Source organism: Chenopodium album, chromosome 24, assembly GCF_948465745.1.
Source record: "Chenopodium album chromosome 24, dcCheAlbu1.1, whole genome shotgun sequence".
Taxonomy (NCBI): Eukaryota; Viridiplantae; Streptophyta; class Magnoliopsida; order Caryophyllales; family Amaranthaceae; genus Chenopodium; species Chenopodium album.
The window spans coordinates 37,499,349-37,571,437 of NC_137857.1; the positions used below are offsets into that span (position 1 = coordinate 37,499,349).

A 72,089-nucleotide genomic window follows, 5' to 3' on the forward strand; every position below is an offset into this window, starting at 1 on the left:
TTTTAATTCACAATTAAAAAGGCCAGGGAAAGAGAAAGGCTCTCATCATGATACCTGGCATGGAATAAGAGTACGATCCACTACTTTTATTTTTCAAACTTAATTGAAAATTAACCAACATGCTCCTTCCATTGGAAAGCTTGTTGATGTCCACAAGAATAAGATACAGCGAAACATGGGAGTTAGCTCCCTCAGAATGTCCATTAAGATATAAACGCAATTTCCTAAAAAGTGAAAAAATAGGGTAATTAGTGCATGTAAAAAAATATATAAAATCGAGGAATCATGAATTTGTTCTAAAAAAATAAAAATAGGTACGCACCAGGTGTAAGTAGTGCCATCTAATGTAGTGGTGAAGGTAGTAGAATCATAATAATCACTGGGGATATCAAATTTAATACCAATTTCAAATACATTGTTGGAAATGGAATTGACTAACGACATCTTGGAGTAACTAGGCTCAGCACTAGTAATAAAAACCTCGGCTCCAAAGGTACAAGTGTTATCAACAAGAAATCCATTGTCTTCATTTTTAAAATGAACGAGCTCAATAGCCTGTGCAATTCCCCACTCTTTTCCTCGGACATCAAAATGCTTTTCTCCCAAATCTGTATTTAATATATACTACGATCGAGTATTAATATAAAATCGAGGGAATAACATAATGGAATTACCAACTAAATAAAAGCTTACCTTCAATGACAAGATACTCATCTGAATTTTGCTCCAATATGAAAAATTTCATCGAAGCATTAGCTTCTTTGTTTCGACCGGCGTTCTTCTGCCTCTTCAAGTACAAAGACACATAATTACTCCCTTGCCGTGCCTTATTTCCGTCAGGATAGATGCACATACTCCTGCATTACAAACAATATAATAATAATCATTGAACAAATCAAAGCTAGCTTAGCTAATAAATTACGAGTATTATACCATTGAACAAATCAAAGCTAGCTAATAAATGAGAAAATAAACTAACATTACGAGTATTATACCATTTCTCTTCGCCGACTGTAAAATCAGGTGTCTCGAAATATTTCAGGTTGGCTATTTCCATTGATTCTACAAGCTGTTTATAGTTGTCGATTTGAAAGATGAAGTGGCAAGGCCTTCGTGTTCTGAATGTCCTAACTGGTTTACTTGGATCGGTGAATTCGAAACTGTAGTTTCCTGCATTGCATGTTACTTTGATGTTACATCGCTCAACAATAAAACACTAAATACTTTGACATTATTTTGCATATCATAAACGTAGAAAATAAAATATATTAAACTTACTGCCTTTCCATTCCTTCATGGTTAATTGCAAAGCTTGCACTTTAGACAACGAGGGAATGAATTTGACCTTTACTAATGTGTTTGTATGTTCGTTGTTTTGTGTTCTCAATTGCAAATCATGGAGTAGTTTATATAGATAAATTTGGATCTCTTTAAATAATTAATTATTGTGACCTTAGATTAATTGGTCAAATTTTTAAAATCATATTTTCTGATCCAAAGTTTGTACATTATTATAATTTTAAAGAGTATCTAGTTGAAACTAACATACACCGGAACGAAGTTTCGGTCCTAGATTTACTATTATTAAGATCAACAAATTTTTCCTAACCTCTAAGGCTATGAGTAATATTTTCTCGGTCATTTATCATTATATTAAAAATAAATACCCATTTTGACCTTTAATTTTGAACTATTCTTATGAGCCTTTTTGAACAAAATGTTAGTAAATTTGTAATAATTAATATAAAAAAAAATGTGAGTATATGTTAGGATCATCGATCTCAATGTAGCGGAGAATATAACACACAACACCGCTGTAGTAGTCTACTAGTCTTTCATCTTCATTCTTAGGGATGTTTTTAGCGGTCATTAAAGCGGATTGGTATCAAAGGTCGGATTATTAAAAACTAATCGAAAAGTGGGATTATTCTAGGCAGATGAGGCAAAGGTCGGATTATTCCGGGCAATTTTTCTTTCAAGAAAACCTTCAATTCAATTGAAACATGAACCCATAAAACCCCTAATTCTAATATTTACCCCAATTAGAGTGGAATTTGGTGAAATCTGGTGAAGGAAATGCGAATTGAAGTTAGGAGAGCTATTTTAAAGAGAAAAATCGAGGGAATTTTTCAACCAAAATGGTCAAAATAGCGGTTAGCAGCCGTTAGGTGGGGTCTACAGACGGAAAACCCACCAAAATTTTGAAAAGGTGGTAATTTGAGTAATTACTTAATTTAAGGGGTGTTAATTTAAAGAAAAAAAGTTATAAACATGTGGTTATTTTGAAAATGGATACATTTTTGGGTGGTAATTCATTAAAATAATACTTTGAATAGTTGACTAAAGTCTCTTTCTTTTTTAAATGGATATCACTGCTTCGAAATGTTGAAATTGGCAGGCCGACAATTTCAGCCTTCATTAAATTTGATACTTAATTTTTGGCTAGTTTAAGGTTGACATGTTAATATTGTCAGTTGCGTATTAGTAGCAGTAATCATATATTAGCATGCAATAGTATTATACAGTAGTACGTAGTGGTCATAAATAAACTAATAACTACATTAATAATGTATTGCCAATTGCCATTATATATATATGCACATTTTGTAAAAAACTACTTTATAAAACACTTTTTTTTGCGAGAAACTACCTAATAAAAAAAATGTTGTAAGAAACTACCTTATAAAAGGGTAAATGTTGTAAGAGACTACCATTAATCGGAAAGTCACCGTTGACTTTCAAATTCCGGCGTTGACCACATCACGTGTCAATCACGTGACTTTTACTTCACCTTTTCCCTCCTTTTTTCTTAATTGGAACGTGACGTGATCAACGCTGGAAAACAAAAGTCAACGATGATTTTTCGACCAAGGGTAGTCTCTTACAACATTTATCCTTTTATAAGGTAGTTTCTTACAAAAAAAATTTTATTAGGTAGTTTCTCGCAAAAAAAAGTGCTTTATAAGGTAGTTTTTCACAAAATGTCCTATATATACAAAACTCATAAATCTTATTGTCGGGTTTCTTTGTAGTCGGTTTGGTGTCGCTGTAGTTTTCTATTTTTCTTTTTTGTTTATCAAAATCATATAATATATATGTCATATAATTATTTTAAAAGTTTTTCAAATCATGATAATTTTGAAAATTGACAATAGAAAAACGAAAACACTAGAAAAGCAATTTAATTGACTTAAATAAAATAAAAGGTAAGTGGCGTAGTTGGAGTATTAAAGTGAGTACATTATTATAATTTTAAAGAGTATCTAGTTGAAACTAACATACACCGGAACGAAGTTTCGGTCCTAGATTTACTATTATTAACATCAACAAATTTTTCGAAACCTCTAAGGCTATGACTAATATTTCCTCGCTCATTTATCATTATATTAAAAAAATGTCCATTTTGACCTTTTGAACTATTCTTATAAGCCTTTAATTTGGAACAAAATGTTAATAATTTATGCTAATCAATTAAAAAAAAATATGAGTATATGTTAGGATCATCGATCTCAATGTAGTGGAGAATATAACACACAACACCCCTGTAGTAGTCTTTCACCTTCATCTTAAGTGAACACATATTTTTGTCCAATTTTACTAAGAATATTATTAGCTCGACGGACCAAAATACTACGTTAATATTTATTTGACACAACCCTTAGGATGTTTATAGCATTATTATATTATTCTTAAAGAAAATAGAGATTTGGTTAGAAATAAAGCTTTCTTTCTCTTGTTACTTATAACCGTATTATTTTTACTTGACAATCATTTAAATAAATCGAATGTACATCCGTTATAAAGTTATCCTAAAATGAACAAAAAATTACCCTAATATGAATAAAAGCTACCTTGACATAAATAAAATTTACGAGATTTTTATACTTTATTGAAAAAAGGTACCCAATAAATTGTTAAAGTGACCCTAAATTTGATAAAAGTGACCTCTGATGTACAGTAAATTATTGTACAACAGATGTATACAAAAGTTACTGTTTTTACTTTTCAAAATTTACAAATCCTCGATCCCTTTGTCTATCTTTTTCGTTCCCATTTTCTTTTCGATGTATCAAAGTGTTGTTCCTATTTTTATTCTTTCTTACTACCCGACTTACATATTTATTGGGGTAACTATATGTGGAATATGGTTTTCATATTATGATTAGGCGTTCAAGTACGTTTCATAAAGGTGACACAGGTATTTTCACTTTCTAAAATTTGATTTTTACTTTTTTCAAGACAAATAATTAAAACAATGGAATATCACAAATTACCCACCCACATGAATTGACTTAATATTGTGGTCGTTTAATATATGATTATTGTCATAACCTTTTAATGATTATATAGTTCAAAATTTAGTGGTCCGGTCCAAGTTCGGTCACAACTTGATCGTTCCGGTAGGTGTTCGGTTCTTGAAAATATAATTTTCGGTCATTGGTCCAGTTCGGTGTGGTCTTTGACCGATGAACAGTCCGGTCCTATTTTACATCACATAAATAATAACCGAAAGTTATAAAAAATATAATACGTAGGTAGTAAAATAATCTTAAAGATATTGACTTGAGCCTGTTTCTTTTTTAATGGAGATCAATGATCAATACTTCAAAAAGTTGAAATTGGTAGGCCGACAACTTCTGCATTTATTAAAGTTGATACTCAATTTTTGGGCTAATTTAAGGTTAACATGTTAATATTGTCAGTGCCAGTATTAGTATGGTAATCATGCATGGTAGCAATTGTATTATACTCGTAGTACGTCGTAGTGATCATTAATTACATTAATATATGTATTGCCAATTGCCATTTATATATAAAACCTTGTCATAAATCTTATTTTCGGGTTTCTTTAATTTCTAGTGTTTGTACTCATGCATATTATTACTCCAGTTATCATGCTAGCTCTTCCAAATTAGGGGGTTGCAAAGTTGTAGCCCTAGCTACTTGCTCCAGTAATCATGTTAGAATCACATATATTAAAATAGAAAAAGTAATCAAATATCTTGATTAAAACTTTCTCAATTTTACATTTTTGATTGATATAATTACATTGAAAAGTTGAATTTGATAAAAAATAATTTTTTTGTCAGAAACTACCTAATAAAACCTAAATTTTGTGAGAAACTACCTTATAAAAAAAATATTCTAAATAACTACCTAATAAAAGGTAAAATGTTGTAACATACTACCTTTGACCAAATTTCCACCGTTGACCTACCTCAAGACACCTCCAAAACCATCTTGGGGTTGGTTTTTCGAGGTGGTAAGGTTATTACAAGGTGGTTAGAGGATACTTTGAGGTTGTGAGCATATTTTCGTGCTTTGGGATGATGGTGTTTGGGGTTAGAGGGTGGTGGTTTCGAGGGTGGAATGTGGTTTCGGTGAGGTTGAGACAATTTCAAGCAGATTATGTTGGTTTTAGGGATGAAAGCGGTGGTTTCGGGGGTGTTTTGAGATTGGTCAACGGTGGAAGTCCGGCAAAGTTATTATTTTACAACACTTTACCTTTGGGTAATAAGTCTTGTATGTGGCTAGCCAATAATAGTTTTATTTGTGCATTAATATTCAACCAACATAGATTAAACAGGTTTAGGGCTAATCTAATGATTGTATGTTAATCTGATCTAAAGTGAGTACATTACTATAATTTTACAGAGTATCTAGTTGAAACGGAGCTTCAGTTCGATCCTACTATTATTAAGATCAACAAATTTTTCTTAACCTCTAAGGCTATGAGTAATATTTTCTCGATCATTTATCATTATATTAAAAATAAATACCCATTTTGACCTTTAATTTTGAACTATTCTTATGAGCCTTTTGGAACAAAATGTTAGTAAATTTGTAATAATTAACATAAAAAAAATGTGAGTATATGTTAGGATCATCGATCTCAATGTAGCGGAGAATATAACACACAACACCGTTGTAGTAGTCTACTAGTCTTTCATCTTCGTTCTAAACGAACACATATTTTTGTCCAATTTTACTAAGAATATTAATAGCTCAACGGGCCAAAATGCTACGTTAATATTTATTTTACACAACCCTTAGGAATGTTTTTAGCAGTCGTTAAAGCGGATTGGTATCAAAGGTCGGATTATTAAAAAATAATCAAAAAGTGGAATTATTCTAGGCAGATGAGGCAAAGGTCAGATTATTCTGGGCAATTTTTCCTTCAAGAAAACCTTTAATTCAATTGAAACATGAACCCATAAAACCCCTAATTCTACTATTTACCCCAATTAGAGTGGAATTTGGTGAAGGAAATGCAAATTGAAGTTAGGAGAGCTATTTTAAAGAGAAAAATCAAGGGAAATTTTCAACCAAAATGGTCAAAATAGCGGTTAGCAGCCGTTAGGTGGGGTCTACAGACGGAAACCCACCAAAATTTTGAAAAGGTTGTAATTTGAGTAATTACTTAATTTAAGGGGCGTTAATTTAAAGAAAAAAAGTTATAAACATGTGGATATTTTGAAAATGGATACATTTTTAGGTGGTAATTCATTAAAATAATACTTTGAAAAGTTGACTGAAGTCTCTTTCTTTTTTAAATGGATATCACTACTTCGAAATGTTGAAATTGGCAGGCCGACAATTTCAGCCTTCATTAAATTTGATACTTAATTTTTGGCTAGTTTAAGGTTGACATGTTAATATTGTCAGTTGCGAATTAGTAGCAGTAATCATATATTAGCATGCAATAGTATTATACAGTAGTACGTAGTGATCATAAATAAACTAATAACTACATTAATAATGTATTGCCAATTGCCATTATATATATAAAAGTCATAAATCTTATTATCGGGTTTCTTTGTAGTCCCCTTTCTCCAATGTGGGATACTTATAAATGCTACAATGCAATGGGTTTCAACTATTGAAGCATAACAACCGTAAATAATAATCCTCATAATTATTTACTTGTGATTACTCATTTACTCTTGTACAGCTAGCTTTCTTATCACATAGTATACTTATCACTTTAAGTAGTTATATTTTGTAATTATCTTAGCTATGTAGTTCTCATGTAAAGTCTATTTAAAGGCTTCCTCTGTTTAATAGCAAGCATCTTGAAAAGCATTCTCTTCTTATTCTTATATCAACAAGAGGAGAGAGATATAATATTTTAATGCAGTAATTTTACCCAAAAAGGAGATGTAATACTATTAAAACACGCCCGAATTTGATAAGTGTAACACTTATTAAAACACGGAGGGAGTAGTACAATATTCTGAAAGATATTGACTTGAGCCTGTTTCTTTTTTAATGGAGATCAATACTTCAAAAAGTTGCCGACAACTTCTGCATTTATTAAAGTTGATACTCAAATTTTGGCCAATTTAAGGTTAACATGTTAATATTGTCAGTGCCAGTATTAGGATGGTAATCATGCATTGTAGCAATAGTACTCCCTCCGTCCTCTTTTGACAACTTTATACATACCCCTCATGACAAGAGTGTTATTAGTTGACTAATTCATATAGAATGCTTACTAGATAGGTACCCGCGCGTTGCACGGTGGTGATAAGTAAATTTTTTTATATTTCTTTTATATCTTTTATTGTTAATAACTTTTTAACATGACTCAATTTGTATTTTTTTTTTAAAAAAAAGTTTGTTTATAAATTCATTCAAATCCTTTTTCGATGGTTATAATTTTTTTTTAACATTTAATGGTTATTATTTAACGATGCATCATAATATTTATTATGTTATTGAAAATATACTAAAATGATTGTTAGACAAAATATATTTAACATTGCATTATCTAATTAACTTATACGTTTATAAAGGAAATAAATGTCAAAGTCAAGCTTTAGATTTTTAGTTTCCTACCTACTTGATCCTAATTTCTAGCAAGTAAAATGAAAAGGCCAAAAAAAAAAATAATAACATCATATGTGAATTTGGAAGGAAATTTTTTAATGAGAGCTTGACACAAAAGACATTTTAGGAATTGATGACATCAGCATATTTTTAGTATTAGTTAAATAGATATCAATTAGTTAAACTTATTTTGTTATTAGTGGTGAGAATAATTTTATGTAATCTGTTCATGGGAATATCTCCCAGATAGTTAGCCTTAATTTGTTATTTTGATTCCTATACATTGTGTAACTTTATATGGAGTAGTGGAATATATATACTATCAGCATTTTGTTTTATTTTTAATAGAAAATACCTAAGGGTATTCTAAGGGTATTTGTCACGGAAAAATTTAAGGAATAACTTTTTTTTTCTAAGTTAGGGACTAAGGAGGTTCCCGTGATGGCGTCTAGACCAGCCTACTACGATAACCAAAGCAAGACAAGCAAACAAAGGCAAACACAAGACTACTTATTATTACTTTGAGAATGAGAGTACAATACAAGGCAATGAGCCCGAATGAGTGGATGCCCAACGAATGGGGCAAGTCCTCTATTTATCTATACTACTCAAGGGCTGGCCACATTCTGGCCAAATAGGAATAACTTCCTACTACTTTGTTACACTACTACAAAAATGGGCAAAGAGATCTATTAAAAGAGACCTGTTATATCATCTAACAGGTCTCTTTAATTAATGAGACCTGTTTTCAGTATTAACAGGTCCCTTATGTACACTTTGATGGCGGGAAAATAAACAAAGAGACCTATTGTTGTTGTTAACAGGTCTCTTTTATGTGTTATCATTTTTTTAATTATAAAATATTAGTATCATTGTACGATACAAGGCAATAAAGACTATACTTTATTCTTTAAAAAAAAAAAACAAAAAGCAAATTAAAAACCCACTTCTCTGCCCAAAATAGTAGTTTCACTCCAAACCCTTGAATTTCCATTGTTCTCACTTCTCAAGGTCGGTTCACCACCATAGTTGGAGGCCATTGTTTCTCATGGTGTTTCCACGCACTATCGTTCGATTTGCAAGGTCGTCGTCCCCACCTCCGTTGTATAGAGCGATTACGAATGGGTGTTTCATTCAATCGTTTCTCCTTTTGCGTGTTTGTTGTACGAAGCGACCTGCGACCACGACCAATGTCGTCTTTCGGCGCAACTCACCACCCTCTACTCTCGTTGTTTTGATGTGGAATTGTCTTGGCTCTCATTTGTTGAATCTATGCAATATTACTTGAAAAGGTTTCCCCACTTTCTCTCTCCTAGGGTTTCATTTTTTCGTCAGATATTCATTTAATTGTTCTTGATCTCAGTTTGTTGGTAAGTTCAAGATCGTAAAGTAGGAGATCTATCCGATGGTGATATGAAGAAGTTTATTGTGATTGCAATTGTGATTATGCAGATTGTTTGATGAAGAAATCGTAATCATTTCAAGCTGAATTCAACGAAGAAATTAAGCAATTCAAGCTTAAGAGAGATGCAGGTTCGGTAATATTAACATTGATCAGTTAATTAGATTGATTAGCATAATTGCTACTATTGAAGCCATTGTTGATCTTTATTTCTCTTTTAACTTGCTCCAATTTTTGACTTTTTTTGGTTCAAAGTTTTGATTAATGGTTTATCAGTGAATATTGCATTGTTGATTTTGATGTAATTTGTTCTCAAAGTGGTAAAATTGGTGAACGTGGATGAATGAGTTTTTTAATACAATTTTGATTTTTGAATGTCCACTAGATTGAGTAGTAAATTGGTGAACATTAGACAAAAGTTTGATTATGTTTTATTGCCTTTTAAGTGCTAAATTAGTGAATTTTGGAGTAATGTGTCTGAAAAGATTTGATTTATTAGCATTAATTTGGTGACTTTTGTAAATGGAATTGATTAGTTTCGGTTTCCAAGTGTTAAATTTGTTAATTTGGAATTTTGAATAATTGGGTTTAATCAAATTTTATTTCTGATTTATGAATGGGTTTGGTAAATTTAGTTGATTTCTTCCAAGTAGTAATCTCATTAATATGGTGAATTGGAATCATAGTTGATTAGTTTTGGCTTTTAACTGGTGAATTTGAAATCATGATCTTAATAAATTTTGGTCCATGGATAATCAAGGAATTTTGCATAATGGGCTGGCCAAAAGGCTTTGATTAGTTGGTTTGAAATGGTAAATTGTTGAATTAAGATTGATCAAATTTTGGGTTTGAGCTCTTAACGGATGAAATTAGATTATTGAGTTAGTCTAAATTTTAGTAAGGATTAAGTTTATTACAATTATTAATCATTTATATTTCCTCATTCTTTGACCTGCAGTTGTAACGAGAGATGTCCCATGAAATTGTGGTTAAGCTTGTGAATGTGATAAAGCTTGCGGGTTTTTACCAATGACATCAACTCACGGTGAAAAAGCATGTGTTTAAGGTGATAACCTGCTTAAGTTATATTTTTGATTCGGTTCAGTGTTATGTATCTAAAGGTTGTATTTTGATTGTTTTGAATTGAGGTTTAAGGGGGGGGGGGGGGGGGTGGTATTTATAGTGGTAAAAAAATTTCGACCGAGGGAAAGATAGATTCAATCGAGGAATTAATAAGTTCAAAATGCAAGTAATAAGCTATGGGGGAAGAGGCAGAAGAGACATGTTGCTGAATCACTTGCTATAGCTTTTTGTTGTTGATATTAAGTTTTTTTGTTACAAGAATTAAGCCTTGTTTTTGAATTGTTTTCAATTGTGTATAGGAGGATGATGAGCAGTTCAAGAAACTCAGTCAAGGAAGTTGATGAATGAAGGGGCTAAAGAAATTATCAAGAATGTGTTGGATTCACTTTATAAAATAAGACAGTTGTTGGTTATGGTTGCTTGTAAATTATTTATATAAAGCTCATATATACAGTACTTGTTAATTGTGTAAACAATTTTCTTGTATACTTGTAAATTTGAATAATTAGTTTATATATAATTTATTCTTATTATAATTTACTTTTTATTCGCCATTTTAGTACAGTAATTATAAAATAATAAATAAATCATTAAAATTTAAATTATTATTTTAAAAAATAAGGTTAAAAGAGACTTGTTGTCTTTCAAAGCAGGTCTCTTTGATGGCGTCAAAGAGACCTGTTATGTTCAATAACTGGTCTCTTTCCCTTCATGAATATAAAAGGTAATTACATGCAAAGAGACCTGTTCGCTTACATAACAGGTCTCTTTGACTCATTCAAAGAGACTTGTTGACTTGAACAGGTCTCTTTATCAAAGAGACCTGTGAGCTAGAGACCTCCTCTAAATAGGTCTCTTACGCCTATTATAACAGGTCTCTTTGGCCCTTTTTGTAGTAGTGTTAACTGCCCACTACATGATAACTGCCTACTATCAAGTAACTGCCACTTAAACAGGTGTCTTGCATGCATGCTTGCCACTTAAGGAGTAGTGGGCTTCGTGGGTGGTTACTATAACCGCCCACTTCCCCACTACCAATCCCTCCTAGAATTAAGGGATGGATGCCACGTCATTCCCCATTCTTCTCAACTGATGAGTGGTTATCACTCCGTGGTAACCGTTTCCCATGATCCCCACTACGCGGGTAACCATCAACCCACGTTCTCCACTAAGCCACCCAAGTAACCGTCAAGTAACTACCCTCACTCGTGATCCCTACAAATAGAATTCACTCTAGCTATCAACCCCACACACACTAAGTTGTGCTTAGACTCCCGGAGCCTTGCAAATCTTAGCCAATGCGTTCCAGCCATGGTGCATCGACTTGGATCAGGCCGTAGCTTTAAGCCAACCCCCTAACTAAATCCCATCGTGCCATAGCCCCCATAGGCTATTATATGTCCAAGGCTACGTTCATGGCCCTTGGCCATGACGCCACCCAAGGTTGGCCACCAACCCATGAGTGAGCACCTACCCCCTAAAGAGCTTTATATTGATTTGGTTAAGTAATACTAGTGAGCACTCAACTGACGGAAACATAATTATGTTCCCATGGGACAATCTCTTGCCTATGGTCCCATTGGAGGTGTGGTTAAGAGGTTACTTAGGTCCTCTTAGGGTGCCCTGCCCTTGCGGGGCCGGACTGGAGGGTTTCTAGGTAAGCCTAGCACAATAGGTGGAAGATCGTACTCGGGACTTGGCATGGCCTTGCCATGTGGCCGGCGCGAGGTTGTAGCCACATCAGCAGCGGAGACGCTAGCCCCTGTCTTTGAGTGTGACAGTATTCTAGTAATATGTAATGTTACGATATTTATTATATATATGACTGCCCCAGCACCCTAGAGGGATGAGCTGTATCGTTATTCACACTTGATATCAAGAGCAATTTTAATAAAAGGTCACTTTTTATATTAAAAAAAAAATTAAGAAGGGGGAAAAGAAAGGCTCTCATTACCTGGCTTGGAATAAGAACACGATCCGATAATTTTATTTTTCAAAATAAATTACTCTTCACTACATCGTTGGTAATTGATCATATACTTACGTTTTTGTTACCAATTAATTTACAAAATTATTGCGTTTGTTATTTTGGGGGGATTTTCTTCATTTTCGACGCTCTTCTATCTGAAATTATTTTTCTTCCATCATTGACATTTAATGTCCCTTGAATCTCCTTTATCTAATAATTAAAATAATAATGCAAGCAATTTAATCTCCTATATTTGATTATTAATATTTTTATCTTTTAACCCTTTGAAATTTTTTTTTTTGAAAACCCACTTTCTTTCTATCCTATTTTTTCACGAAATTTCAAATGTTTTGCCATTTGAACCCCAAAATCAACTTTCATAAAATTCAAATCAAAAGCCCCTTATAAACAGGGGTCACCGCACTCAATACACCCCATTTGCTTCTAATGTTTGAATGGAAAATGGGGTGGGAGGGCCGGAGGGGGTTACATCAGTAGTATTGTTTAGAATTTAGATTACAAAAACCAGTTGCCACCTACAAATTACAATCATTCTATATAAAAAGAAAAAAAATGGAGGGCTATTAAATTTTGAGAAGAATATATAACAAGAAAAAAAAGAAAAAAAAAAAACCATTATGAAGACATATTGTTAGAGCGAGGATCATCTCAACCAAAAATTTAAGCTTGTGGTTAAGACTCAGGTATATGTTTTATATTCTATGATGCCCCCTCACATGAGAGTCTTTTGGGCTTAAGATGTGGATGCAGGGCCCTTCGCATACCCAACGCCAAATATTTTACTTGAAAGTTGGGGGGGGGGGTTTGATGAGATTCAAACCCGTGACCTTTGTATAACATTGGTCCATTACCATGTTGGTGGACTAACTCAACCAAAAGTTTAAACTGATGGTTAATGTTCAGTAATATGTTTTATGCGGTGACATATGTATAAATTTTAGTTTGGAGGGGCACTTAGGAAATAAAAAAGAAGTAATAACAAAAATGCTTGTTCTAGGGATTGTACCTAAAACCAAACATAAGGCAGTTGGATTACCAGTGAGACAAAGCCAGTTTAATATCATGTATTGCATTGAAATTGTATTTAAGCTATATAATAAATTATTCTTTATATTGATTAAAAAAAATTAAAAAAAAAATTTTGGTGGGGCTTGTGTCACCCAAGCCTTACTGTAGATCCACCATTGTTTTATACTCTATCACACCTCCTTACATGAGAGTTTGTTAGGCTTGAATTGTGGATGTAACATAGACACATCTCATACCCAGTGATTAATATTCAACTAGGATGGAGTGGATGAGATTCGAAGCCGTAACCTACCTTTACGTTACGTTGGTTCTGATACCATGTTAGAAGATCATTTCAACCAAAAGGTTAAACTTGTGGTTAAGGCATAAGAATAGGTTTTTATACTCTATCACATATTTGTTATGAGAAAAAAGGTTATCAAATATGTACATAGTAAATTATAAATCCCAACATCATAATATCATAATAACGGGACAACAAATACAATATTCTCATATAGATTAATTAATTGAAATGAAAAGAATTACATGAAAAACCCTCACTTAAAGAGTAAGGTAAAACCATGCAATTCTACTGAAACCATAAAGGGATGAATAACACAATATGTCTTGTGTAAGAGACTTTGGTTCGTTTCATACATACTCATGGTTGTAAAAAGAAGAAAAAACAAAGGAAATCCAATACAAATGAAGAGTATGCATGTAGTGAAGTGATGGTGGTTGAGAATATCTTAACCATCAGTGTCATTTATCATAAAGACACTTTTGAATTGGACCTTCACATTTGCAGTTTGGAAATAATCATATTTGGTTGACGAATCAAAGAAGGCTTCTATTTCAATAAACTTAGAATAGCCTGATGAATCCTTTGTGCTATGGTACCAGTCAAGAGCAGCTACAAGAGGAAAACAATTATTAAAAAAAAAAAAAAAGTTAACATGCAATGGTCGTTTAATTTGTTGCCTAATAATGAAACTAAATTAATAACTTTAAAATCTAAAGTACATATATAGTACTCCTAATTTGTGCACACACTTTATGAAAATGTGAAATCATCAACTTTATAGGTCGGTACCTCATGACAAGAGTGTTAGTTGACTAATAATTCATATAGAGTGCTTATATTAATTAGTTAAAATTATGCTGTTAGTGGTGATCGAGAATATATATGTAGAATAATTTCAAGTAATCTGTTCATGGGATTATCAACCCTGTTAGTTAGCCTTAATTTGTTATTTTGATTCCTATACATTGTGTAACTTTACGTTGAGTGGAATATACTATCAGCATTTTGTTTTTTTTTTTTTTTTTAATAAAAGGTCACTTTTTTAAAAAAAAAAAATAAAAAATAAAAAAATAAGAAGGGGGAGAAGAAAGGCTCTCATTACCTGGCTTGGAATAAGAATACGATCCAGTTATTTTATTTTTCAAACTTAGTTGAAAATTAACGAACATGTTCGTTTCATAGGAAAGCTTGTCACTATCCATTAGAATCAGATACAACGATACATGGGTGTTAATTCCCTCCAAATGTCCGGTTAGATATAATCGCAGTTTCCTATTAAGATTTAAATTGAAAAAAAGGTGATTAGAGTTAAAACATAATAATCATGGTACTAATTATATAAATAATGGGAATTTATGTACTATTTATTGGTTAAAAAAAAAAAAAAAAAAAAAAAACAACAGTTACGCACCAAGTGTAAGTATTACCATCTAATGTAGTGGTGAAAGTAGTAGAATCATAATAATCTTTTTGGAGATCAAATTTAATACCGATTTCAAATACATTCTTGGGTAAAATATTGACTGACGACATCTTCAAGTAACTAGGCTTGGCACTTGTAATAAAAACCTCAGCTCCAAAGGTGCAAGTGTTCTCAACAAGAAATCCGTTGGCTACATTTTTAAAATGATCCAACTCTAGAGCCTTTGCTATTCCCCACTCTTTTCCCCGAACATTAAAATGATTTTTTCCCAAATCTGTATACAATACAAGTATAATTTAATTGGATGGATACTAATTAAAAATGATTAAATATAAATTATCTGGACTAATTTGATTATAAACTAAAGCATGCCTGCGATGACAAGAAACTCATCTGAAAATTGCTCCAATATGAAAAATTTCATTGAAATATTAGCTTCTTTGTTTCGACTGACATTCTTTTGCCTCCTCAAATACAGAGACACATAATTACTCCCTTGCCTTGCCTGATTTCCGTAAGGATATATGCGCATACTCCTACATTACAAACAAGAAACATTTAGGGAAATAATATTAGTAAAAACATATAGCCCAACGAGCTAGCTATTACTCTGTACAAAAATATACTTCCTCCATTTTTTAATACTTGCAATTAAAGTTATCAAAATCAGGATTTTAATTTAAATTTGAAAGATCAGAATCGAATCTTAGAATACTAAAAACTTATGGACATACATAATTAAAATGTCATATTAAATTAAAAATTGAATTAAATATATTTAAATAATGAATTTGAAACCAAATCATTTATAGAAAATAGTTGTTTACTATTAAGCAACCAATAATTAATTAACACTATATGTTAACAGAATTGAATGTAATTTTTGTTGAAATTGTACTATCACCCTTTTTTTAATTTTTAAGCTCATGGTCCACTAATTATACTCCTAATAGCCTCACACCCCTATTTTAAGCGTATTAAAACATATGAGACCTACTTTATAAAAATTCCATGAAAAGTGTGTGTTTTATAAATGTTGGGCCGCTAATTTATAAAAATCACTGAATTGAAGTAGGTCTCCCGGAGAAAATTTATAATATTACATTTCAATAATCATAATGAACAGAGCTAATAAATGAGAAAATAAACATTGTTATACCATTCCTCATCGCCAGCTTTGAAACAAGGTGTCTCGAAATATTTCAGGTTGGCTTCTTTCATTGAATCTACAAGCTGTTCATAGTTGTCGATTTCAAAGACGAAGTGGCAAGGCTTTCGTGTTCTGAATGTCCTTACTGGTTTGCTTGGATCAGTGGATTCGAAACTGTAGTTTCCTGCAGAATTGCTTAATGCTTATTTACGTTATTAAAACTTTAAACATATATCATAAAATAAAAAATCATGTCATACATACTTTTAGATTCGTTGCAATTTGATTGAAAAAAAATATACATCCATACAAGCAAGAACCTGCATAGAAAAAACTTACTGCCTTTCCACTCCTTCATGGTGAATCGCAAAGCTTGGATTACTAGCTAGTTTGCACTTTAGACGAGGGATTGAACTTGACTATTGTGTTTGCATGTTCGTTGTTTTTTCTAGTCCATTGCAAAGTCTGGAGTAGTTTATATAGATAAATTAAAATCTCTTTAAATGATTAATTATTATGACTCTACATTAATTGGTCAAATTTTTTTAATCATGTCTTCAGATCTAAATAAAGTTAGTACATTATCAAAATTATACTAGCACCTAGTTATTACACTATTAAGATCGACACATTTTTTCCTAACCCCACAAAGCTTTCAGTAATATTTTGTTTGCAACTCCCTCCGTCCCCTTTTGATAGTCCCTTATGGGCAAATTAATGGGTTTTTAGGTCGAATTCGACCATGAAAACTCCAGATCTGGGGTTTTCATGGTCGAATTTGACCATATAAACTAAAAATTAAAGAATTCATAAACTAGGTATGTTTACCCTTTTCTTTTAATTTATTATATTTTTTTTTAAAAAAAAAATTTGGGTACTGGTGGTCTGATGTGGTGGTGCGTATGGGCGTAGTGGTGCGAGTGGCCGGGCTGAGTTTTGGGTTAGTTAGGGGCTTTGGGCTTTGTGTTAGGGGCTAGTGGTGTGTGGGGTCTTAGGGTTGGGTTAGTTAGGGGTTGTGGGCTTAGGCGGGTTTAGGGTGGGTAGAGTGGTGGGGATGGTTTAGATCTGGGTTAGTTAGGGGTTGTGGGCTTAGTTGGGTTTAAGGTTAGGGTAGGGAGAGTGGTGGGGATGGTTTCAATCTGGTTTTTGTGTTAGTTTGAGGGGAGAGGCGTGGGCTTAGGTTAGGGTTTGTTAGAGGTGGTGGTGGTGGTGAAACGTTGTGCCCTGGTGGTGCGGCGTGTTTTTTAATTGGATCGAAAACTTTTCCGACGGAATTTTCGTCGTAAATTTCCGACAAATTTACAATCCGTCACCGACGAACTTTTTCGGTACCTGAAATTATATTCCGAGGACCGAATTCCGTCGGAAAAGGGCGTTTTCCTACCAGAGGGTTTCCGACAACCGCTTATGACGGAATTTCGTCGAAAAGGGGTTTTTCGACGGATTTCCGGGTGATTCCGACGGAATTTTACGGTCGGAAATTACCTATTTTCGATTGGGTGATTCCGACGGATTGCGACACCAATCAATTGCAATTCTTGCGATTGGGGATGTAAGGAGCCTTACATGCAAAGCCGAGTCGGGTTGACCCGAGTGAGTTCGAACCAAATAGCAGCTCCTTTTAGAGTCAATATATTTTTTCCGTTGTTGATATGAGCGACGGATTTTTTTTTTTCCGTTGCTAAAGCTAGCTAAAGATTTATTTTTACCGTCGCTAAATCTAGCAACGGATTTTTTTTTCCATCGCTAAATCCACCGATGGATTCTTTTTCCGTCTCTAAATCCATTTAGCGACAAGGCTTTTATCAATGGAGTGATTCTGTAGATATATCTGTAGCTAGCTATGTCCAGCGACGGATTTTTAGAAATTAGCAACGGATTTCACCTGTCGCTAAAAGGCCAAATTTTTGTAATGGGGGAGCACTTTCCATCCATGAGCTAAGAGGTTCAATCCCCTCTAGTTTGAAGGGTGTGATTCCCTTGCCTTTCCTTCCATTTTCCCAAATTGTCTAGTTTGAGAGGTTCTAGCCCGATAGGGCCCTTCATCTAACCTACCCAAAAATAATTATTAACTTAATTCTACTGAATACTGTCTATGAGTAGAAATATCTTTAAAATTAACACCAACATGTTAGTGCACCGATAAGCAAAAAGTTTCATATATAAACATCATCTCGGCTATGCAAAGCCACAAAACTAAACAATTATTGCTATTATAAAAGGCAACAAAATGAGTAAGGGATAACTCAAGTCGTTAGAGTTTCTCTCCTGATTCCACGAATCAAAAGATATCGGGATCGATGATTCTCATCACCCGCATTTGTGGCTCTCTAAAGACCAAAAATAAATAAATAAAACAAAATTATTTGAGATGGTCCTTAAAAATTAAATGAAAATTTTGTTCAAAAGTGCCCTCTTTCTTGGTCCTTTTGAACAAATTTTCCAAAGTAAATTAAATAAATTTTGTTTTCATTAAGGAATTGAAATGGGGATTACACGCAATACATACTCAACATATTGTTGTCTTATTACACTGAAATAACTACAGCAAATCCTTGGTTAGTTTCAAAGTTCAGCCTCATAATCATCATCACCATTGCTGGCTTTAAAAAAAGTCATGAACTGGTTGAAATAACTTTGTACTTTATTGATGAAAGGTGCTAGATATACTCCTTTGTTAGCGGTCGTATTAGCGCCTTCGTTCTCTAGATATACTCGGTTGATAGCGGTCGTAGTAGCGCCTTCGTTCTCTAGATATACTCGGTTGATAGCGGTCGTAGTAGTAGCGCCTTCGTTCTTTAGAAGCCCCATGTCTTTAGCAATTTCTTTGACACTGGACACTGTCCAAGGATTATTATCAGGATATCTTAAAGCTAGCGACAGCGAGATTACATCTCCCCTAGAATTCTTAATTCCTACAGTGATCTTCTGCCAACTCGCTTCTAATTCAATGGTTTTGTAGTCGGGTTTATAACAATTATTAATATCTAGCTCAAATTTTTGCACAATCATGTTCTCGATGTATGCAAATCGTGCTGCCTCGGAAAGCATTTGAACAACAACGAGCATAAATTGAGCTTCATTCTTATCAACAACGGGCTTCCCATAAACTTTGTTAAAGAATATGATTATTGGCTGTTTTCCCAATCCCAATTTTGGTCTAAGAACTTCTGCCTTAGTCTCAATTGATCCATAATTACTATCATAATTCATAATTAGACGATTAGCTTGACCTTGTGCTTGTGGAAAGAGACTTCTTTGAACATCAGCGGGAACATCCCTAAAAATATGTGATCTAAAGTTTCCATTAAAAATGTCTAGATAAGCAATCACATATAAACTAAAACCTTTATTTAAATTCACAGCAATTTTGATTGTCCTTCCCTGTGATGCTGTAAAATCGACATAAAGATACTTTGCTGAAGGTGCAGCCATTACTGGTATATCTTTGCAGCCGCCATATACAATGTTTTTATCCTTCACTTCTTCACGCACTTTAGTCAACAATTGTGAGTAGGTAGCTGCTGAAGCATTTTCGATGTCGAATTGTATATCTGATGCCACAAGAGTTGGTTCAAGCACCATCCATATTGCTATAGCTACCACAACATAAGCGCTCATGATTTTGATTCCCACCATTCTACTTGTCAAAACTAGATACACACAATTTTGTTAGAATGTTGTACAGATTACTTGCAATAATGTACCTACTTAGCTAGAAGTTAGAATGCATTATAAAGAAGATATTTGAAGAGGTAAACGATATATATAATAAATAAACATAATTCTAACACCGGAAACATGTAATTTTCATCCTCCTTTTGTTTCAATTATATTCATTAATATGCTCATTTACCATCAAATCTCTTCTTTAAAATTTAAAAACTTTTTATATTGAAAGTAATATGAAATGAATTGTGCTAAAGAAAAAGAAGTATCAACACACAAATAATAAAATAAAAATTACTTGCTATTGTACATTATAAACCGGCATCGACTTAGTTAATTAATAGTTTATACATTAACAAAAGTCACTTACCAATTTCCCCAAAAAAAAAAAAAAAAAAAAAAAAGGAAAAGAAAGAAAGAAGATTATTTACCAATAAAAACTGCTAAATGAATGTGACTTGCTTATATGTGCAGCTGACTAAGAGAAAGTCGTACTAAATGAGCTGCAAATACCGCTCAACTTACCATCTTTAAATAGAAGTCATGAGACAAGTTCATGCGAACTTGCGAAGACATGTTAGCTAGACACTTAAATTACTTCCTCCGTTTTTATTTAGTTGCAACACACCTCTTTGGCATGCATTTTAAGTAAGATTATAGACTAGGTAAACGAATAAATTAATTTACAAAATTTTACCACGCCTATAAGAATAAAGGGATATGTTGCTACGGTTTAAATTTCATAGCTTAATTCATTTGTAAAGTTTTGGGTGAGACGGACTCACGTGAGTCCACTATCATGTTTTTGGTGTTGCGGGCCTCGCAATCGGGTTTAGTTTGCCTGCGCCTTTTTATTGGACTTTTGTTATTGAGCCCGGTCTCACGTGAGTCCGGTCTCACACAAAACTTTTTGTAATTCATTCGTTTACCTAGTTTAATCACCTCATCGAAAAATGTGATAAAAGGTGTGTTGCAAGTATAAAAAAAACAGAGTAATATTTTAGCAATTATATACTTCCTCTGTTTTTCTTTAGTTGATATCTTTCTATTATCACGCTTGCCAACACATGTTTTTTTAACACTTAATAACTTCAATTATCAACATTATAAAACTATAAAAAGTGGATATTAATAAAATATATATATAGACGATTCAAACAAGATCTCACATGAATATGTTTTATCGTATCTATAAACCGCAAAAGCGAGTCAAAACATGTGTGAATAGTGTAAAAGTCAAACGGTGTCAACTAAAAAAACGGAGGAAGTATTTCATATAGATTAATACATATAAATCACTCTCTCTTTTTCATAATAATCGCAACACTTTAACCAATATACATGTTGATGCACAACCTTAACCATTAATATATGTATTTATATATTATTACGAAATGTAAAAGCTCAAAATATTTACATGACAATATATGCTTTTTTATATTATTGATAAAAAGTATAGCCAAATTAAATATATAAATAGTGAAAATGGTCAAAGTGTTAAGATTATTATGAACGAGTACTCAATTTTAGCAATTATATTCCATATAGATTATATTTTAGCAATTATATTCTATATTGATCAACTATACAATAAAGTAACTGTGATTAATACAAGCTATAATGTTCTTGTCTCCAATAAGTGTAACAGGTAAATTTTGTCACGCATTATATATATAGTACTATATTATACAAGTACTCCGATGTAATAAGATGATGCAAATAAACAATAGATATGATATTTTAGTTTGTCAAGTTGTGTATTTTTTATCAATGAGCCAAATTTCGTACCACATTCTCACAATCCTAGATCCGCCACTGTCCGTATGATACTGCATGATACTAGGAGAAACCGAGAAACGTGGTAGTCTTGTTAAACAATCAGATCCATTCTGGGGAAAAAGTAAACGATCGAATTCGTCCTATTTTGATTTTAATAAGACTAGTAATGTTAGGTTTTCTTTTCAAATCAATTTAGTTAGACATTGATACATACACAGGTAAATTATAAAATTCACATGCACGAATCACACTTTAGTTTTATTTGTTCGGTGAAAAGAAAAATCTAACAAAGGGATAATGTACGTAGAGTGCTTTGCTAATCCTTTATTTTAATTTATCATCAATTCATGATCCTATATACGGAGTACGTACTTCATTACCCATTCCATTTTAATGATAATGTTTGGAGTTTTGCAATATTCACAGTTTCACATATGTTGCTTTTATGGAAAATTTGATAATTACCACCATCTATAGTAGGAAAAATTTGAATTACCATCTCAAGTTTTTTTTTTTAAAAAAAAATTACCACCTACTTTTTTCCAAAACTTTTTAAACTCCCACCTGTTTGACGAATGACGTCATCATGAGGCCCAATTTCGCATTTTCCCTCTCTCCTCCCTTGAATACCCTGTTTCCCTTGCCCAAATTGCATGATTTAATTGTGTTTCCGTCCCAATTACTTGTTTAATTGTACAATTTTTATTTCATAAATCCTAATTTTTCAATTTTAGCAAAACCTCCAATTGATTACCCCCAAACCCAATAACACTATTCAATTCAATTCGAAATAGGTAAGATTGTAGAAATGTAAACCTAATTTGAGTAATTGAAATCGAATTTCAAAGAAGAATTCGAAAAAAGGGAGAAAGAAGGCAAAGAAACAGGGGAATTCGAGGGAGGAGAGAGGGAAAACGCGAAATTGGGCTCCATGATGACGTCATTTGTCAAACAGGTGGGAGTTTAATTAAAAAGTTTTGGAAAAAACTAGCTAGATGGTAATTTTTTTAAAAGAAAAACTTGAAGTGGCAATTCCAATTTTGCCTACTATAGATGGTGGTAATTATCAAATTTTCCTTCTTTTTATTGATTTTATAATATGTGTTAAAAAAAATAGTCATATGAGAGTTGTTAGATTAATCTTGAATTTAATAACTTAGGGTGTGTTTGGCATCATTGTCATTTTTGGTTTTTTTGTTTTTTTCTCCCAAAATAAAACAAAACAGTGTTTGGTAAAATAGCTTAAAAAACAACTTTATACTAATTTTGGAGGAACCAAAACAGAAAACCTAAAACATCTCAAAGCAGTTTTTGATGTTTTGTTTTTTAAAAAATTAAACACTATCAAAACCCACGCTCATAATTCCTTCAATATTTCATCTTTCTTCCTCAAACGCTAAGAGCAAGCAATTACAGAGCCTTTTCCCTCTTTTATCTTAATTTCCTTTGTAATTACCATACGTTTCTCCCCATTGTTCTTATTATGTTTTTGTTGTGAAATTGAATTTCTTTGATCAAAATTGTTTATTTTTGTTCTTAAATTTTTCTGAATTTATAATTGTTCTTTGTATAATTATTATACAATTTATTTTGGGTTCTTGTATTTGGATTCATGAAAGTTCAGTCCTATCGCCATTGTATAAAATCGTCTAAGTGGTGATGAGATTTGGTTCTTGATAAAGTACGAATTTTTAATCTCATCACCATGGTACTATTGCCGTTGTAAATTTTCGAATACGGGCAATTTTTTAATCTTCTTACTATCACCATTGTTAATGGTGACTTGAGTTTTATTGAGGAGAGGGACTGAAGAGAGGGGATAGAAAATGGTGATTCTGCTTTTGTAGGGAGGGTAATAGTTGATTAAAGTAATACCTATAAATATAAATAATAGAACTGGTGGAATAGAAAGCAGTTTTAAAAAACAAATAATCAAAAACTGAAATCAATTTTCAGTTTTTAAAAAACAAAAAATTTAAAACAGAAAACAATGCCAAACGAACCCTTATTTAAGATATCAACATTTTCTTATTGTGTTAAAAGAAAATAATAATATTAATAATACAAAATAAAAAAAACATACATTGACAATCTTTTTTTTTTTTTTTAACGAGTAAATTGACAATCTTAAAACTAGCTGTACTATACGAAACAAAAAGGAATTCTAAAAGTTTGAAACAACATGATAATGCACTGTAGTTGATATAAAAATTCTAGCATAGTTGTCGACTATGAATGACTTAATCGACTACACTAAGAAATTAAAATCTAAATTGTTTATATATTATTTGTCTATCCTAGCTGTCTAATCTTATATACACCTATGCTACACAATCATCAAGGGATAGTTTGGTTATTTTTTTTGGTTTTACCCTCATTTTATTTTTAATAAAAATCAAAAAAATTTATCATCAATTTTTAAATATTTCATCTTCAACCTATATCATCTCTAACCTTATTTACATTCATATGAATTAGATTAAACTTTATTTTCAATTGATGTCATCTTCATCCTAAAATTCTTCATCTTCAACCAAAACATTATCCTTTATCGATCTCTAATTGTTAGATCTAATTCATGGTTTATTTATTAAAAATGTAAAAGTTATATTGATTGAATTACACTATTATTTAAACATGATAGATTATCTTAGAGGTATAACGTAACAAATTGAAAAATAAAACATCATCTTAAGCCTTCATCATGACTCATCTCTATTATTATCCTCCATTATTGTCAAAATTAACATTGACCCTTCATTTTTTACTTCATTATTTACTCTCGTCCTTCACCAAAATATCCCCTAAATTACAAAATTATATGAAAAACTTGTAAAAACAATGTCAAATTATCACAAATATGCCTGCATTTTTTCATGGGTCACTAATTGGCCTTTACTAGTACTACTACTACTCCGTATTATACTTCGTAATAATTATGAGTACTTGATAGGTTTTTTTAATCTTAATCACCAAAATGAATTAATATGTGTTTGAGGCGGATAACAGTATTTGTTACCTTAAATTTTTTAAGAGGTAACAAATGTAGGAAAAGTATTGTGTAGAACAGACTCACGTGAGTCCAATCATCCAAACAGAAAAGAAATACAAATTTTAATTGTCAAAAATTAGATAATAATGGTCAGATATTAGATTATAAATATCAAACATTAGATTGTAAGAGTTAAAAATTAGATAATTATGATAAGATATTAGATTTCTTTTTTTTGATAACAGGTTATATTGGTCAGGTATTAGATTTTTTTGTTTGATAATAGAATATATTGGCAAGGTATTAGATTTCTTTTGTTAAATAATATATTAGTATGGTCAAGTATTAGATTTATTTTGTTTGATAATAGATTATATTGATGAGGTATTAGTTTTACTAGATGACATATGTACTGTTGTTGAAGTTTCTGGAAAGATTTCTCCAGATTGAAAGCATTTCGCTGACTTCGACCAGAATTGGACTGAGTCAAAACGGTGGGAATCGGTAGTAGAAGCAATCAACACAAGTAATTACGCATGAACACAATTTTATTTTTATTGTTCTTTTTTACTATTTTGCTTTGAACACGAAAGAGATGGAAGGAGTGAAGGCGTGTATGTAAAACTCAACTGAAGAACAAACATTAACAACGATTTCTAGGACAATTGAGCTTGAAGTTGGCAGTGTTAGATAATATATAAATTAAAGGGTGTATGTAAAGCTTGCAACCTGGAACGACACCATCTTACCAAGCACATTAAGATAGACATTCACTTTGTCCACGATAAGGTTGCACTAGGTGAGATTAAGGTCTTACACGTTCCTTCTTCTTCGCAGTACGTAGACATTTTCACTAAAGGTTTACCTCGCCAACTTTTCTTAGATTTCAGAGACAGTCTTAGCGTTCGTCCTCCTCCCGCTTCGACTGCGGGGGTGTGTTAAATAATAGATTTATATATTATCTTTGTTAATATTCTGTAAATGATATATCTCGTGTAATTAGGGCTCTCATTATTAGGTTGTACATACCTATATATATTGATTAATGAGAATACTCCAACTAAGGAGAATTACACAATTCTACATGGTATCAGATTCTTTCTAGGGTTTTCTTTTCTTTTTCCTCTAACCCTATTCGTTCCTTAGCCGTCATCAATCATTATCACCGTTCTGCCTCCTTCCCAACCGTCCAATGGCCGGCGATAATACCCCTCCCCCCTCCTCCTCCTCCACCACAACCCCTTACTTTCCATCCGGCTTTCGCCGTTCCTAACATCAAAAGCCACATTTGCGTGACCCTTGACCATGACGACTCACAATATGCAACGTGGGTTGAACTCTTTCAGATCACAGCTGCTGCTTTCAATGTTTTAGACCACATTGATGCTAAAGTCGCTCGTCCGAGGGAGATCGATGATGTTACATGGACACGTTTGGATGCTATAGTGAAAAATTAGATCTATGGAACTATTTCTAGAGATCTTGTTACCACAATCATGAAACCGGGTGCAACGGCTCTCAAATTATGGACCCGGCTTGAGGAGATGTTTCATGATAATAAGCATACTAGGGCTGTGTACTTGGAAGAACAATTTGCAAAAACAAAGCTTGAAAATTTTGCGAATATGTCTGATTATTGGAAACAACTCAAGCTTCTCGCGGATCAACTAGCTAATGTTGATTGCCCCGTCTCTGATCGCAAGATGGTTATGCAACTCATAGCGGGATTAACCTTGGGCGAGTACAACACCGTCCCTGCCATTGTCTCTCAATCCGAACCAACCCCTAGCTTCAATAAGGCTCGGTCGATGTTTATCTTGGAGGAAACATGCCAAAACAAGCAATCTGACACCAGTCAGCACGCTCTTGTGGGCCAGACCTCACCGGCGCCGAACACATCAGCCGCTTCTCCGGCGTCTCAGCCGTCGTCCAACCAGCAGCAGGGTGGTCAAAGTCGGGGAAGGGGTAAAGGCCGCAACACAGGTTCAAAGGGGAAGGGACGCGGGAAAGGACGCGGAAACAACTCCAGCAACAATAATCAACAACAACAAGCTGGGCCCAATAATGGCTCGGCCCAGCAGGCCCCTCAATGGGAAAACCAGCAGCAGTGTGCGCCCCCACAACAAGGCCAGTGGGCTTCTTCTCCCTGCCCATATCCCACTGGACCGCAATATACTTACCGTGGATAGCAGCAGTTCCTTTTGGGCCCACGACCAACCCAAAGTCAGGCATATTACGCCGAACCACCTGGTTACGGTCTACCTATGTCTCCAACTGATTTGGGCCAAGCCTATAGTTCAATGAGTCTTCAACCTCCTGACAACGGTTGGTATATGGACACCGGGGCGACCTCTCACATGACTCGTGACTCGGGTAATTTTCTAAACTGTTTAATTTGAGCACTCCTCAATATATTTATGTTGGTGATGGCAAACAAATTCCTATTTATGGTTATGGCTCTACCACTACTCCTTCCCCTAACCCACCTTTCCACCTTAAGAATGTCCTATATGTTCCTAACATTATTAAAAATTTAATATCTGTTAGAAAATTTTCTTGTGACAATTCTGTCTCTGTAGAGTTTGACCCTCTCGGTTTTTATGTGAAGGACCTTCATTCGGGGACAACTCTAGCTTGGTGCAATAGTTTGGGGGACCTATACCCATTCTCAACTTCTTCCGCTCCATATGGCAATAGTCATCTTTCTCTAGCTGCAATTTCTCCTTCAATTTGGCATCATAGACTTGAACATCTCGGCGAACCAGTTTTTGATCTTCTTAGAAACAAAAATTGAATTCGTTGTAATAAGAGAAAAAATTCTCATTTTTGCTATTCTTATCCTTCGGGTAAACATGTACGACTTCCTTTTAAGTCTTCAAATACTGTTACTTTTGCTCCTTTTGATATTATTCATATGGATTTATGGACATCTCCTATTTCTAGCAAATTGGGTCACAAATACTATCTTGTGTTGCTTGATGATTTCTCTCATTATCTGTGGGTGTTTCCTCTAAAATTCAAATCTCAAGTCTTTAATTTTTAGCTAAATTTTCGAGCATATGTTAAAACTCAATTTGAAAGGGACATTAAAACCTATCAAAGTGACAATGGTCACGAATTTAGATCCGGGAAAACTTGGTTAGGTGACTCTAAGTCTTGTGAATGCGGAATATTGTATTTGAAAAGGTAGTTTAGAAAGAGAGAGAGAAAGAACAAGCTATATTGCTTTAAGAGAGAGAATAGAGAGAATTGGGTGATTGTTGATGAGAAATCATGAATAAAAACAGAGGTTCGGGACCCTATTTATAAGAAAATAGTCCGAAAAATCATAGAATTTGATAAGGATTAAAACTTCACTCTGTTGCCAGAAAACTAGACCTGTCGCCAAAAATTTATCCTGTCGCGAGGCAACAGGCTTGTCGTTTCGCGACAAGACAGTTTTTTGTGGATTTTGTTTTTATCATATCTTTTGATCCAGAAGTCCAAATAAGTCATATAATATGTCGTTGGAAAGCTCTTGAAGTCTAATTTTTAATGCAATTAGAATCAGATTAAAATCATTTGTAGATAAAAATATATGGTCGAAATAGTGAAAGGGTGTCAGTTTTGGATAGAGTTTCGTATATCTTTCATATCTTTTTCGTTATAGCTCTTAATTAATATTATAATATATCATTGGAAAGATAATTTCAAGATCTATCCAACCATATAAAATTTGGATAAAAAATATGAGGCACGAAAATAATATCTGACTATCTTTGAACATCTTTAAATCCGAATAGAATTAGGAAAGTTTTAAAAAAGGAAAGTTTATATTCAAATCAAATTCCATGATCTTATCTTTTCAAAAAAGATAATTAAGATATTTTAGAAACTTATAGAAGATTCTAATCAATCCTAATTATTTTAGGAATAGGATTAAGCCTTTGGACCCTCCACATGATCATTGGGTCGTAGGTAAAATCCGGTTTGGGCCCAGTTTAGTATTTTGGCCATAACTTCCTCATTATTTATCGGAATTGGGCTTATAATATATCGTTGGAAAGGTCTTTTAAAGCCCCATCCAACTACACCGTTATTGGACCCTTATCATGGACCAAAATAAACTGAACTGGACGTTTTCATAAAATAGAGTGGGTTTTCGAAAACAGAAAGAAGGATTTTAATAAAAACTAACCGCAACACTTGACTTTTCACACTTTCACCTCATTCGATTATGGTTTGACGTGACAGGTATTCATCACTGGGTTTGGTTTTGGGGAGACACAAATGGGTGTCTACAGAAGCCCCCACTTTGACTGAGTTTGGAGAAACTTAGGTTTCGAAAACAAAAGTCAAAGTAGCGATAGGGACGGAGAATGATTCAGAACGTTCTGCGATCCCAAATCATTCTTATAACGCCGATACCTGTAAAACAATGTTAGTTAAATAGATAAAAGAGTTTAAGAAACGCGTATCTTGCACCGTCGAGCACACGTCTCTGAGGGTAACCATTTTTGTTGATTTTGTTGTTGTGACAACTTTCCACAAGCTAGGGAACGCCATCTTGCTGTTGTTGATGTTCACTCGTCTCTGAACAATGGAGTCTTTTTTGAGGATTGTTCACTCGTCTCTGAACAATGGAGCTTGATTATGAGATGTCCACGCGTCTCTGAACAAAAGAGCTTGATAGAATGCCCACGCGTCTCTGAGCAAAAGAGCTTGATGATATGTCCACGCGTCTCTGAACAAAAGAGCTTGATACTTGAATGCTTGTTGCGATCGTTCGGTTGGCTGCGAACAGGAGCTTTGCTGAATGGTTGTATCCTGTAAAAATCAAAAGAATTGCCAAAAGACTTTGCTGGTGTTTTTCTTAGGGTTGACCTAAGGCTTGATGTGTTTCTTAGGGTTGACCTAAGGTGAATGATTGACTTGAGGTTGACCCAATGTGACTGACTGACTTGAGGTTGACCCAAGGTGAATTGACACGACATGACTCAATGTACATGACTCGTGTGTGATGTGCGACTCGAAAATGCAAAAAAGAAAAAATTTTCCGTCATTTTTGTGGAGGGTACCGACCTTCTCCCAAAAAAGAAAGACACAAAAAAGAATCGAAGTGTTTGATGGTGCATGTTGAATGAGCTTAATCAAGTATATGCGTTCGATATTGTCCCTCAAGTTGCAAGGATTAATTCCTCCTAAACTATCTTAGTTGACTCGATTATGAAAGTATTTGGGTAACTTAGGCATGGAGGCTAAGCACTTCATACTTCCTGATACAATGATGATTACAAGTGATGAGTGATGTTGATATGACAAAACATGCTTTAACGTTATGTTAAGACTTCATGACAAAGGGTTCCTAATTGGAAGTCTATTTGGTCATGTATCTGTGATGTGTGTGAAAGTGACACTAAAGTTAAGCTGCAAAGGCTAAGTGTATGGAAAAGTATTATTTGATAAGAGTCAAATAATGATGACTCTTAGGCTAGGTAGGCTAATGATGTAAGGATCAAGCCCCCAAGTCTAGCTCTAAGTAAATAGGGATGAGCATTGGAAATCCCTTGATATGATCATGGTGTGGGTGTGTTAATGTGAAAATGAATGCATTTTAATTATGGCCGCACCTTAATATGAGGTTGCCTACGTATCCGTTAGGAATCAGGCCAAACGTAGCTCTAGCCAAACCTCGCACAAGTGCGTGTATACCTCAAAAAGGTCTTTTTTAAGGGTTGTAACGTGGTTAGGCTAAAGGTTAAAGAAAGAAAGGGATAAAGGCTCAAGACCCTAAATAAGCCCCCAAGGTGTGCAACCTTGCTTTTGAATCTTTGTATTTTTATGCTTGAGGCTTCTCATTTTTGAGCTCTCTTTTTTTTTGTTTGCTCTTCTTTTTTTGCTTTTGCATTTTTCATATTCGCATTTTTTTTTATAAGTGTGGGCAATCTCGATCATGCGGTCTATCACTCACTTGGCATTCATGTTTCTCAGGCACAGTACCGAGCACTCGATAAGAAACGCAATCTGAGACATGTTCTTATCAAAGATATTTTTATATCTAAGACATTGGAACACTTGCCCTTTTGTACACTTTTATTATTTTTATTTTATTATTTTGAGATCACTCAAGCTTTTGTATTTAGAACTTGCATAAGTTGCACACCATCCCATCCCAAGGTTAGGTAGATGTATGTTGAATAAAGAAAAGGTCTATCGTTAGACGAGGCTCAAAGTGGTTTATCAAGAAAAGGATTATATATTTAAAGGGTGAGAGATATGATATGGCTACAAGGGGTGCCTTAAATCATTGGTATACCTTGTGCTTAATCCGGCAATTTTTTTTATTTTTTTTTATTTATTTTTTTTTTTTTTTTGACAATGCAATGCAATGATCATATGCAAGAAAATAAAATGCTCATTTTATTAAAGGGGAAAAAGAAAAAACCTACAAAGTAAATCTAATGAAAATGCAAGGTGCCTATGCTAGACTTATGGGGAAAGGTTTGAAAAAAGAAAAAGAAATCATGAAATCTTAGTGAGAAGCTTGCCTTGTGTTTTGTCTCATCATTACTTTTTTTTCTTGTCAATCATAAGACTCAAACTCGATTCAACATGCATAGATGGACAAAGATCATGGAAGAATGAAGGGAATAATATGTATGGGGAAAGAATGTAGTGAGTGGGAAGATGATGGAGATGGAGAAATATGGAAGAATTAGGAATAGAATGGAACCCCCAACTCGAATGACGGAAAAAATCGACTCATGCATGAACCTAAGACATGGTCATGGTGACATGTACAAAGTGTGTGCTAAGACTAATGAGTGTAGGTGACATGTTAAGACTTGTGCCATGACCATGTGGCTAGACTATGTGACTAGACTCAAGCAAAGACTAAATTAAGACTTCGCGTATATGCATTAAACTGGACAGGCTGTAGTATTTTAGTCATAACTTTTGATCTGTGACTCTGATTGGGACGAAACCAACGCCTAATTAAAGATAAAACCTAGGGCTACAGATCCATAGGTTGTACGACTCGTAAATCTTCCTAGAACTCCGGCTATGACCAAAACAAGTTGACGCATGTGCAGTATACGGGAATAAAAATCCGGGTTGACTAAAAGGAATTATGACTCGATTTTAGGCTTGTTCATTAGTTCAAATTAATTAATTAATTAATTAATTAAACAAAGTCCTTTAGTCATTGGTTAGTTTATTTAGACTTATTTACAAACACAAGTCAAACCAAACGGTTAGTTTAGTCACATATAAGCTATGCACAAGTAAGAGATGCACAAGTAGTCAAGTAGTCACAATATGATGCAATGAGTTTGCAACCTAACCATGGCTCTAGTTCTCTAAAGTTCAAGGATATGGGTTAAGTCAAAAAGGGTCCATGGTTATGAGTCCGTATGCATTGCACACAAGCCTACCGTGAGGATTGGTGCGAATGGACGGGACCCCGCGAGTTCGTGATGAAATCGAACTCGACTCCATGGTTTGGTGGATTCACAAACTTTGCATGTACCCGTTGTTGCACATATAGTGGATTCAATTGGACAAATGAAGCGTGAACCCCCAGAGGGTTATGTCCATATGTAGAACACATATGGGTTCAGAAAAGTGAGAAAAGAACTCAATCAATAAGTAGAATCGCGCCAACAGTACTAGAAATGGTCAAAACAAGAAGGCAGATCCCTGGCTCGGTATTGGAAGAACTTGGCGCCAGACTACAAAGACTGTCGCCGCAAAAGAACCTCTGTCGCAAGGCGACAGAAGCTCTTTACAGGCGACAAGCCCTGTTTTCTAGACGCTACTTCCTACATGCCTTGGCAAGTATCTGTGTTCTTAAGATTTTCCAGATTTCGCAGCGTTATTTCGATTCTAGTCGTGAAAGATATTTCTCAAATTTCCTACGTGTAAAAATCCTATGTTTTGACTCATTGGTCTCTCCCAATGAGAACCTTTTAATGCATATGACAATAATGTTAATCAAATTACGCACATGAAATACTTAGAATATTTCGAGTCTCATCCGCTCATTCTAAATAATTGCCAAAATAAATTTCAGGAATATAAATAGAAATCCTCCCCAGTGGAGTCGCCAAAAACTGTAGGGAATATTTCAAGCATTATGATCCCAAACTTGAACCCCACTGTGATCATACACTAAAGTACGGTGGCGTTCCAAAGGGGAAGAAAAGAGAGCAAAAGAGTCGCCAACAAGTTTTAGGAACTTGTAAACCCAAAAGACAATCCAAAAGGACCATCAACTCCATAAGGTCTTGAACCAAACAGAGCTCGGGGATGAGGGTACGAATCCAATCTACAAAAGAAAGGACCCGCCCTATAAATAGGCCTCTACTTTGTTCTGCTCGTATTCATGTGCGCTTTTCGAATAACATACAAACATTATATTAAACCTAACCTGTTTAATCTATGTTGGTTGAATATTAATGCACAAATAAGACTATTATTGGCGATCACTTGAATTAAAATCACATTAGCCTAAACCAAATTATTAATTATCTTATTAAGCGTGATTTCAAGTACAAATTCCCTTTAGACAAGCATAAAAGGTGTGATCAAGCAATAACAATAAAAATATATCAAGCAACATAATAATAAGAAACAATAATATTAATCATGTTAAGACATAATAAAGCTTAATAATACTAGCAAGATCCTAGGCATGATACTAACAAGATTAATAACAAATCCTAGCATGTCACTAAGCAATAAAGATCAAAGATTTAAACCTAACATGGTACTAACATGATAACATGATATTAGAAAAGAGTAAAGGCACCCTAAACATGATACTAGAAAACATAAAATAACATCCTAACATGATACTAGAAATATTAAACAATAATAAGCATGCTTTCTACATTGTTAATAAAATAGGGAGTAAGCTAATCTACTTACTTTGAAGCCTCGTACCTCTTTCTAATAACAAAATACACAAGTTAGTAAACTTCAATGAAAATAATAAATCAAAGAATTAAATTAAATAAATTAAAAGAAAGAGTTAAAAAGTTTAGACTGGATTTGGGACCAAACCCTCAGAAAATATTAAACCTTTCACGTCTAGGGCGAAGGCAACTTCGAACTTGGCTAGGTGACTTTAAGTCTTGTGAATGCGGAATATTGTATTTGAAAAGGTAGTTTAGAAAGAGAGAGAGAAAGAATAAGCTATATTGCTTTAAGAGAGAGAATAGAGAGAATTGGGTGATTGTTGATGAGAAATCATGAATAAAAACAGAGGTTCGGGACCCTATTTATAAGAAAATAGTCCGAAAAATCATAGAATTTGATAAGGAATAAAACTTCACTCTGTCGCCAGAAAACTAGACCTGTCGCCAGAAATTTATCCTGTCGCGAGGCGATAGGCTTGTCGTTTCGCGACAAGACAGTTTTTTACGGATTTTGTTTTTATCATATCTTTTGATCCAGAAGTCCAAATAAGTCATATAATATGTCGTTGGAAAGATCTTGAAGACTACTTTCTAATGCAATTAGAATCAGATTAAAATCTTTTGTAGATAAAAAGATATGGTCGAAATAGTGAAAGGGTGTAAGTTTTGGATAGAGTTTCGTATATCTTTCATATCTTTTTCGTTATAGCTCGGAATTAATATTATAATATATCATTGGAAAGATAATTTCAAGATCTATCCAACCATATAAAATTTGGTTAAAAAAATATGAGGCACTGTAACACCCCCGATTTACTAATTAATAATAATCAAGAATTAAAGGAAAATAAACGACCTTTAAATAAAATTGCGGAAGCATACACCTAAATCGAAGGTATTACTGCCTCACTCGACAACCTGTCAAGTGTTAAGGCTTACAAAATCCCAGTAATACAACCCAATAAATCTAAGTGAGCTATTTATACAACTTTACAAACTCATTATAGCATACTAATTGAAACACTTGAGCTCCTTTAGCTACGATCATCACTTGCTTAACCTGCTTAGAAAATCTTGACTGCTCACCATTATGGACAAATTCTAAAATAGATCGTCGTAGGGCCATCATAAGAAAAAGACATGGCCGCAAACACAAGTAGCACAACAAAATAGCACACACGTCAGCAAAAAGCTGAGTAATCACCACTTATCAGAATACAAAGGATAATAGAATAATTAATATAACCAACTCAATTAAACAATGTAGTTCGAAACTACATTACACATATACACCTCAAGATAAGTAAAATAACTCCCTACTCTAAAAATAACCTTTATCAATCTCAACCTCGAATATTAATACGAACTTTTACTCAATTAACTCCTCTAACCAATAAGTGTGCCACGCTCTTTGTATTATACCTAGCCTTGGACATGAGTAATTTGAATAACAAACCAACAAGTATAAAAACTTGAATACTCTCAATAACCAGAAAAACACCTTGAACCAGACCACATACGGGTCAATTCCCACTGTAGGGGACCATAGAAAAATAAATAATAAAGATTGTACCTCATTCTTAACTAATGATTATCATCCTCTTACCAACATGCCAAGGACTAAGGTATATAACTCCGAGCCTCAAACCAAGAACAAAATATAATTCTCAACCTTTGATCTCATACATCGATCAAATAATCATTCACAACTAATAGATAATATCTCAATAATGGCACATGTTCCCAAATTATATATGACGACATATTCGATTCATAAATATCTCAACTCTTATAGGGCTAATACAAGTACCCAAAATTAATTAATTCTCAACCCAAAAATAATACTCTGCATTAATAACCCTAAACCTCGATAAAACAATACTCCCTATAGCAACAACATTAAAACCCTAGAAATAAAAAAAAATCAATCATAAACGATCAAATTAATACGATACTTATACCCAATCAAATTATATAATACCAATAATCAATCATATACATATACAAACTTGATCACACGAATTACAATTATAAAATTTACACATAATAATTGTACAAAGTACAAATAATAAATCATATCACACATAATAATACGAAATATAATACTTGCGGAACATCTCCAAAGTTTCGTGTGATGATTACCTTTCAACAAATCACAACCAAACCACAATATTCAAGGCAAGGTATATGGAGCGTCGTTGTAATCTGCAAGCTGATACCAATTTGTAACACCCCCGATTTACTAATTAATAATAATCAAGAATTAAAGGAAAATAAACGACCTTTAAATAAAATTGCGGAAGCATACACCTAAATCGGAGGTATTACTGCCTCACTCGACAACCTGTCAAGTGTTAAGGCTTACAAAATCCCAGTAATACAACCCAATAAATCTAAGTGAGCTATTTATACAACTTTACAAACTCGTTACAGCATACTAATCGAAACACTTGAGCTCCTTTAGCTACGATCATCACTTGCTTAACCTGCTTAGAAAATCTTGACTGCTCACCATCATGGACAAATTCCAAAATAGATCGTCGCAGGGCCATCATAAGAAAAAGACATGGCCGCAAACACAAGTAGCACAACAAAATAGCACACACGTCAGCAAAAAGCTGAGTAATCACCACTTATCAGAATACAAAGGATAATAGAATAATTAATACGATCTATTTTGGAATTTGTCCATAATGGTGAGCAGTCAAGATTTTCTAAGCAGGTTAAGCAAGTGATGATCGTAGCTAAAGGAGCTCAAGTGTTTCAATTAGTATGCTATAATGAGTTTGTAAAGTTGTATAAATAGCTCACTTAGATTTATTGGGTTGTATTACTGGGATTTTGTAAGCCTTAACACTTGACAGGTTGTCGAGTGAGGCAGTAATACCTTCGATTTAGGTGTATGCTTCCGCAATTTTATTTAAAGGTCGTTTATTTTCCTTTAATTCTTGATTATTATTATTAATTAGTAAATCGGGGGTGTTACAGGCACGAAAATAATATCTGACTATCTTTGAACATCTTTAAATCCGAATAGAATTAGGAAAGTTTTAAAAAAGGAAAGTTTATATTCAAATCAAATTCCATGATCTTATCTTTTCAAAAAAGATAATTAAGATATTTTAGAAACTTATAGAAGATTCTAATCAATACTAATTAGTTTAGGAATAGGATTAAGCCTTTGGACCCTCCACATGATCATTGGGTCGTAGGTAAAATCCGGTTTGGGCCCAGTTTAGTATTTTGGCCATAACTTCCTCATTATTCATCGGAATTGGGCTTATAATATATCGTTGAAAAGGTCTTTTAAAGCCCCATCCAACTACACCATTATTGGACCCTTATCATGGACCAAAATAAACTGAATTTGACGTTTTCATAAAATAGAGTGGGTTTTCGAAAACAGAAAGAAGGATTTTAATAAAAACTAACCGCAACACTTGACTTTTCACACTTTCACCTCATTCGATTATGGTTTGACGTGACAGGTATTCATCACTGGGTTTGGTTTTGGGGAGACACAAATGGGTGTCTACACTACCCCGCCAAACTCACCTCCCACAACACCATCTTCACAAACAACTCCGCAGGTGGGCCGCGGCCTAGCCCAACATACCGCAGCCCAGCCGCGGACCCCCCTGCCCACTTCTCCCATTTCACCTACAAGCCCACACACTCCAAATTCGATCCAATTTGGATCTTTTCCATCCCCTACTCCAATCCAATCTCCTTCCATGCACACTTTCCAACCTAAACACACTATGGTCACTCGTGCCCAAAGTGGAATATTCAAGCCGAACCCCAAATACCAAGCAAATATTACGGTTCATGATATTTTCCCTTTGCCCAAAGACCCAAAATTAGCCATGCTTGACCATAATTGGAATTGTGCCATGAATAAGGAATTTGATGCTCTAACTAAACAGCATACTTGGGACCTAGTTTCACGACCAGAAGGGGTGAATATAATTCGTTGTATGTGGTTGTTTAAACACAAGTACAAAGAAAATGGTGAAATGGAGAGACATAAGGCAAGGCTTGTTGTCAATGGGAAGTCCCAACAGGTTGGGGTTGATTGTGATGAGACTTTCATTCCTGTGGTAAAACCGACGACTATTCGTACGGTTTTGAGTATTGCTTTGGGTAGAGATTGGCCTATTCTTCAGTTAGATGTGAAAAACGCGTTTCTTCATGGTGATCCCAAAGAAACGGTTTATATGCATCAACCGCCGGGGTTTGTTAATCCCGATGCTCCGACTCATGTTTGTCGATTTAATAGGTCTCTATATGGTCTTAAACAAGCCCCACGAGCTTGGTACCAATGGTTTGCTAATTTTCTCTTGCAGATTGGTTTTGTATATACAGCAAAAGTGATAATTCTCTCTTTATTTTGCGACATGGTGCTAATGTTGCATATCTCTTTCTCTATGTTGATGACATTGTACTTACCGCTTCCTCAGAACAACTGAAGAGTGACATAATTGCTCTTCTCAAGTCCGAATTTTCCATGACTGATTTAGGGAAGTTGAGTTATTTTTTGGGAATTTCTGTCACCCGTATAAAGGACTCCATGATTCTTTGTCAAAGTAAGTATGCAGAGGAGATTATTCACAGGGCAAAGATGGACAATTGCAAACCGGTTATTACTCCAGTCGACACTAAGTCGAAGCTTAGTGCTCACAATGGTGAGCCAGTGTAGGATCCCTCTCTCTACAGGAGCCTCGCAGGTGCACTCCAGTACCTCACTTTCACGAGACCTGACATTGCCTATGCCGTTCAGCAAGTTTGTCTGTTTATGCATGCTCCTAGGGAACCTAATTTTAACGCTCTTAAGAGTATTATCAGATTTCAAGAAACGATTTGTACGTAGATTAATATGATCTCGACATGTGATGCAATCATATTATCAAATCGACACATATATTGACTAAAGGAATTTGAATATTGCATCCTTGTCTCAGACAAGTGGGAGATTGAAGGATTTATGTCTTCGTCGTGTGCAATTAGTAGATATATATAATTGGATCAAATTATGGAGATAATTAAGTCCGGACATTTGGATCGTCGTTTTGCCATAGCTAGAGGTACTCACGATCTTTGGGCTAGTAAAATAGTCCAAAGCCTAATTGGACGGATCCTATAAGGTCACACAAAGGGGCTAGATCGAGCATTAGAGGACGAGGCCCATCACGGGCCTCATCTCTCTATGTGGCCAGCCATGTAGGGAATTTAGAGGGCTTTTAGGCTTCGTGCCCTAGTCTAATTATAATGGGATTATAAATAGACTAGGTGCCTAGGGTTTGCATGTATGAAACTAACTGCTCATTTGATCAAACCCTAATTAGCAAATACGAAACCCAACCCCTCTCATACTCCTCTCTCACACGGCTCTCTCCTCCTCCTTGGCGAACGGTGGTGTCTCGTGGTGGTTGTGGTTCGTGCGGTGGTCGGTTGTCCGAAAAGGTGGTGATTGCGGTTTCTCTTAATCACTCGACCAATCTAGTATTGGTGGACGGCTTGTTTGAATCTCGTGGACTAAGTAGAGGAGCAACACTTGGGGCTCTATTCTCTCCCTGATTTTCCTGTCGAATAGCTACGTGGAATTCACGCTTCAAAGGTAAGATTATGTGTCTTGTGTGTTATGCATGTGATTTTTGGGATTAGGTGCTTAATTGAATATGATTCATATTATTTCCGCTGCGTAGTACCTATAAAATCCTACAAGTTTTTCTTGTACATTTTTGTTGAAAAATAAGAAGCCAAAGTTCAGTGCTTTAATCATGGTTACTTGGTCCGGTCAGGGGTTACTTGGTCAAGGATTACTTGATTCGGTCAGGGGTTACCAGGTAGGTCAGGGGTTACTAGGTTGGTGGGTTACTAGGTGGGTCAGGGGTTACTAGGTTGGTGGGGTTACTTTATGATTTGCTGATTTGGCACCCTGCCGCACCAGAAACGCACTGAAAGTTGAAACGCTAAATGTTATCTTGTGAGCTAGTTATAAGTTTATTACTTGGTATATTATCGAAAATAAAACTCTAAACTAACAGTCTTATTTTAAAATTCTATCCTAATTCGATTGAAAATGGAATTCTTAACTAACTTTTTTTTTTCTTATGAAGTCTATCTAAATCTGTCCAAGGTGGCGCGACACTTGGTTCAGTTCAATTCAGTTCAACTCTTAATTTTCTTCTCTCATAAAATATTCATTTCAGCTATATTCAGTTCAACTCCAATCAGTTCAATTATGTTTAGGGTAAAATTACCCTAGACATGTGGTCCAATCAGAGAGGGACACGTGTCATCCCTGGATATGTCCAACTTGGATCACTCACCAGATAACACGTGTCACCCTCAGATGACAAGGAGAATTGCGAGAAACTACCTAATAAAAAAATGTTGTAAGAAACTACTATACCTAATAAAAGATAAATGTTGTATAAAAACTACTTATTTAAAGGTAAAATAATGTAAAATACTACCTCTGTCAGATTTCCACCGTCGACCAACCTCAAAAACCCCCTGAAACCAACGCTTTCATCCCTAAAACCAACATAATCTGCTTGAAATTACCTCCACCACGCCGAAACCACATTCCACCCTCGAAACCACCACCCTCTAACCCCAAACACAATCATCCCAAAGCACAAAATAAACTATGCTCACAATCTCGAAATATCCTCCAACCACCTTGTAATAACCTTACAATCTTAGAAACCAAGCCCGAGGCGGTTTTGGAGGTGTCTTAAGGCGGGTCAACGCCGTTAAATTAGGTCAACGGTGGAAATTTGGTCAAAGGTAGTATGTTACAACATTTTACCTTTTATTAGATAGTTTTTTAGAATATTTTTTTATAAGGTAGTTTCTCACAAAATTTAGGTTTTATTAGATAGTTTTTGACAAAAAATATGTTTATCAAATTCAACTTTTCAATGTAATTATATCGATAAAAAAAAGTTGGAGAAAGTATTAATCAAGACAATTTATTTTTCTATTTTATTATTTGTGATTCAATTCTAACATGTATGATTACTGGAGCAAGTAGGGCTGTTTAGGCAAATCTCAGCTAGGACATCTAAGAATTTGCTAGGTTTTGAGGGGTAATAACAATCATTCCTATATATAAAGCAATTAAGAACGATAATAAAGCAGTAAATAACTAGTAAGCAAACAGTAAGTATTCAATAAGATCAAAGAGATAAGTTTAGAGATACAATACTGAGTAAGGACAAGCCTCCTACTTGTTCAGTAGGGACACATATCCATAGACAAAAGTAGAGCAAATAGCTTATATTGAATTATGTGCGAGCGTACATGAGTGTTATAATGTCTAACTCTTCCTATTTATACCAAGGGATTCCTAGGGTTACATAGATATTCAGAATATATTCAAAATGTAGAAGATCTTCTTGATTTATTTCGTTTCCTGTTCTGTATGTGTATTCTTGGCAAGTATCTTCTTGACTGATATTCTTGATCCTGCTTTCCTTGTTTATTCCAATCAAGTTGTTTTGCTTATTTTGCTGAATTCCTTGATCTTGGATTGGTGCCCTAAGTATACTGGGTCATATATTAATACGGGCCCAACAAGGGATACAACTTTGCAACCCCCTAATTTGGAAGAGCTAGCATGATAACCAGAGTAATAATATGATACTAACACTAGAAAGAAACCCGACAATAAGATTTATGACTTTTATATATACTAGTTGAGCCATCGCGCGCGATGCGCGCGACAGCCCAATAAACACGGAATGAGTGAAGTTAATGGTACCGTTAAATATATGTACTGTATAAATCTAATATAGCTATGTGTTAAAAGCGGGTTTAGATGTAGTTAGGCATTCAATGGTAGGCCGTAGTATTTATAAAAATTTGGCTTTTAACACTTAAGCTTTTACAACTTTTGATATTGAAAACAACATTAAACTGAAATTGGCCAGACATGATGCAGATGAGAACTTCCTTATAGAAACGTTGTCCTTGTCACAATTTACGTTGTACTTGATAGCCCAATCATCAAAACTGGATGGAGATAAATCCGATGTTTAATAAATATTTTATAAGCTAAGACAAATGGACAATAAATATATTAGTGTGATTTTAGAGGATATTGGGTGGGTTACATTATCCTAAATAGTTTGCTCACCTCTTCTCATATGTAAATAATTTGCTCATCCTTAAGAAAAAAATCTATTTTGAAAATCAGTATTATATTCAAAATTGAGTGATTATTTGAAGACATTTTTTTTATTGATCATAAGTTTATTCATTTATGTGTACCATATGCCTTAAACTTGTATACATCAATAAATGCCGCATCTTGAACCGCATATTTGTTGTAGAAATAAAATTTATCTTTGATTAAAAGTAAAAAAAAAAAAAAAAAAAAAAAAAAAAAAAAAAAAAAAAAACTATCCTTTGCTACACAACAAAATCATCTTGCTTAATTAGTTATGATTTCACATCCTGAGATTGAGCAACATTCGTATGATCTGTATCTTTCACTGGCTTCAAATCCTCCTTAATACAGAGTATTGTTGTAGACTAACATGATCATCAACCTACATCATCAAATTAAATAAAATAAGCATATAAACACCACCACTTGCTATAGATTATGATGATCTACTCAACTATCATAGTTATCCTCTTACCATTTCACCGTTCATATCATTATATAGAGCCATATACCATGATTTCCAAAAAAAGAAATTTGAATTTGAGCATTTTTTAAAGCAAAACGAAAAACTACTCACCTGAACAGCAGCACCAAGGGCCACTACTACACCAGGGTTGATAGTGCAATTCGGGTTTTTACTTGTCATCTTTTTTACAACATCCTGTACAGCTGGTATCCTTGTTGTGCTTCAACTTCAACAAGGATAACATTGTCCATGTATTTAATCCATAATTGAGCATCCTTTAAAGCAGTTTCAACCGGTGTCTTTAATCTGCAGAATTTAAAGCAACCTGTCAGTAGTCAAAACAATTCCAAAGTGACACAATTTGAGCAAATAACTACAACAATTTTATGTACATTATACCAGCCAAAGAGGTATGAACATAACTCTTCGAACTTTGCTCTCGTGAGGGGTGTTTTGGGCCATCTTGTGTTGCAGTATTGAAGGCAAGCTGTCAAAACACACCATTGACAATTTTAGTACTCGTAAAATCCAAAATGATGTCTGAAGGCACAAACAAATTTTTTTTTTTTTTTGAGGAATTATACACATTTACATGGTTAATGCTAATATGAGTTAACGACAAAAGCTCAATCTTTGCCTTCTCAGCTGAAGAGCTTGTTTGTCATTCCGAAGATCAATATCCTCATTCTTCTTGAAAGTTTCTGCTAGCCAATCTACCATTTCGTGTAGTAGCAATTACAAACAACTATATCATTTCACTGCATAAAATTAAAGAACCAATTCAAGCTAACACAGAATTATGCACGCCGATTCCTTGTTTCCTACCTTATCAGAGTCATCACCACCCAAATGAGTTTGTCTCCTGATGTAGATAACACCTTGAAAACTTTTTCTCCAACCTCAAGAACTGCAAAAGGCAGAAAGAGTTTCGTTGCAATGTAAGAAATCTGATGTACTGCATCAAAATGTAAACTATTGCAGAAGGCTGATAAATACATAGAATTTCTCACAATTGGAGTTTTTCTTTATGAAGAACTCACCCGAAACATTAAAATTACCACCAAGATTGAAAACCAAAATCGTCTCGTTATTCTTCTTCTCAAACCCAGATGCTAATGAAGCAGCAGCAGGGAAGCATTCAGTCTGCCCCATAAATATATCTAACAATTCACCACTCTAAAGAGTGTAAATTCACTTAAGGGGAACATTCCATGATCAACCGATGCACGGAAACTGCATCGGGATTTCATCTTTTTTTTAATGGCTGGTTAGGTTACATGAGAGATATTCAATTAAGCATTCTCACTTTCCATTTACATGTTTCTCAGTATCTTGACAATTCTACTCTTATAATCTATAGTTAGCTTAAACCATAAAACAGGAGAGGGAGTGTCATAAATCAAACCATTATAGCTTTTTCTACTAAAACAAACTGCTTGCAACATCCAAATATCCTGATCCTCTCTTTCTCTTTGCCTTTCATTAAGGCAAACCAGTCACCAAAACCGCTTCAAATGATTAAATATAGATGCGTATGAAACTAATTCACCAAAACCGTTTTCAAATGATGAAATAAAGATACACTTGAAATCAACAAGCTAGCCAATTGAAGATGACAAAATTAAGTGTATCCAGAAAACAAGGCAGGATAGAGCTATTTGATTGCAGGAACCATTAAGTTATCATATTCGAAAGGATTTCCTTTCTGCAACATTTCTCAACGCGGAATAAAAAAAAAAACACTTCTACTCACTCAAATTGCCAAATTTAACACCAAAAGTAGCCTTATTCCCATTCTGAGATGACAGATTGTTCTGAGTAGCCAAATAATTTAAGTGTTAAACAGTACAATGGATCATCCCTCCTTCCCTTCTTGTTAACCGGTTCCTTTTTAGGGTTTCAAATTGTTTGTGTTCGTAGGACAATCATGCCATATCAAAATTTCTTCACAGATGCATATATCAAACATTGCAACAATTGAAACCTCAAAACTAAAAGAATCTTAATAAGTTCCTTACATGTGAAGGAGTAGCTCTATTTCGTTCGAGATCAGCATGTTGGACATAGAAGTTGATTAAGCTTTTTTTTGTTGCTGAACCGTCATCAAATGGGACATCTTCTGCTGCTTACCCATCATACAAGCTTCGTAGTGGATGGCCATTTCCTTGTAAGGCAAATCAAAGGCAGTTGAGAGCTTGAGACAGTAAATCTTCCAACTTGATGAGCTGAGTCTAGGACCTATAGGAAAAGAGACAACCCCATTCTTTATAAAATATATAGTGAACATTTCATAATCACACATGAATAGAGCTTAAGATAAAATAATAGTTGAAGAATTCGATGCATGGTTCAAAAATGTGGTTTCGGTCGTGATATCGATAACGACCGCATGTCGCGGTAACAGAATTGATGCGGTTGTCGCGGAACAGGTTGCGGATGTTGTGACCAAATTTAATTTTGTAGTTTTGATATTTTTTCATTATCTTACTCGTAAATTTTATAAATAATATATTTTAAAACATTTTTAACGGTCAATTATAATTATTATTAATTCCGATGAGAACAAATGACATCAGAAAAGACAGTTCTCAATGCAAAGAATACAATTGAAATTGATCTTAAGCTTCTAAATTTTCATTAATTGCAATTCATTAAGGTCTAAAACACCAATGCATATGAAAGCCAAAACAAAACAAAATTATGACACAACCCATAACAGAATCCCAAAATCATCATTACAATTTCACAACCTTAATATTAGTCCATATTCTGAGATTAAATGCCACACAAAACAAAAATATACGACACTATCCAATACAATCTTCCAAATCTATCATATTTTAAACTTGTAAATCCTCACTCAAAGGACCTACTGAAGTTTAGTTTCTGTAAGAATTCACACACACTCAATGTATCACCATACTATTTAAAAGAAAGTCAATCTAAAGAACCTCAAGTTTCAAGCTCAAAATAAAAATAACACGATCAAATGATCAAACTCATTATCCCACCAAGATAAATGCAACACAAAAGAACCTCAAGTTTCAACCTAAAGTTTCTCTGAATGACACAAAGGTTAAATCCATTTCACTTTAAAATGTGATGTGTCCTACTTTTAACAGTATTTTCAGTGACTAAGATGCACACAACCTTACCCTATTCACTATCCAGCCATATCTTTTATTTTGGATTAATAGTTGTACAAGGAACAGAAACCACTGGTACAATAGCAGAAACAAGGCAGTCATCATTTACAAATGCAGATGAACTATGCAAAACAGCACTGTGGACTGAAAGGAAGCAGATGATACTTGATCAATTATGAATATGACTAACCAATAACACTCAATAAAAACAAGACCTCAGGAGATTTATCGTCATATTCAAGAACTTTGGACCTGATGTTTGTGACTTTATTGACTCAAGATTGTAAGCAATGAAATAGCCACCTTCAAATGAGTCAAATCAATATTGTAAGCAATGAAAGTTGACCATGAAGATGTTTACATTGGACCATATCACTTCTTAAATTACAGCCAAAGAACATAAAATAATGACAACATATAATAATTGCAATAATAAGCAAAATTTCATCAGCAAAAAATTGTAGGCTATAATAAGGTACTACTTAAAGGGTTTAATAAACACTCATACCAACCTTAGATACACCCACATCATTTCCCCATATATTGTCAGCCTCAAACTCTCTTTGCTTCCCTTGCAAATCTTTTTGTACTTCCTTTGCAAATTGTTTGATTTCTTGCTCCCTACAACTTGTTAGAAATTAGAGATTGATTAACACAAATAATCCAAATAAAAAATTAACAACAATAACGCTATTAAAAGGCTAAGATCAAACATCAAATCAAAGTTTATGAAAAAAACACATGAAAGAAATAGGAGAGAAATTCAGATGATGAGATCTCAATTAGTAGTCGGTTACCAGCCTATCTCAAGCCTAGCTACTCGCCCACTCCCAAATCCCCAACCCTACTCTAGTACTCTTCTCCACGACCCTAACCACTGCCCCACCCCTCTCTCCATCCCCACCACCATTGCACCACTCCAGTCCCAATCCCACCACCAGAATCGCCCTCTTCCCTTCCCGACCACAGCTGCCAACCTGCCACCCTACCAGGCCAAAACTCCCACACCCCACTAATCAGTCCCTATTCCACCCCACCCTTCTACAGCCCTGATTCCACCAATTCCCAACCATCGCAACCAACCCTCACCACCAAATACTCCCACACACCCCCACCAACGAGCCAGAATCCCCCACCTCACCCAACCACAACTCCCTTCTTCCTCATGAACAGCAGCCACCTGCAATCCTGGCACCTGCTGCTGCTCCATCTCCTTGCACCAACAATAACAACCCCACATCACCAATTCCTCAATTGTATTCTGGGCATTGTAGTCTTCCTCAATTCACATAATCCCACAATCACCAATAATATGATGCATTGTAGTCTGGGCATAGAAATCCCTCCCAAATACATACAAACTAACATAAGATTAATGTTATAAAACACTTTGATGCATATACCCAAGCAACAACACCCTATGCTTTTGGGAAAAAAATTCAGTCTTTGCTACATTAAGCAATTAGTTCCTGCTTCAAAATGTGATTAAAAAAAGGATGATTAAGCTAACAATTCTTCATCAACCCCAAATATTATTTCCATTAGACATAGCATGGGAAACTGGGGAGGAGGAGGATAGACAATATAATTGAGAGGAAGATTGGCGTCATCTCAGGTCCAATTCTACACTCTGAGAAATACTCGAAGATTGGCGTCATATTTTAACTTGGAGTTTTGACACACTCCCGGTTAAGTATTGAATTGAGAAATGAGAATTTTGTGAAATGAGAATCAGATCTGTTTGAACGCTTGCTGCAATTTTCATGGCATTTGAAGCTTTTTTGTGAAATACCATTTTTATTACTTTAGGAAATTTAACGAATTCGGAAAACCAAAGTTACATATACACAATTGATTAGACTTGATATATGCTCTTCAACTTAGTAGTGACCATTTAATATTCATACTATAAATGGTCAGAATCAACATATTAAACAATACTTAATATTAATTTACACTAAATCTCTTCACCACGTCAAATTAAATCAGAATAATGTTTACAGATTTTTAGTAAGTTCCATTTTCAAGTCCACAAAAAGAATCAAAATCAAGACCACTTCAAAGATCTCAATTTGATTGTAATAAACTCCCAGTCCAAATTATAGGGTATAGCTTGAACACTTTACTTGCATCAATTAATAGAGCATGTAAACAAGAGTAATGCATAAAGGAGGGGACTGAAGTTCGGGTGTTTAATTAACCAGGAGACTCAAGTTTCAATTGTCACAGGGGACTCAGTCCAGTTTTTCGGCCAAGCCTGCAGCAATCGGTTACCTATTTATTTATTTTTTTATTTTTTCTATTCCAACTTTACCAACAAAGTATTCAAATTCACACAGTCATGAATAATACTCTGTAGCAAAACCAGCAATTAAGCAGAACAATCACAACTTCCCGAAAAATGCCATATAATTTCAAGAGGTGAAAGTGAAACTTATGACTACTCACATGAATATATTTGCCAAAATACAAATTAGAGAGCAATCTAACCTTGGAAGAAAAGTGTTAATTAAGGAGGTAACAAGAGAAAGTTGTTTTGCCACTTTTCATAGCGCCACAAATGAATAGAACAGGAGGCAGCATTCTGGTAAAACTTTTTGCTATGGTGTCTACAGCGTATAAGAGGGACATAACACCAGATAAGCCCAACCTTTGACAGAGTGAAGAACAACAATCTTTGTTGACATGGCACGTGCAAATTTGAAATCACAAAGCTAAAAAAATAGAAGTAAGAATAAGCTTTTTATACTGAATAAATTTAACCTTAATAACGCATAAATTTAAAATTACACATTTGTATAAGAGAGGTGAAGACAATAATGTAACAAAAACTGCAGCTAGAAAGGTGCAAGCCAGATTAATTGCCAATTCACGAGTCATTATGCTCTTCAAAAGATGATCCCAGATTGCAAGAATTGATGTTAGTCTTATTAGTTACAAGTACCCTATAATGCTAACATAAATATCTAGATAATCAAACAACAACATAAATATCAAGATAATCAAACATCACAGCGCACTTGAGCTATAAGAGAGTAATTTCATAGCACCGAGATGTCATTGAGATTCTGGCATCACAAGGCAAATGCATAAGCTTAGAGTCACTTATTAATAATGATCACAGCGCACTTGCCACACTGTTGTAATTGTGAATAATGCCAAGAAGCTTAGAGTCACTTATTAATAATGATCAAAAGTAGACAAGATAACAGCTAAAATTAATAAAGAGCTTACTTGCACCAGAAGAATGCAATTCTACATACACCAGCATCTCTACGAGCCAAAAACTCCCTAACGTGAGATTGAACTATGATTGCTGATTTGGTTGCTATACTATATTCATGAAAAGCCTTTGACCTTAATCCTGCATCTTCTTGATCAAATATCGGTGTCCTTGGTGAGCTAAAATAGGGTGATGTGAATTACTTTACATACCAAAGAATTAGCAGCATCTTCTCGATCAAATATCGGTGTCCTTACTCCTTAGTGAGCTAATACTTCACTGCATAATGATCTCAGTGTGCATAGTTCTGACACGAAAGAAGTTGCTAACTTAATCTAATATTAGGTTTAGTTTAATCATTAGTCAAAAGTTCTAACATGAAAGAAGTTGATGGACTGAAATTCATTTTAATACTTTTGACACTAATTGGCATCATAGACCCTTGATTTCCAAATCCAAAACATTCACAAATGAGTAGTATAACATCAAAGTTTCTGGAACCGTGTAAAGTAATTAGCATATTAAATTATTAAGTATTAACAGAACGTCAGAAGTCACAATAATAAGTTTATAACTCACCATAATCATGAGCAAATTAAAATTGAAGAACTACATACTGCAAGTCGTGACTTCATTTTAGCCATATAAAATAATTCTTAGAGCTATCTTTAAACACTATAGAAAAAAATAAAGCACACATTTCAGTCACTCACAGTCTTTGTTGACCTGAAATCACAAAGCTGAAAAATAGATTTAAGACAATAACCTTAATCCTGCATAAATTTTGAATTATATATTTTGTGTAAGAGAGGTGAAGACAATAATGTAACAACTGCAGCTCTAGAAAGGTGCAAGCCAGATTGCCAATTCACAAGTCATTATGCTCTTCAAAATATTGATGTTTTTTTTTTTTTTTTTTTTTTTTTTAAGGCTAACATAAATATCAAGATTATTAAACATCAACATAAATATCAAGATAATCAAACATCACAGTGCACTTCAGCTATAAGAAAGTAATTTCAATTCATAGCACCGAGATGTCATTGAGATTCTATGGCATCACAAGGCAAATGCATAAGCTGGACAATTGATGTGCCCTGTGCACACTTGCCACACTGTTGTAAATATATTTTTATGCCAAGAAGCTTAGAGTCACTTATTAATAATGATCAAAAGTAGACAAGATTACTGCTAGAATAAACTCCTACATCCTTTATTTTTCTTATAGTTGTAGTATTCAATAATAAAGAGCTTAATTTTAAGAAATGATACCATTGTGGCCACTATTCAAATGTACGGATTAACAAGCTCAACTTAATTATAAAAAACCTTTGAAGATTTCCTATATTTTCATCATTATATCACTAAATTTGCACCAAAGTTGACAAAATAAGAAGCCAGGGGGTAGACCAAGACAAACCTGAGCTGCCTTTCATAAAATTTGGATTCCTTTTCGAAGGCTAAAAGCAACCACCAAATTACCTGAACTCATCACTGACACCATATGCAAAGGTTATGTCTAGAAACTCTTCTAATATAGCTGTTGTGCTTGTACATGAATTCATAAGCATCAAAGGTTTTCATCATTGTGCTTCTAAAATTTAGGAATATCAGAGAACCAAACACATTAAGTTGCAAGATTCATTTACACCATCTCAGCTTTGAACCAAACAACCAGCTAGATTCACCGTTCACTAATTAAATTGAGATACATAAACTTAATCGTTAGCAAGAAGAAAAAATCATATCATTCTTCCCATTGATCAAATTCCAATACTTGCAAAAAAACCAATATCTATACTCTTATCCTTCATCTTTCATACTATATCAACTTCCCAAATCATTACATATTAACAATAACTCTATAATCATTCGAAATATTACAAACCTTTTTGTTCTGCAATTAAAACAAATGAATTGATCCTACTAAATACTAATTTCACCCAACTATCAAATTCAATATAGCATCTTTACATCAACTAACCAAATTAAATATAATTAGATAAGCATTAAACTTTTAAAATAGATAACTCACCCATTCATGTCTATAAAATTACATTAAAGTTCATGAAACACATAAGAGCAGAAAGTAAACCATATAGAATGTTGATGCTTAATCGGATTTCAAGCAAAGGCCCAATCAAAACAATCGAATAAGGGAACATAAAGCAGATTCCATTAGCCAGAAGCATGAATATGCATATATTATTTCAGGAAAAACATCAAATTAATCACGATTAAGAGCTAGGTTATGATCGGTTAAAAGGGGGAAAAAAATCAAATTATGGCATACCTCGCAAGCTGCTTGAATGGAGGGGATAGCTTAGAAGTTCCTTCAATGGAGGATCGGAGGGATTCACCACCGCTCTTGGGTAAGTGAGAAAGCATATGGCAGAAAGAAAGAAAGAAAAAGGAGAGATGGAGTGAGAAAGATTGGGGTTCAAAGGAGAGAGAAACCAAAAGGCAGAAATGAACGGTGGAGAAGGAAAAAGGGGAAAAGCAACTGAAGTTGAAGACCAGAGTCAATTAACAAGGAAAATAAGAAAAAGAAAAAAAAAAAGAAGCAAGGATATACTTGTCACTACACTGTAGAATTAAAATAGTAACACAACTTCTGGTTCTTAAAAGGGTAAGGAAATGACAATTGGCAACGCATATATTAATGTAATTTATGATCACTACGACATACTTAGAGTAAAATGCTATTGCTACTATGCATGATTGCCATCCTAATATTGGCACTGACAATATTAACATGTTAGCCTTAAATTGGCCAAAAATTGAGTATCAACTTTAATAAATGCAGAAGTTGTCGGCCACTTTTTGAAGTATTGATCTCCATTAAAAAAAACAAGCTCAAGTCAATATCTTTCAGATTATTTTACTACTACCTCCGTGTTTTAATAAGTGTTACACTTATCAAATCCGGTCGTGTTTTAATAGTGTTACACTTTCTTTTTGGCAAAAAACTACATTAAAATATTATGTCTCTCCTCTTGTTGAAACTCATTGTAGCTCACTTATAAGTATCCCACATTGGAGAAAGGGAAGAGATGATTTCACTTTATAAGGTAGAGGAGTAGCTCCTACTATTGCCTTAGTATAGAAGCTCCAAAGCCATGTTTGTGGACCTAACTCTCCTCCTCCTTGTTCGGGTTGCCCAAGCTCATTTCATATTGTCTCGAAATTTAACACCTCTCATGGTGCCCACCCAAACTCACTACTAATTTTTAAATTATATCTTTCCTCTCACGTTCATTACTTTTCAATAAACTATTAACCTCACTATTTTTTTTTACAATTTAATACTCTAACTACGCCACTTACCTCTTATTTTATTTAAGTCAATTAAATTGCTTTTGTAGTGTTTTCGCTTTTCGATCTATTGTCAATTTTCAAAATTATCATGATTTGACAAACTTTTAAAATAATTATATGATATATATATATATATATATATATATATATATTATATGATTTTGAAAAACTAGCAAAAAAAAAATAGAAAACTAGAGCGATACCAAACCGACTTAAAAAAAAAACCGACAATAAGATTTATGACTTTTATATATATAATGGCAATTGGCAATACATTATCAATGTAGTTATTAGTTTATATATGATCACTACGTACTACTGTATAATACTATTGCATGCTAATATATGATTACTACTACTAATATGCAACTGACAATATTAACATGTCAACCTTAAACTAGCCAAAAATTAAGTATCAAATTTAACATGCTTAACAAATTAAAAGTGTGATTAATGGTAGAAGAAACAAAAGTATGAGCCTAAGTCAACTAAAAATTAAATAAGATGGGCTATAACTTGGGAATTGCTATTATACAATAAATATATATATATATATATATATATATATATATATATATATATATATATATATATATATATATATATATATATATATCATATGATTTTGAAAAACAAATAAGAAAAATAAAAATCTACAGCAATACCAAACCGACTAGAAAGAAACCCGACAATAAGATTTATGACTTTTATATATAAATGGCAATTGGCAATACATATATTAATGTAATTTATGATCACTACGACGTCCTTAAGAGTATAATACTATTGCTACCATGCATGATTACTATACTAGTACGGCAACTGACAATATTAACATGTTAACCTTAAACTAGCCAAAAATTGAGCATCAACTTAAATAAATGCAGAAGTTGTCGGCTACCAATTTTAACTTTTTGAAGTATTGATCTCCATTTAAAAAAGAAAGAGGCTCGAGTCAACTTTTCAAAGTAAAAAATAGTTTTAATAGTACAAACTTTTTTTTTTTTTTTTTTTTTTTTTTTTTTTTTTTTTTGTGTGTTCTTCCGGTTTACCCTTTGGGCTAATCCGGATTCGGGGATCACGTTTTGAACTAATTTCTTCGTTCCAAAAAATATTATGATATAAAAAATTAAATTATATGATAATTTTTTAGAATTTAATTCTAAAATTTTTTTTGAATAAAATTATAGTTCAATTCATACATCTGTAATATTAATTTTTTATCGAAAATAAAACTCTAAACTAACAATTTTATCCTAAAAATTCTATCCAAGTTCGATTGAAAATAGAATTTGAAATTTATTTTTTTATTTTATGAAGTCTATCTAAATCTATCCAACGTGGCACGACACTTGGTGTAAAATTCGAACTACAAGTGTCACTTTCTCATGACCTGGCTAAAAGTTTAGCTTTATATATTAGTTATATGATTTGTACATCTGAAATATTGGTGTTTTATCGAAAATAAAACTTTAAACTAACTATTTTATCCTATAACTCTATCTCAATAGAATTTTAAGCCAACTTTTTTATTTTATGAATTCAATTTAAATCTATCCAACGTGGCGCGACACTTGGCGAAAAGTTGGAAATCAAGTGTCGCTGCCTCGTGACCTTACTAAAAGTTTAGCTTTGTATATTAGTTATATGATTTGTGTATATATGAAATATTGGTATTTTATTGAAATAAAATTCTAAATAACAATAAACCAAATTTGATTGAAAATAAAATTCTAAATTAACTTTTTATGCTACAAAGTCTATCTATATCTGTCCAACGTGGTATGACACTTGACAAAAGTTGAAATGCTAAATGTTGTCTTGTGACCTAATTATAAGTTTATTGTTTGGTGTATTATCAAACATAAAACTCTAAACTAACAATCTTATTCTAAAATTCTATCTTAATTTGATTGAAAATGGAATTCTTAACCAACTTTTTTTTACCTTATGAAATCTATCTCAGTCTGTCCAAGGTGGCACGATACTTGGTTTAGTTCAGTTCAGAAAATCTTATAATTTTCTTCTCTCATAAAATATTCATTTAAGCTATATTCAGTTTAGTTCAGCTCCAATCAATTCCGTTCAATTCATTTATGTTTAGGGTAAAATTACCCTAGACACGTGGTCCAATTAGAGAGGGACACATATCACCCCTGGACATGTCCAACGTAGACAACTCACCAGTTGGCACGTGTCACCCTCAAATGACAAGAAGAATTGCGGCCTTATAGGTCCGATTCCCGAGAAAGTCGCAAAACGACGCAGCCCATTAGGTCAGAATGACCTAAGGGGCACATATTCCAACGAACCAGTAAATAGGGAGATTTCCCCCATTTCAGCGGCACGTTCATTCATTACAAAAACACCTGAATTCTCTCACATAAGAAAAAACAACTGATCAAGATATGCGAGAAGATCTCTCTTTACCTTTTTTGCACCTTTTCGTATTCTTCGAGTGATACTAACTTGATCGTCGGAGGCGGAGCTCCTACCAACCGGAGTCTCCGTTTTTTTGCAGGTACAGACCGCATGGGACCAGTCTTAGTGAAGTAACTCTCCCGAGGGACCAGAAAAACCCCAAATATTTGGCGCCGTCTGTAGGGAGAGTACCTCTAAGATGGTTCAAGAGATTGTACTGCTACCTGAACCCAACCGACCTCGAGTTGATGGGGAGGTCTATTCAGACCATGATTCTGATAACGACGTCCAAGTCAAAACCCATGTGGCCCTTGCTGGGTCACTCATCTCTAAACGCATCAGTCCCAGAGATAAATTGAAACGGGGCGACAGCCAAGCATGTCCAAGCAACCCTCTGCACAACCGGCTGGGGAAATCCAGGCGGCACGAGGGGCAGCTCCCGTCACTAAAGGCGAACTACCAATTTCAACTTTTTGAAGTATTGATCTCCATATATAAAGAAAAAAAAAGGCTCAAGTCAATATCTTTCAGATTATTATACTACTTCCGTATTATATTATTTGTAACTTTCGAGTATTTTTTGTAAGATATAAAATAGGGATGTTCATAGGTCCAAGACAATTTAAGTAGTTTCTCACAAAATTTAGGTTTTATTAGGTAGTTTTTAACAAAATTATCAAATTCAACTTTTCAATGTAGTTATATCAATCAAAAAAGAAAATGGAGAAAGTATTAATCAAGAAAATTTCTTTTTCTATTTTATTATTTGTGATTCTAACATGATTACTGCACCAAGTAGGGCTACAACTTTGCAAGCCCTTAATTTTTGGAAGAGCTAGCATGATAATATGATACTAACACTAGAAAGAAACCCGACAATAAGATTTATGACTTTTATATATAAATGGCAATTGGCAATACATATATTAATGTAATTTATGGTCACTACGACGTACTTAGGGTATAATACTATTGCTACCATGCATGATTACTATACTAATACTGGCAACTGACAATATTAACATGTTAACCTTAAACTAGCCAAAAATTGAGTATCGACAATAAATGCAGAAGTTGTCGGCCTACCAATTTCAACTTTTTGAAGTATTGATCTCCATTTAAAAAAGAAAGAGGCTCGAGTTAACTTTTGAAAGTAAAAAATGGTTTTAATAGTACAAAATATTTTTTTTGGTGTTCTACCAGTTTTATTCTTTGGGCTAATTCGGATTCGGGATCAGTTCTGGGTGGTTAGGTTCCAATCTCCTCCCAATTGTTGTTGTTGGGGGATCGAACACATGTTCTCTCTACCAAGTGAAGTCCCAATCACTACTACACCAACATCCAATTGGTTAATAGTACAAACTATAACTTTATACTTTGCATAATATGAATTTAGGGGTGTCAATTCAGATAGCTGAGTATAAAAACTTGCGATGTGTTGGAATGATAATGCAATCGGATAAAGATTGCTAGGCTATTACGATCCTCACTTATGCCCGATCGGGCGAGCTGCGCCCTACCGGGCGGATTAGAGAGTTTTGAAGGTGTACTAGCGCCCGGTCGGATGGGCATTGCCCGACCGGGCGAATTGACTTGCGGAAGCTGAATTGTTCTCGCGCCCGACCGGGCGGTGGTTCGCCTGACCGGGCGGCTATAGTCAAGATTTACGAGCCTGGAAGGATTGCCTCGCGCACGGGCGGGCGGTGGGTGGTCCGACCGAGCGTGCCTTTTATCTGGAGTCGGTTTGTATATTTTGTCTTTTACCTTTTATTCGGAGTCGGTTTGTATATTTTGTCTTTTATTTTGGAGACATATATATATATATATATATATATATATATATATATATATATATATATATATATATATATACATACGAGTATTACTTTATTATGATATTTACACAATACAATATTATTGAACCCTAAACACAAAAACACAAGCCTACCCTTTAAGATCTGAACAGTTCTTGAGCAATTCCAACCTTTGATTCAGGTACACGAATTGCAAAGGTCGTTATGTAAAACTTGGGGGCGTGCATCATCGGGAAACCTGTGCCGGTGGTGGCGCATTTTTCTTCCAAGTCAATGGTCCAAACCACGGCACAACAGAAGGAGAACAGGTCTTTGATAAGATTATGACGATCGAATTTGTTCCAGGGAAGTTCTTAATTTGTCTATTTACATTCATGGAATCAGCAGGTATTTTTCCAACACGATGTTCCATTGATAAATTTGTCTTGAAAAAATTTAAAATCAAATCTTAGTGAGTGAAAATATGTTACCCTTATAAACCGTACTTTAACACCTAATTATCATAATCTGAAAATCAAATTTGGTACTCCCTCTGTCTCTTCATTAATGCCCACTTTCTTTCTATTATGTGAGTAATAAATGATAGTAAGTGGACATTAATAAAGAGACGGAGGGATTATAAAGTTACCCCAGCAAATGTGTAAGTGGGGTAGAAAGACAAAAAATAGGATCAACACTTTAATACACTAGAAAAGAAAATAAGAAGAACAAACTGAACAAAGATAGTCAAAGGGAGAATTAATGAATTTTGAAAAGTAAAAATATATATTGTTATAAGTAACAAGAGAAAGAAGACTTTATTAATTAAATCTATATTCTCTTTAAGAAAAATGCTATAAACGTCCCTAAGGGTTCGTTATAAATAATATATATTAAACTAGCATTTTGGCCTGACGAGCTATTAATATTATTAGTAAAATTGGACAAAAGATATGTGTATCCAATGGTGTTGTATGTGTATTATTTCCTCCACTACATTAGGATGATTCTAACTAATACCCACATAAATAGATAACTTTCTTACTTATAAATTGTAGAAGTCAAAATGTCTAATGTTAATTGTGCAAAGTGTCAAAATGGGAAATTTATTTTAAATCGATGGGAGTAAAAGGCGTATTTATTAAATAACGGAGAAAAAATTACTAATTGTTAAAGTGTATCCCACCAAATAACATATGTAAGAGATTAAGAGTCCTACATTGATTAAAAAAAAAAAAAAAAAAAAAAAAAAAAAAAAAAAAAAAAAGAGGTGAGTTAAACACTTTCTAAGGCTAAGGGGCTACTCCTTCTATTATCATATGTTTTTGGGATAGAATCTCCTTTGGACTTGTTAAGTAGACTTTCTCTCTCTGAGTTTGCGAGTGCGGCCCAGACTTGTATTTAACATGGTATCAGAGTCAGACCCACGATTTGAGACCTTTAATGGCTTGAGTATATTGTCAAGCCCATGGTTTGGGACCTTTAATGGCGTCCCTGATTGAAATAAAATTGGTGTTGAGCTTATAAGTTATTCTAGGATTGGAATTGAAATATCTTTGTGATATCTAGGTACTCTTTAAATTTTTAATAATGTACTCACTTTAAATCTAAAGATATGATTAAAAAAAATTGACCAATTAATCTAGAGTCATAATAATTAATCATTTAATTAAAGAGATCCTAATTTATCTATATAAACTACTCCATGCTTTGCAATTGACAACACAAAACAACATACAAAACACATCAATCAAGTTTATTCCCTCAGTTGTCTAAAGTGCAAATTAACTTGCTAATAGTCCAAGCTTATCAATTAGCCATGAAGGAATGGAAAGGCAGTAAGTTTAATATACATTTTTCTCTAATTTAATTTGGTTCTTAGCTTGCTTGTAGGAGTGCATATTTTTCTAATAAAATTGCAACGAATATGAACAATACAAAATAATGTCGGATTTATGGTTTTGACTTCGTAAATAATCTTTAGAGAAAGTAGGGATAGAGTATAGCAGTTTATTATTCTGCGGTGTAATTAACATCAAAGTAACATGCAGGAAACTACAGCTTCAAATTCACGGATCCAAGTAAACCACTTAGGACATTCAGAACACGAAGGCCTTGCCACTTCATATTTGAAATCAAGAATTATGAAGAGCTTGTAGAATCAATGAAAATAGACAACCTGCAATATTTCGAGACACCTGATTTTTCAGTTGGCGAAGAGACATGGTATGATAATGTTTATTTTCTCATTTATTAGGGTTATTCATCTGATCGTTGAAATTCAATATAATATACTTCCTCCGTTTTTTGATACTTGCAACACTTTTCTAAAATGAAAATATCATAATACTTGCAACACACTAGAAATGTCATAATATCTTATTTAAAGTACATGGCCCACTAAATTATATTCCAAAAAACCTCTCACGCTATTTTATAGTATATTACATCATGTAAACCCCACTTTTCTTAAATAGCGTGAAAACATTTGTGTTGCAACTATTAAAAAACGGAGGAAGTATGTTTTTGTAACAGTTAGCTCGTTAGGCTAGCTATGTCTTATAGAGATTGAACCTACTAATATTTTCTCCCTAAACGTTTCTTGCTTATAATGCAGGACTATGTGCATCTATCCTAACGGAAATAAGGCAAGGCAAGGGAGTAATTATATATCTATGTACTTGAAGAGGAAAAAGAATGCCGGTCGAAATAAAGAAGTTAATGTTTCGATGAAATTTTTCATATTGGAGCGAAATTCAGATGAGTATCTTGTCATTGAAGGTATGCTTTAGTTGATAATTCCATTATTCCCTCGATTTTATATTAATCATTTTTAATTAGTATCTACATAAATTAAATTGAATACAGATTTGGGAGAAAAGCATTTTGATGTCCGGGGAAAAGAGTGGGGAATTGCACAGGCTCTTGAGCTGGTCCAATTTAAAAATGAAGACAATGGATTTCTTGTTGATAACACTTGCACCTTTGGAGCCGAGGTTTTTATCACAAGTGTTGAGCCTAGTTATTCAAAGACGTCATCAGTCAATACCATTTCCAACGATGTATTTGATATAGGTATTAAATTTTATATCCAAAGTGATTGTTATGATTTTGCTACTTTCATCGCTACATTAGATGTGACAACTTGAAATAAAAATTTAACGACTTTTTATTATTTTTTAGTCTTCCTTCGTATTGAAACCTTATATGAATACCTTGTCCACGAAGCCATATTTGTATATCTTACATTATCAATCATCTTATATTTTTCCTCTAACAAAATTTTTGGAAGTTATTAACGAGTAGTTACCATGTATAGCAGCCACAACAGAGACAACAGCCATAACAGAGACAACAGCCATAACAGCCACGACAGAGACAACAGCCACAACAGAGACAACAGCCACAACAGAGACAACAGAGACAACAGCCATAACAGAGACAATAGCCACAACAGAGACAACAGCCATAACAGCCACAACAGAGACAACAGAGACAACAGCCATAACAGAGACAGCAGCCACAACAACGAGCGTAGTTGATGTAGATTGTCTTAAACAAATTGAGGGTGCTCGTAAAGATCTCCTCGATCTTCTTCAGAAGAACAAGAACTTTTGTCCCATTCTGCTTCGTTTAGCGTAATGATCTTTCTTCTCTTTTCTTGCCTAATTTTCTTATAACATTACATATATAGTTCTATTCTTCCATTAAATTATAGTTTGGACGGATACCTACTAGATTAGTCGGATAAAATTATATCATAAAATGTTATAGGAGTAGGAGATTGAAATTGCATTACATTTGCATTATTATCACCTTGTGTTATGGTTTTCCCGCATTTGTTTAATTAATCTCTCATCAAATCCTTTTTTTGGGTAGAAAGTTACATGCAATTTGTTTGATTAAAAATATGGAATGCTAGCATGAACTATTTAATAAATAAAACCTTTGCTCACACTCTTATTTCTATGTGAGTTATAACTAGGAAATTTTGACAATTACCACATTCTGTTATGTCCATTTTAGCAATTACCACCTTCTATTTTTTTTTTTTTTGAAAATTACCACCTTCAATTTTTAAAAACGTCAAAAGTTACCACCTTCTTGCCCCCCAACTACCACATGACGTCATTTTGGGCCCATTCTTTCCCTTTCCTCCCTATTTCTCACACATTTCTCATTCCTATTTGGATTCTCATCTCCCCTTTCACTTTTTTTCCCCCAAACCACCAATAATTGTTCGTCAATTTTGATTTGGAGGAGTGAATTGAAGTGTTTTTGATTGTTTGGGGGAAAAGAAGTGAAAGGGGGGATGAGAATCGAGTTAGAAATGAGAAATGTGAGGGAAATAGGGAGGAAATGGAAAGAATGAGCCCAAAATGACATCACGTGGTAGTTGAGGGGCAAAAAGGTGGTAACTTTTAATGTTTTTGAAAGTAGAAGGTGGTAATTTTCAAAAAAAAAAAAAAAAAAAAAATAGAAGGTGGTAATTGCTAAAATGGACATAACAGAAGGTGGTAATTGTCAAATTTTCCTTATAACTAGCTAGTACTTTTACAACCTTACTCTTGTACAACCTTACTCTTGTAGTATAAAGTCCTAATTTGGTTTTGGTGTTGAAGATTTCATGATGCTGGAACTTATGACGCAAAAACGAAGACAGGGGGTCCAAATGGTTCAATTAGACATGAGTTGTACAACCCTCCTAACAATGGTATCAAAGTTGCTGTTGATTTTTGTGGTGAGTAGTCAAAAACATACTACGTACAATTAACAATTTAGAATGCTACTTTGCCTTTGTTATTTCCCTTGGGTGAGGAAACTCTTACCTTAATTTTGTACATATACGACTGATTATTGACTAGTGGATTTCTTAATTTCTTAGAGCAAGTGAAGGCTAAATACCCCGAGGTTACTTATGCTGACTTTTACCAGGTGAAATTTCTTAGTGATTACTTTTACAATAGATTATAACTTTTTTTTTTTTTACTCCGCATCACTTTATGTTCTTGAATGTCTGTCGTACTTAATATAGTACAACTCACTTATCACATTAGTTACGTTGTTGTTGATGTTAGCTTGCTGGTGTGCTTGCGGTTGAAGTAACCGGAGGTCCTAAAATCCCATTTACTCCAGGTCGTCCTGTAAGTGTTACATGGAACTAAAACCAAACTCTTTTTTTTTTTTTTTTTTTTAAAAAAAAAAAAAAAATTTGGGTGAGGAAAACATCAACTTTTAAAATGATTTTCTTGTGACTTTTTTTTTTTTTATTATTTTTTTTTATTTTTTTTATCGATATTGTAGGCTTTAATAAGTATAATCTCACCCTACATTCTATTATTATGACTGTTCTAAATAGGATGCCAGGGATCAACAAGACAATGGTGCTCTTCCAAATCCCTATGGAGGTACATAATGACACGAGTTTCATCTTTTATACTAACTCTAGATTATTACTTCGTGGTAGCAAAAAATAAAAGATTATTATTTCGTATTTAATAGTACGCACGGAGTATACGTATAACGTATTATGCACATTTATAAGTCAGCATATCCTATTACTCGTAGTAAAAGTTGGACTTTATGATTTCAGATCAAGGTCTTACCAATAGATGGTGATTCAATAGATTCAATCACCTTGATGGTTAATATAAATAGAAGATACAAAAAAAAAAAAAGAAAAAAAAAACAAATATAAGCTTGTGTATAAATATTTGGACTATATATATAATCCGGGGTGTATCATGAGATTATATGTTGAGCGTATGAACAAACTTACATGTGAGTGGAAATATTGTCCCACATTAATCAAGTGTATAAAGTAAGAGTAAACATTGATATGTATCTACTTTATAAGGTTTTGAGGTGGAATCCCCTTGACCTTAAAGTGAATACACTTGTGGCAGGTGTGCTATGCCTCACCCTTATTTTAATAACACTATACTCTATAATCTACTTCCTCCGTTGCTTTTTAGTTGACACGTTTCTTTAGTCACGTTTGTCAATACACTTATGCAATAATTAATATCTTTAATTATTGATTAACAAAAATTATGAAAAGTTGATATTTTGAAAGTATATAATGTGAAGAATCTAACAAGATCTTACATGATTATATTTTTATTACGTATAAAGCACAAAACACGGTCAAAGGGAGGTGTGTGAATGGTGCTAAAGTCAAAACATGTCAACTAAATAAAAACGGAGGTAGTATATGACAAGCTAAGGATAGTTCAATTCCTATATAAAATGTGCTCCAGTAGACTTGTTATAGGTTAAGAGGTCACTTTTTTTTTTTTTTTCCTCCTCCTCTTTGTTGGGATATTGATTCAAACGTTAGTTTGTTAGTCAATGGATGGCACACTTAGTGGCTAAGTTTTAGGATTAGTTGATTTTAATATTTATCTTCTTATTAGAATTATTTGTGGGTCAAAGTACGTGATTTCAGTTAGTAGAGTTTGTTAGTGGGATTGTATTAGTGGCCCTTGATTTATTGATCATGATAGATCATGGGTTTAATGGGTCCTATTTTTAAGGTCTTATTGTTATCCTTTCTAGCTATATATTCAACCATATGTACGTGAGAATTAGAGAGTGTGTGATATTAATAACAGTGTGTGAGTATGTGTTGCTTCATATTATTGTTTTCTCTTTCTGAGTGTTAGCTTCAACACTCTTAAGTTCATCCATCACATTGCTATGACTACGGTATGCCAGTGCAATTGATATAATTTGGAATTATTTTTTTCAGATGCCAAACATCTGAGAGATATATTTTATCGTATGGGTTTGAACGATAGAGATATCGTGGTCTTATCGGGAGCTCACACACTGGTACGCAAATAATGTCGACGTACATATAGTTAAAAATGAGATCGATGAATGTTAGAGATAATATCGGAAAATATGTGTGATATATTTTCCGTATTGATCTTATTAGGAGAATAATATATTTAGGTTTATTATATGTTAAGATATTATTTAAGTATATCTTTTAGGAAGATTGTTTTCTATCTTATGTTCTTAGGTTTTGTATAAATACTCTACCAATTGATGAATAATAAACAAGCAATACAAGCACATTCTATTCTCTCTTCTCTCTAATTTGTCATGGTATCAAGAGCAGGTTAAATCTTGGAACCGTTCATAAAAAATTTCCCCCTACCGGTGGGTTAGAAATTAAACCCACCGGTGGGATGATCCTTTAGCAAAAATTACCAAATTTTTTTTAGTTTATTCCGCTGTGCAAGTTAGTGTTGGTGCAGAATTTGAGTTGATGACTTGATGTATACATTACATCATGCGTGGCTTTTCTAAGCATTGAGATCAAAATAAAGTTGTTGGTGTGTCTTTGACTCTCAAAGATGAAAAAAAAAAAACGGCTCGCTTGTGTCGTGAGACAAGATATATTTGGTTCTCCTTGTGCCGTGAGACGAGGTTTGTGAGTTGATTCGAGCATAATTTTGCTTCTTTGGATATGAGTTTGGTTTTACTCTGAAAAATCAATAAGAGATTTGAGTGTGGTTTACTTTGAAAGACCAATAAGAGATTTGAGTGTAGTTTACTCTGAAAGACCAATAAGAAATTTGAGTGTGGTTTACTCTGAAAAACCAATATTTGATTGGAGCTCGGTTTTGCTCTGGAAAAACCAAAAATTATTATATTTGCAGGTTCGAAAAGAATGACGTTCCTGTTTGATTGATGACAGATGAGTTCGAAAAGATGAACGTTCTCATCATTGAAGAAAAAAAATTGAAGGCGACATCACAAGAGTGTGCATCTCGGCTTCAACAATTTGAAGAATTTCCAATCGCAACGTTCGTGTTACTGCCGTTACGATTGCGGGAGGGTGTTAGAGATAATATCGGAAAATATGTGTGATATATTTTCCGTATTGATCTTATTAGGAGAATAATATATTTAGGTTTATTATATGTTAAGATATTATTTAAGTATATCTTTTAGGAAGATTGTTTTCTATCTTATGTTCTTAGGTTTTGTATAAATACTCTACCAATTGATGAATAATAAACAAGCAATACAAGCACATTCTATTCTCTCTTCTCTCTAATTTGTCAATGAACAGAACATTTAACTTACGATTACTGGTTCAGGCAAATTTAAACCTTGTTTTGTATAAATTTAACTTACAGGGTCGAGCAAACAAAAAAAAATCTGGCTTTGATGGTCCTTTCACGGAGAACCCTCTCAAATTTGACAATTCCTATTATGTGTAAGATTATTCGTATTATGTTACAAGAATTAGTTCCAATTACATCAATATTTTGTTTGCTTAATTTAAGTTATACTCAAATGATTTTTACTATTAAACGATCAGAAACTTAAGGAAGGAAGGCAAACTTGGACTGGTGCAATTTCCCACTGACAAAGTTCTCGTCAAGGACCCTGCTTTTAGTAAATATGTCCAACTGTATGCCAAGGTAATACATTCTCATTAAAAGTTGTTCATCCTGTAAAAATAACGAAATTTTGACAATTACTACCTTCTGTTATGTCCATTTTAGCAATTACCACCTTTTATTTTTTTTTAAAAAAAATTACCACCTTCTATTTTTAAAAACATCAAAAGTTACCACCTTCTTGCCCCCCAACTACCACGTGGCATCATTTTGGGCCCATTCTTTCCCTTCCCTCCCTATTTCCCTTACATTTCTCATTCCTATTTGGATTCTCATCTCCCCTTTCACTTTTTTTCCCCCAAACCACCAATAATTGTTCGTCAATTTTGATTGTTTGGGGGATAAAAAGTGAAAGGGGGATGAAAATCGAGTTAGGAACCAAAAATGTGTGGGAAATAGGGAGGAAAGGGAAAGAATGAGCCCAAAATGACGTCATGTGATAATTGGGAGACAAGAAGGTGATAACTTTTTATGTTTTTGAAAATTTTGAAAATAGAAGGTGGTAATAAATTTCTAAAAAAAAAATAGAAGGTGGTAATTGCTAAAATGGACATAACAGAAGGTGGTAATTGTCAGAATTTCCTAAAAATAAAAATAAAAAAAATTAAAAAAAAAAAGTTGTGAACCGAGCTGAACTGAATCAAGGCCAATAGAATAAGACCTAATTGTATAGATAATAATTGTGAGTTCATGGATCTTAGTAAATTTAACGTGAAGCTAGTTGATCAATATAGTATGATATTTGGTAATTTGTCAAAATGAACTAATCCAGATTATTTTTGTTTAACAATGGCAGGATGAACAACTTTTCTTCGCTCACTATGCTGAATCACACAAGAAGATGTCGGAGCTCGGGTTTCACCCACCCTGCCATTGTGTTAAAGCTTGAATCAGTGCATATATACATATGCATGGCAACCTATTAAGCTTGACTGCTATGTATTATTGGTGTTCCTATATGCAGTACTATGGCTTGTTCGTATGAATTATTGAATTGCATTCTTAATTTATTGTGTTGATGTTGTATTTGAGATTTCAAGTTTAATAATTCCCTTGAGTTGTACTAGAATTCTGTACTATTTTATGCGGTTTGTTTGTATGAATTGTATCCTTATTAATTAATTGTGTTGATGTTGTATTTGAGATTTCAAGTTTGAAAAATTCCTTAGTTGTACTAGAATTCTGTATAGCTACAATTTTATACGACGTACGTATAAATGTTAGCATGTTTTATGGTGTACTACTAATGAATTGTTAATTATGATTTCTAATATGTTACAAAGTGTACGTGTTTGAGATTTTGATTTTTCTTAATTGCGCGTAATTTATTGGTTGAAATTTTTATCATGGAGACGGATGCACCTTGCTCCGTGCACCCGATTCTCTTAAAAAAAAAAAAAGCGGAATGAATATATAGTTGTTCAGTAAAGAACATATAGTTGTTTTGTAAAGAACATATAGTTATTTTATAAAGAATATCATATATGATTGCTTGTTTTGTAATGAACATATATTTGTTTTGTAAAGAACATATAACTATTTTGTAAAAAAAACATCCATCTTTATGTTCTTTGTATATATCTAAAGAACATCTGTAATATTAATAAAGAGCATGATAATATAATGTAATGAATATTATTTTTATTCAACAAAAAACAAAAAAAAACAAACAAACAGAAAGAAAGAAAGAACATAATACAAAGTATTATTTTTTAAAGAATATAGCTTTTCAATCTTTAAGAGAATTATTTGTTCCATAATTGAAGAGTTTTGGTAATTATCTCCCAATCTCAATAGAAATTTATATATTTCTTCATATTTGATTTCACTTGTTTGAATTTTTTAGAGAGAGGGATAAAAATCTTAGAGAGAAATTGAAATTTATAGAGAAATAGAAAATTTATAGAGAAAAAGAAATTCTTCTACGATGGTTGTGCATTTAGATCGAGTTTCGTGGTGCTTATGATCATTGTTTTGTTAATGGAGTATTTTTAATGAAGGTGAATATGTGGATTTGTTAATCAAAGATAAGGTAATTTTGAATAAAATTTTGTATTTTTTTTCTTTAATTGTGTTACTATTTGATTTAGAATATTTTGTAATCATAAAATTCATTGTTTATTTTACTTTTTGAAAATTGATGAATCTGGATAGATGTTGAATTTGAGAATAATGTGACAAAGGCTGAAGATGATGTACTTTATAAGATAGTGTTATGTTTATTTCTTTAATCTTTACAATTCTATAATATGTTCTTTTTGCTATAACTAAATGTTCTTTTCATTTTAGCTAAATGTTCATTACATCTCTATACAATGTTCTTTCCGCTTTTTTTTGGAACGGATGCACTCTGCGCATGGTACATCCGCCTCCACGAACCACTAATTGTTGATTGGTGTAGTCTTAACCTATTCATCATTTCATCTTCATATGATCACGATTAAGGAACAAATTTTCTTGTTGGAGACGTCAAGCGGAAGAGATAAGAGAAAATTCTACAAAAATAACAAAAGTCAGCGTGATGTGTGTCTTATCACAAAATTGATTTATAGTTGTTTTTATTGTTGTTAATAAAAGGTTTACTTGATATGAGAGTTTGAGACAATATAATACTTAGACGGCTTTGGTACACATTTTAAGCACCTTAAATGGTACTATAAAATGCTGAAATTTTAAAGTAGCTTAATGATTATAATTGAACTCATTAAATATCCCTTCTATTTTATAATAATTGTGATAATATTTTTATCCGTTTATAATAACGGCATGCAACACTACTTTGTATTATTAAATTCTGTTTTTGAGCCCTATAATTTTCTTAAAAATTCTTGACTAACTATACTTTATATTATCATGTACTATTACGATTATTACGAAATGGTTGAAGTATTACAAAATAGTTAATTTGAATATATGAGACACATATCATGGTGGTTGAAAACTTGAGGTCAAGATGCTCATATTATTAAATCATTATTCTACTTAGGCCGCTACTAATGTTTTATTGTAGAGTAACACTCGCTAGCTCAGTGACTAATATCGTTTCGTTTTTTGATTTGTGTTCTATACTCTTTTAAGTTAATTTTATAAAAGCAATATTCCGTACAAAAAATAACGAGCACACAGTTTATACTCTCTCATATATTGAATACTTGCTTCAATTTTCATTTTCGGTCATTTTTAAATATTTGCTCAATTTCCTTATTTAAAAATCTTTTACAATATGTAATTCACTTCTCTCAACTAGTAGAATCCAATAGAATTTATATTTTATTACGTTTAGATACTCTCATTACTAGAAAACAGGTCATTTTCGACGGAACCGTTTTGACGGACACGAAAATCCGTCGGAAAGTACGAAATTTCCGACGGATTTTATTTCCATCAAAAAATTTCCAACGGATTTTATTTCCATCGAAACTAAATCTGTCGAAAATTTTCGACCGAAATTAATTCTGTCGGACGTTTCCGACGGAATTTAACCCCCTTTCTGACGGAATTTAGTTAAAAAAAAACCTTAAAACCCTAAATAAAACGGTGCCCCTCCCCCTCCCTCTTTCATTTCACATTTATTTCTCCTCCGCCTCTCTTCTGCTTATTCCTCTCATCTTCTCTTTCTCTCTCCTCTCCTCTCCTCTCTTCCTCTCATCTTCTCCCCGTTCTCTTCTCCTCATCTCTGATTTTTTCTCATGATCATCTCCTCTCCTCTTTTCTAATGGTGGGCTAAAGCCGTTTATGGTGATGCTTTAAAACAGATTAATGGTTTTTAAGGTCAAATTCGACCATGAAAAATGCTAGAGCTAGGGTTTTCATGGTCGAATTTGGCCTTATTAAACCAAATTCATTCGAGGTGAAATTCAAAGCTTTTTGTGTTTAAGGTACGTTTTATTTTATTTTATATTATTATTTTTTTTAAAAAAAAAAAATGTTTAGCCACAAAACTACCCATAAATGCATCATAATATCACAGCTAAACCAAATCAAGACAAAATAAGCTATAAACAAACTAATCTAAACTAATCACTCTCATTAAGATTAATTGATTTTTTAACAAGCATAGCGTGTGGACATTATTCATACCCTTAAAAAATATATGTTTACACATTTTCCCTAATAATTAACACTACTAACAACGCCAAACCGAAAGAACTACTGAATATGGCTAGTTATGACACGCACATCGTGCACGTTAGCCGCCCTAGTATATAATAAAGGTTGGAATTCAGGATAACTAAGGAAACTAAAACGGCCTAAACCGCCCAAGACTCATCCAGCCACGAATATGGTGATATTAGCTAGTACATGTTGAAGCTAATACTTAGAAAAATATAAGATAGAACAATAAAAGATAACAATGAAAGACAAGAGATAAGAATCAGAAAATGAAACTCATACTATTCGATTAATACTCTTCATACAAAAGACCAAACTTACAAGGATTTAAATAGGACCAAAAAGTCAAGCACAACTACCTCCTAATTTCAAGCCCACTAAACACATTATCCTACTAACTGAACAAACATAAGTTACGCGACTAAATAACTAATGCTCCACTAACAGATAATATTCCTTAACCAAGACACTCATGTTGATGTATAAAGGTTTTGATGATGAGGAACTTAAACTGAAGCAAACTCATCTAATAAAGGTTTCTCAAGTGTTTGTCTAGCTTAGGTGAAATTGATCTTGGAGATGGAAGAAGTAGCTGTTGCTATGAAGACTTGTAGAAGTTCTTTATCCAGAAAGTTATTCACAATAAGAAGAAGAGTTCCCTCACATGAACTAAGTTCCCTAACAGGAACCTGAAGATGGATGACTAAGTTCTTTGGAGGAACTTAGTAAAGCGTGGAGCCCAAGTTAACCTACCAGATCAAGATCGCAGCACAGCAATAGTTTAGTTAAGATTTTATCTTCTAGATTTATTGTTAAATATGTTAAGTAGGATATGCATGGAATTTATTAGAGGCGTGACAAGATAGCTTGGCAAATTAATTAAAGTCGGAAAAGATAAAAAGATAGAAATCGAAAAAGATTTTAATCTAAATGCTTATTTCCTAAAATCAGTTTGTTAAAAAGATAATATGCTTTTTAACTAAATATTTCTATCTTATTTTCTGAAAAGATTTTCTTCACAAAGATTTGTTTAAAACCGTGTTTTAAGATAAGTTAAGTTTAACTTATTTATCTTTTTGAAAACCTACTTTCTATACGAGTCTTGCTTGTATAAATAGTAGAGAATGAAATGAGTTAAGGTTTTGTGAGTTTTATGCATGAAGAATTACAGAGCTGAAATTGTGTAAGTTTGCCAAGCTTATAAACTTGTCATATTAGTCTCAGGTTGGAGTCAAAATTGACAAAAGATGATCGAAAATGTCTCGTTTTGCGTGTTTCACGCAAACCGAAGTATTTTTAAACATGTTAAATTTAACGATCATTTTTTTTTACCTCAAATTGGATCCTAAGGGCAAAAATGCCCCCCCAAAACCCCTAAAAATGATGTGTTTGGCACAAAAATCGAAAAATATAAAAAATTCCGTTAGAATTTTGACGGCAGGTGGTAAAAAACAATTTTAAATTTTTTTTTTTGGCAAATAAATAAAGCTCTTAAAATTTTTGGCATTAAAAAACAATTTTGTAATTTTTTTGGTGGTAAAAGTAAAAATCCTAATTTTAAATAATCCGAACATTGGGGGTCATTCACTAAGATTGGTCATAAGCTAAGTGACCAGTAACCTGTTAAACAGGTAAATTTTTTATTTTAATTTTAGTTTAAGTGACACTTGTCATCACATGATTGGTTGAACTCCTAAAAAAAACGTAGATAAAAAAACAGTCAAAAACCCCATCATCAACGCTCCCACCGCAACACCTATCGGCATCCCAAAAATACCAACATCCACGCATCTCCACAACCAGAAATCCCCTGCTCCTCACCACTAACAACCACAAACCAAACTCTCCTTCCATCACCACCCAACCGCAAGTAGTAGTTAAGATATTAACGTCTGTATGAATCACAATGTGTTATATCCTTCGACTAGCCAAAAATGGAATTATATCAACTATGATATACTTTCTCAATTTTCGTTTACTTAGTACACCTTTTAAATACGCAAACTAAGGGGGATGATTAGGGAAAGAAAATGAACTAAATAATCAATATAATTTTAACATCAAGATTATGGAAGGATTAGGTTTTATGAGTATAAGTTAGTTTGATTAATTTGTTCACCTACATTTTATTTAATCTACTTCTCAAAGTGCGTAAGTGCGTATTATAAAATAGTGTTAAGAATTAAAGAAAATGAAAAAAGTATTAAGTTTATCAAATTCAACTTTTCAATGTCGTGATATCGATTAAAAAAAGAAAGAGGCTCAAGTCAACAGATTTGGTAATTTTCTTTTTCAATATTATTATTTGTCTCTCTTATTACAAACTACAACTTTGCATAATTAGTGGGTGATAATATGATGGAAAAATATACTTTAATAATCCCAACTTTGTCCAATTTACTTTAAATAATCCAACTTTCGATTATTCTACAATAATCTCAACTTTCACCTGCGTTTTTTTATCTTCAATCCCAAATCGGTCAATAAAAGTCAACAACCCATTACTCCAGGTTACCAAGCACGTGTCCATATGTGATTAGTTTAAAAAATAAAAAACATTTTTTAAAATAAAAAAAAAAAAAATCAAAACCATCATCGATCAACCACCTCACCAACGGTGCTCTTCTCCCAGCCTACCCCTGAACCACCCTCTCCCATCCCCCGCCGCCTTTTTCGCTGCCTAACCACTTTAACGCCGGCAATCGCCCCCCCCCCCCCACCCCAACGCCAATTCCACCTCAAAAACCGCCATTACCCTTCACAACGTCGCCGCGATACCATTCCCCTCCCCAACCAAACCCCCTAAATGGACCCCCTCCCTTCCCAAACCACCGAAACCGTCATTACCTCCATTCCCCCACCACCGAAACTGGTGATTCCTCCCTTCCCCCAACTCAAAAACTGACCCCCTCCCTTCCCCATCTTCGAAATCTTTCCCAAGCTTTCAACGTTTGCGGTTTCGGGGCTAGGTTAATTGGGATGTCGGAAACTAGTGGTGGGTGTATGACAACATAAATCAGGGTCAAAAATGGGGGGAGGTCGTGGCCACCGACGGTGGTCATGGCAAGCTTGGTTTTTTTTTTTTTTTTTTTTTTTTTTTTTTTTTTTTTTTAATTATCAATTTTTTTGATAGGTTTTATTTTTCATCTTTTTACTAGTTTAAGGTTAACATGTTAATATTGTCAGTTGCCAGTTTAGTAATCATAGTAGCATGCAATAGTATTATCGTACGTAGTGATCATAACTAAACTATTAATTACATTAATATATGTATTGCCAATTGCCATTTATATATAAAAGTCATAAATTTTATTGTCGAGTTTCTTTCTAGTCGGTTTCGTATTACTGTAGTTTTCTATTTTTCTTATTGGTTTTTCAAAATCAAATGATATATATGTCGTATAATAGCAATTCCCAAGTTGTAGCCCATCTTATTTAACTTTTAGTTGACATAGGCTCATACTTTTGTTTCTTCTA

General features: G+C 33.6%; 2 protein-coding genes and 2 long non-coding RNA genes across 4 annotated transcripts; 1 reads left to right on the top strand and 3 right to left on the bottom strand.

The window, feature by feature from the left end:
- The first annotated feature begins 8,817 nt into the window (after nucleotides 1-8,817).
- On the top strand, nucleotides 8,818-10,798 carry LOC145612491 (uncharacterized). The gene is made up of 3 exons (XR_014106618.1): nucleotides 8,818-9,122; nucleotides 9,283-9,363; nucleotides 10,615-10,798. It is a non-coding gene; the product is annotated as an uncharacterized LOC145612491 (long non-coding RNA).
- Nucleotides 10,799-14,065: 3,267 nt separating this feature from the next.
- On the bottom strand, nucleotides 14,066-16,551 carry LOC145611037 (uncharacterized). The gene is made up of 5 exons (XM_081666274.1): nucleotides 16,533-16,551; nucleotides 16,203-16,377; nucleotides 15,416-15,579; nucleotides 15,111-15,317; nucleotides 14,066-14,229 (listed from the first exon to the last, which is right to left on the bottom strand). Exons 1-5 carry the CDS (start codon nucleotides 16,549-16,551, stop codon nucleotides 14,066-14,068), a joined length of 729 nt encoding a protein of 242 aa, XP_081522400.1.
- A 2,207-nt stretch (nucleotides 16,552-18,758) lies between these two features.
- LOC145611039 (ribosome-inactivating protein PD-L3/PD-L4-like) lies at nucleotides 18,759-19,832 on the bottom strand. Its single transcript, XM_081666275.1, has one exon. It carries the CDS (start codon nucleotides 19,830-19,832, stop codon nucleotides 18,759-18,761), a length of 1,074 nt encoding a protein of 357 aa, XP_081522401.1.
- A 21,951-nt stretch (nucleotides 19,833-41,783) lies between these two features.
- LOC145611729 (uncharacterized) lies at nucleotides 41,784-51,141 on the bottom strand. Its single transcript, XR_014106441.1, has 9 exons — nucleotides 50,841-51,141; nucleotides 48,559-48,876; nucleotides 47,815-48,038; nucleotides 45,837-45,945; nucleotides 44,197-44,416; nucleotides 43,004-43,085; nucleotides 42,578-42,665; nucleotides 42,290-42,484; nucleotides 41,784-42,094 (listed from the first exon to the last, which is right to left on the bottom strand). It is a non-coding gene; the product is annotated as an uncharacterized LOC145611729 (long non-coding RNA).
- Nucleotides 51,142-72,089: the final 20,948 nt, after the last annotated feature.

Excerpts from the sequence above, each read along its gene's own strand:
- LOC145611039 (XM_081666275.1), bottom strand. The coding sequence starts at position 19,832 with ATGGTGGGAATCAAAATCATGAGCGCTTATGTTGTGGTAGCTATAGCA.
- LOC145611037 (XM_081666274.1), bottom strand. Across the intron at positions 15,318-15,415 it reads TGAGTTTCTTGTCATCGCAG|ATTTGGGAAAAAATCATTTT; the intron begins GCATGCTTTAGT and ends TATTGTATACAG. Across the intron at positions 14,230-15,110 it reads CAAGAATGTATTTGAAATCG|CTGCTCTTGACTGGTACCAT; the intron begins GTATTAAATTTG and ends TTCCTCTTGTAG.